Here is a 72,089-nt window from a genome sequence, read left to right on the forward strand (position 1 = left end):
CACCGGACTGAGCCAGGATGGAACCTGCCAATTTGGGATCAGAAAGCCAACGCCTCACGTAAAACTGAATGCCCTAGTATTAATTAGCACGTGATTAAGCACCATGTAAATCTTCAACTTGGTTGATAATTCATCACATCAGTGTATTATTATTATTATTATTATTATTATTATTATTATTATTATTATTATTATTATTATTATTATTTCGAATTAATAGGCCACCAGAGGATCACGATGTTCAACTTTTCAGCTTTGAGAGGCACTTGTTGTAAGCCCAGTACTCATGCATTCTCTAGCTATGTTTCTCCCTTCTTTCTTTTGTCCAGAGGGCGCCAGTTTTCTTACAAGGTGGTCTGTCCTGAAACCTCTTTTGTTTAATTTTTCTTATGGATGTGCTCGGTTTCTGATGTTTCCAGATACTCCCAGTTCCTGTATGCCTTTCTTCACTTCTGTTAGCCGTGGTGTCCCTATCTTCCTATGCTTCCATTAGTTGAGAAGACGGTAGGTCATTCTACTCGTAGTCGGGTTTATCCTCGTAGCATGTCCATAGAAAGCTAGGCACCTCTTCCTGACTACGTCTGTGATTTTTTTCAGCATAACACCTGAATATTCTTATTGTTATAGTATTGCGTTCAGTGTGCCAGTCATCTGTCGCTCTATATTTTCTCAACTCATATGAAGTAACTGCGGCTTACCTGGTTGAGAGGAGCCCACGAATGAACTCGTCTTATTTCTTTCCAACCACGGCTGTGACCACTTTATTCCGCCTGAAATATTCATGACGAATCCGCGGTCTTATATCCGCAAGTTCGATGTACAGTGTTTGTGAGATAATGGCGACTCTAACGGTCGGTCATGATTGCTATCCTTCCACTGCATGTGTGATACGTGAAAGAAAATTGTCTGTTTAAGATGGTTGTCGCTCGCAAGCCAAGAGCCACCTCGATGAATGTTAAATTTGTGTTGCTCTGTGCCACACTGTGAATAAAAAATCTTATGCCCGAGTGCACCAACCTCGGTAAAGAGAATACCGCGGTAAACTTCACAATTTTACCAGGGTAAAGTCGTATTTCTGTTGCACCAAGCTCGGTTTCGAGTTTACCGACATTTTACCGCGGTATAATGTTTACCGCGCGTGAACGAGCGGTTAACTAAGAAAACCGCGGTAAAGTTTATTTGTGCTCTGTAGTTAAAGATTCCAAGATGGAGCTTAACAACTATAGGTTATATCTCCAGTATCTTAATCAGTTTGAAACAAATGAAAGGAGAATTATAGAAGAGAGACGCGATTTATTTGAAGAATTAAGCGATGTTTCGTTCCAGAGAAGATTTAAATGGTGAACAATTGGAATGACCGACAGGGAGAAACTGTCCTATGTCGCCTAGAAATCGTCTTTTAATAGCGCTGCGGTTCTCTGCAACTGGAACATTTCATGGAGTGATCGGTGACGTCTGTGATGTTGACAGAACAACTGTATGCCGCATAATACACAAGGTTTCTGATCTACTTGCGTCGTTATCGCCACAGTTCATTCAACTTTCACTTACGCAGCGAGAACAAAGAGAGGTTATGGAAGGGTTTCATACAATAGCTGGGTTCCTTGGTGTATTGCGTGCGCTGGACTGCACTCATGTGCGAATACAGTCTCCCGGAGGTGAAAATGGGGAGGTATTTAGAAATAGGAAAGGTTATTTCTCGCTAAACATGCAAACTGTGAGCGATTCGAACCTCACGATACGAGATATTGTAGCAAGATGGCCAGGGTCGACTCATGTTAGCACAATATTTCACAATTCTCGGCTGAGAGCGCTTCTCGAGACGAGACAAATAGCTAATGGCTATATTTTGGGTGATGGAGGTTACCCATGTAAATCCTTCCTCCTTACACCTGTTCAGAATCCCACCTCCCCAGCAGAACAACGATATAACAGAGCCCATATTGCCACAAGGAATGTTGTCGAGAGACAATATTGTGTGTGGAAAAGGAGGTCCCCTTCCATGTCTTTAGGACTTCGATGTAACATTCAAAACATGTCGAACATTATTTTCCATTTTAAGGAGTCGATAACTTTGCTTGCGCTGTCACAAAATGTAAACACGAGGGACAAGTGACTGTCGAAACGATCACTGCCGGCTGGATAAACTAAAGACAAGTGACTATCGAAATGATCACTGCTTCCTGAATACTACTTCGAATTTCTTCCGAGGGGAATAATAGCGAGAAAATCAAGCGTCTAGAAACCGCGGTAACGAAACCGGGCGATAGTAATGGTGCACTGCTTTTACGACAATACCACGGTAAAAGTTTTACCACGGTTTCGTAAAGGCTGATAATTACCGAGCTTGGTGCACTCGGGCATTAGTATCTTAGTCTGTAGCTGAGAAGTTTACGATTGCGAGTTGAAGTGGAAAACGGGCCGGGGTCTTCCTTATGCACCCTTACACTCCACCGTACTGTTTTTGCTATAACCCCCCATTATTAACCAGTCGAAAAATATCGCCTATATATTTCACAACATTGCTGGCCTGTCTCATGAGGTCATTTTTCGTTTCCGATAGATAATTATTTCAACCCAAACAGCGTAAAAGTTGTTTTACTAGTATGTATTAGTCTATGTTTTAGGGAGACAGATATCACTTCAATTCAAAGAAGTTGACAATATATCGCACTCTAGCAATCTTCTCAGCAACCAAACAGTTCGTAAGTACCTACACATCTTACTTACTAGTCTATATCAGTCGAACCTCGATATTTCGAACTTCCATTATTCGAATTTTCAGTATCTTCAATTTCCCAGACGTTTGTCCTATTCTTCTTGTGTATTTATTTCTCTATTACTTGAAATTCGGTTGCACAGATTTCCCGATTTCTTGAAGCAAACATTTCCTCCCTTGAGGCAAAAAATACCCTGTAACTCGAATTTTTTTTAACTGTGCAATACGGCATTTATGGTTTGTGAGGAACAGTTAACAAGTAAAGAAAGGGATACAGTGATGCTGGGAGCTAATATGAGGGGGACCAATAAACTAAAACTTCTAGTGATCGGAAAATCGACGAAGCCTCGCTGTTACTCGGGTGTGAAATAATTACCGGTCACGTACGAAAGCAACCCCCGAAGTCGCGGATGACAAGCTCCCTTTACGTATCTCGGCTGCGTGGTTTTGACGAGAAGTTTCAACGTGAAGGGAGGAAAGGTTAACAGTAACAGAAGAGACTAACTAACGGATTTTTCCCAGAGGTATTACGGGAGGTATTTTTTCGTTTCACTACTGTATGTACTGTATACTGTCTTTTAAAAAAGTTACTATAATAAGAGTTATAATTAAAGCGGAGTTTGTTTGCATATTTTTAAATACTATTAAAAATAATGTATTCAGTACAAACCCGTAGATAATAGATACTTATTATTCAATTATGAGCTATATATATATATTCAAACACGGTGTTCTCTATATCTCCAAATTTCGGTAACTCGAAATAAAATTTAGCTCCCGAGGTGATTCGAGATATCAAGGTTCCACTGTAACTTTCATAATGAGCTTTTGTTAACGTTAGACTCCAGCTCAGTGCGAAATTTAGTATCCTTTTCTTGTTCATCATCATCATCATCATCATCTGTTTACCCTCCAGGTTCGGCTTTTCCCTCGGACTCAGCGAGGGATCCCACCTCTACCGCTTCAAGGGCAGTGTACTGGAGCTTCAGATTCTGGGTCTGGGAATACAACTGGGGAGGATGACCAATGCCTAACCCAGGCGGCCGCACCTGCTATGCTGAACAGGGGCTTTGTGAGGGGATGGGAAGTTTGGAAGGGATAGACAAGGAAGGGGGAAGGAAGCGGCCGTGGCCTTAAGTTAGGTACCATCCCGGCATTTGCCTGGAGTAGAAGTGGGAAACCACGGAAAACCGCTTCTAGGATGGGTGAGGAGGGAATCGAACCCCCCTCTACTCAGTTGACCTCTCAAGGCTGAGTGGACCCCGTTCCAGCATTCATACTACTTTTTCAAATTTCGTGGCAGAGCCGAGAATCGAACCCGGGCCTCTGGGGGTGGCAGCTAATCACACTAACCACTACACCACAGAGGCGGACATCCTTTTCTTGTTACCGAACAAATTTTGCTATGCGGTCAACCACTCGGCAAACATTGTTAAAATATTCTATGCTGGCAAGACCTAGGCCCGGTTTCTTCAATGAATGTTTAGTGTTAACTCTGCTGTTAAGGAGACTTAACACATAGTTTAACAAAATGGTCGTCTCATCAAGAATTGTTAACAAATTGTTATTACTTGTGTAAATTAACCTGGCAGCAGCCCTGTGTTAAACCTCTTAACAGTTGCTAAAATTTCAAAATGGAGGCATGTAGAAGACGTAAGTTTGAAGCTTTACTGCTGTATGAGGACTATTTATAAACTGAAGGAGGCAAAGGACGACCCATACTAAGAAAAAACTTTTTAGAGTTGTCAGAAGATATATTTCTAATTACCAAAGCTATAACGAACAAGGTACTAGACGATATTGAAAATAGGCTAGAATTTCCAACAGTGAGGACGAATATAGGACCCTGTTCAGCATGGCAGGTGAGGCCGCCTGGGCGAGGTACTGGTCATACTCCCCAGTTGTATCCCCGACCCAGAGTCTGATGCTCCAGGATACTGCCCTTGAGGCGGTAGAGGTGAGATCCCTCGCTGAGTCCGAGGGAAAAACCGACCCTGGAGGGTAAACAGATTACGAACGAACGAACGAGGACAAATATCATGCGGCAGGATCCGCTTCGGAGCACATGGAGGTGATAGAACACTAAAATACGAATACATTTTACTCAAACTTGTCAGGTCCGCAACCTAATAATTTCTGAAAAATGCATGAATCCCACGATTCAAATGCAAAGCGTATAAACTTGAAGAGTTGCACACTACACAAGTGGAGCAGTGGCAGAGTGGTCATCGTACTTGCATCCGAACCACGATGACGTGAGTTCGAGTCCCGGCATAGATATACTCCTTTTATACAACGTACAGGGATGAAAAGTCAAGTTGTAAGTTTAATAATGTTATTTGTTTTACGTCCCACTAACTGCTCTTTTACGGTTTTCGGAGACACCGAGGTGCGGGAATTTAGTCCCGCAGGAGTTCTTTTACGTGTCAGTAAATCTACCGACACGAGGCTGACGTATTTGAGCACCTTCAAATACGACCGTACTGAGCCAGGATTGAACCTGCCAAGTTGGGGTCAGAAGGCCAGCGCCTTAACCGTCTGAGCCACTCAGCCCGGCAAGTTGTAAGTTTCACAAAGAGGAAAAGTCCTCTCAGTTTTAATTATTGTGTTGATGGGGTTATAGTACTTTATGGGGAATAATAGAAGTACCTAGGTGTTAACATAAGGAATGATCATTAATGTTATCGTATTAATGGCGTTGTTAAGAAAGGTTATGGGAGTATTTAGGGGTTGTATTAAGGATGTAAAGGAGAAGGCGTGTCTCTGTTAAAACCGCAGTTGGAGTATGGTTGCAGTGTATGGAACCCTCGCCAGGACTACTTGATACGGTAACTGATAAAAAAAATCAAAGAAAAGCAGCAGGATTTGTTCTGATTGATTTCCGAAAAAAGGAGTAGTGTTACGAAAATGTTGCAAACTTTGGGCTGGGAGGACCTGAGAGTAAGGAGACGACATGGTCGACTATGTGGTATGTTTCGAGCTATCAATGGTGAGTTGAGTGATGCTTTTGAAAGTAGGAAAGATCATAATATGAAGATAAAGTTGGAAATATGAAGATAAAGTTGGAATTAAAGAAATACTGAGGAAAATATTCATTTATAGGACGAGGAGTAAGGGGTTGCATTAAATTATCAAGGAAAATGTTCGATAAATTTCAAAGTTCGTTGAAAATATTTAAGAAAAAGCTAGGTAAACAATTGGTAGAGAATCTGTCACCTGGCGACAGCTCTAAATGCAGATCATTTATTTATTTATTTATTTATTTATTTATTTATTTATTTATTTATTTATTTATTTATTTGACGATATGAATGCGATTGAGGTATCAGCGATGCTAGTAATGCCATTCCTTATGCAGGCAGTCCCTATAGTGAATGGTGCAAAAATGTCGCTCATAGGACTGGTTCGTGCGTGCATTCAGTGGGTTTAGCAAACTGATATCTAATAGCAACTTCTGGCTCTGAGAAGAAAGCAACGGGAAACCACATCACTCCTCATTTCCCTAGCATGCCTTTCATGCAGGGAAGAGCTGGTACGTTCTATTTCTGTGTATTTCCTATGATTAATGTACTATATAGAGCTGTAGAAAATGACTTCCAACATGGAAATAAAGTGTTCGGGAGCCATCTCATATAACATATTTTCTTCTTCTACGCATGAGGAATATGTTCTGAAAGATTGACCTGAAGTACCTTTCGTTACGCTCTCTATAGTGCCTTGCTTGAGTTTAAGAAATGGCTAGAGTCGCTACTGTTTGCACCAGGATATAAAATGAGGACTTCTCGAAATGCGAAAATCAAAGCAAGGCCATATCCAAATAGGCCGTGAAGATCCTTGGAGGAGTGGAACGTAAAAGCTTCCACTATCCGTAACCCCGGCAGTAAGTGGTTAGCTCTGTACTCGGCCCCCTCCAGAAGAGGAAATACCATTTTTAAATTTTTCGACTCGAACCCATGTCTTTCCGAGTAAACCGAGCACTGCTTTACCGCCTCGCTCCCTTATATTTACGCTTTATCACATCTGCATCGCTGGTATGTATGATCGTAGTAGAACGTTGTTAGTATTTGCAAAATCTCTAATTTTATGTAAGATGCAAAATTCCTTCACGTGTTAGGGCCTAATACAGTAATTTTGGAACTGTCTGAAAATAGCTTATCGTAGTCTTGTCTTATTAACCAAAATTCCATTGTTGATTGTTCCAGGAATCCGAAGCAACAAGCGACTATGAGAATTATCAGCCATTATCAACGCATGTCTCAGCTTCACCCCTGGCGTCGTGGAGCCTGTGCAGACCGACCAGAAGGCGGACGTTGTGGCGTCATGGTGCTTTATAAAGCATCTATTGTTCAACAGACTTGCTGCGTACTGACCTACATTCCACACAAATAAATAGCTGGAGTAAATTCTTTGTTTTGAAGAAAGAAGAGAGGCATAGTTTTTAATGTTATGATTCCACAGAGGAATTAGAAGTGAGGTCCAACTCCTTGGCTGAATGGTCAGGGTTGAGGGATTCGGTTCAGAAGGTCTCGGGTTCGATTGCCATCCTGGTCGAGAATTTTAATAGCGTCTCATTAATTCTTCTGATCCGGGGACTGGATATTTGTGTTTGTCCCAACACTCTCCTCTTCATATTCAGAGAACATACTGCACTACAAAACCACCACAGAAATACGCAACAATGACTACATCCCTCCATATAGGGTTGGTGTCAGGAAGGGCCCCCTGCCGTAAAACCGGTCCACATCTACATGTTCGACATAGTTCGCACCTGCGACCCCACCGATTTAGGAAAGCGTTAGAAGAAGAGTAAGTAGAAGTGTGAACGTTTTGTCATGTCAAAAGTGAACACGGGAACAGCCGTCCAGTAGAAAACATATTCCTTCCCATTTTAAATTGACTTAGGACTGTCAGCACTGATAATGCTAAAATAAAGTAAAGCAAATTCATCTCCGTACAGACCATGAAGGCCCATGGAGGGGTAAACGCTTCCCCTATCCGTAGCCTTGGCATTTGGTGGGGTAGAGTTGTTAGCACTACGCCCGACTGTTTTTGCAGCTAGGAATTAGCCTGGTATTCATTTTTGGTGCAGGCTGATTGAACCTCAGGGCAATGTGCACCTCCCGAAGTGGGAATCTCATTTCTTAAATTGTTCGACCTCCTAACGGGCTGGCATGGTTTAAAATGTTGGGTATCATGACGTTCCTAGTGCTCTGATAGAAGGAATAATCAAACATACTCGTACTTCGTCCAGTGGGATAATCTGAAAGGTATATTTAAAGTAATTCATACGAAAGGGAATGCATTAAATAGACACTAGAAGCAGTATCTAAAATAGGAATATTTTAACGAATATTTACCAAATATTGTAGTTGTAGTAGTAGTACTAGCAGCAGAAGTTTAGAAGCTGGTAGGTTTCCTAGATTGCTTTTTACCTTCCGACCTGACAAGAATACAACGCACTGGGTGCTCCTTAAAACGTCAGTCAATACTGTAATTGGAATATGAGTGAGTGGAAGGAATAGAACAATCTCTTCAACTTAGCATGAAACGCCTCGCAGTTACTTGTAGTCTGGACGAAGCTTTCTGTATAATTTTTCAACATTTCGCTCGGGGGCTAATTCAAGTATCCCTAAAGAGATAAACAACGTTCTCAAGGGGGCCAATTAATACAGCTTTACCATCCTCAGTCGGACCGAATTGATTACAAGCCGTGAACTGAGGTTAAACAGGAAAGAAGTTCACTAAACATTACCTACCTAAGACATTTTGTGGTGGTTTGTAGCATGTTGTATGTAAATGAAGATGTGTATTAAGACGAAAACAAATTCCCAGGCCCCGAGTTCAAGGATTTAGCCAGATAAAGTTAAAATCTCCAAGCTGTTCAAGAATCGAACCTAGAGCCCTCTGAACCGAAGGCCACTACACTGACCGTTCAGCCAAGGAGTCGAATAATAATAATAATAATAATAATAATAATAATAATAATAATAATAATAACTGTCCGTTCCGTTAACAACCAATAAAGATAGTTTTATTCTGTACGTGCAGAAAATTCGTCTGTAGTGAGTTTGGAATTGAAAATGATTGTATTATGATATGACAATGCCCATCAAGGAGACCACAGGGAGTCGAAACTTGCGTTTCAGAACGATGTACAGTATCAGTTGTAATCCGACGTGGCTCGTTATGAGGCAGAATGATTGAGGTTAATGGATACCGGCAATGAAAGCAACATTTAAATATAGTTGATTTGATGATCATTAGGCTACGTCAACTTCTCATATACAGAGTATTTCTGCACTTTTTGCGATTAATTTTGATTTTTTCATCATCATCATCATCATCATCATCATCTGTTTACCCTCCAGATTCGGCTTTTCCCTCGGACTCAGCGAGGAATCCCACCTCTACCGCCTCAAGGGCAGTGTCCTGGAGCTTCAGACTCTTGGTCGGGGGATACAACTGGGGAGTATGACCAGTACCTCGCCCAGGCGGCCTCACCTGCTATGGTGAACAGGGGCCTTGGAGGGGGATGGGAAGATTGGGAGGGATAGACAAGGAAGAGGGAAGGAAGCGGCCGTGGCCTTAAGTTAGGTACCATCCCGGCATTCGCCTGGAGGTGAAGTGGGAAACCACGGAAAACCACTTCGAGGATGGCTGAGGTGGGAATCGAACCCACCTCTACTCAGTTGACCTCCCGAGGCTGAGTGGACCCCGTTCCAGCCCTCGTACCACTTTTCAAATTTCGTGGCAGAGCCGGGAATCGAACCCGGGCCTCCGGGGGTGGCAGCTAATCACGCTAACCACTACACCACAGAGGCGGACTTGATTTTTTACCAATTAAATTTTTTAAGTTGCAAAGAAATGTTGTAAATTTCGTATGGACTGGATTATCTTTTCTTTGCTATTTACATTTTACTCGTTATAGATTTGCATTCAAATGTTAGAAATACCTACGAAGTGATACAAACTAGTTTTACAGAGTATTCTAGACTGTAATGTGTTTTAATTTCCTGTTTCACTTTCTCAACTCCTATAACAAAACCGAACAAGAACACCAATTGTGCAGTGTAGTATTGGGCTTTCGTCGAGCTGACTGGACTGCACACCGCACCACTTCAGTTGTGATCCGACGTGGTTCGTGTTGTGTGCTTTCTTGGCAGTGAACATTTCAAGAATATTATATCAGTTATTATTGTAACGGTGGCATTGAGGATATCTTTATGCAAGGCGATTTTGTGTTGCATCAAAGAAAGTTCCAGGATTTCTACACAATGATTGCTCCATCTACTCTACCTGAACACGTTCTTATAAGGTGAGTTGTTCGCAAATTTCGCATATGATTATGGTTGGCTGTTGGCTATGGGGCAGAATAAATTAGGTTATTGACTACCGGCAGTAAAAACAATATGTACTGTATAGTAAATGTAGTAGGCTACATGAACTGCTCATACAAAGAGTTGTTTCGTTAATTTGTCCACCTCAAATAACTCTTCAACCGTTCAAGATATCAACATTCGGTTTTCACTGTCAGTAATGGTACCAAGGGGCTCATAATCCGACTTACAATCTTCTTCTTCTTCTTCTTCTTCTTTATCTGGTTACCCTCCAGGGTTGGTTTTCCCTCGGACTCAGCAAGGGGTCCCGCCTCAAGGGCATTGTCCTGGAGCTTCAGAGTCTGGGTCGGGGGATACAACTGGGGAGGATGACCAGTACCTCGCCCAGGCGGCCTCACCTGCTATGCTGAACAGGGGCCTTGCTGGGGGATGGGAAGGTTGGAAGGGATAGACAAGTACGAGGGAAGGAAGCGGTCGTGACCCTAAGTGATTTACTATCCCGGCATCTGCCTGGAGGAGAAGTGGGAAACCATGGAAAATCCATTTCGAGGATGGCTGTGGTGGGAATCGAACCCACCTCTACTCAGTTGACGTCCCGAGGCTGAGTGGAGCCCGTTCCAGCCCTCGTACCACTTTTCAAATTTCGTGGCAGAGTCGGGAATCGAACCCAGGCCGCCGGGGGTGGCAGCTAATCACTCTAACCACTACACCACTGAAGCGGACACAGTATTTTTATGGCGTCAATATCTTCTGAGATAATGCTACTGACTTTGTTTTCTTAAATGGAATTACACTGTTTTCTACACAGTATTAAACCTACAAACATTACAAATGCAGTATCGTGATTATTTTAAAAATCAGACGAGTATTTCTCGAGAAAACGTGATTTGTTCAAACGTGCTTCATTTGCCAGTAGTGTTCGACTCGCGCTACGTAGGGAAGATGAGCTAGCTGTTGACATTATGTGTATACTTGCTTCACTTTCTTCTGAAAGACAGGTATTCTCTGTCCACAATACTTACAAACACACTGCACTAAAATGTATGATTTAACACCTTTAATATCGCTGTAAATAACACATAATTGGAAAACGGATGTGCGACGAGGTCAGTGAGGTTACATTATTATCCTGACGTGACATTAAACTACGCAGGACCGAACGAGCTAGCTGTGTGGTGTGGGCCGCTTAGCTATGAGACTGCGTTCGAAAGATAATCGGTTTGAACCGAACTATTGGTGGGGTTTGCCTTTTTCACACCATTTTCACTGGTCGATGTCTGCACGGTTCTAGTGCTTTGCTAATCCATCATCACTGAAAACCCTCCTAAGTTAGTGCTAACACTCGGAAACCAAGAAATCCTGACATGATTGACGTCAGAAAGGACATCTCCCCGTAAACTAGGCCAACACGGTCCAGCCAAGTTGTAGGAAAAGAGGCAGAGAAAGGAGAAAGATGAATAAACAAAGAAGAAAGAAAGAAAGGCCTGGTTTGAATATTTGAAAGTAATGGAAGTAGTGGAAGTGAGTATTATTTGAAGAAGTACTACTGGTACAACTTGGCAGTCACCCGTTCTTAACACTAATCAGGGCCGATGACCTAGATGTTAGGCCCATTAAACAAGAATCATCGTCATCATCCGCCTCCGTAGAGTAACGTTTCGTATTACTAGCTGCCGTCCTCGGGGGGCCCGGATTCGATTCCCGGTACTGCCAGAAATTTAACAATTGCAGGAGGGCTGGTATGTGGTTAAAATGGTACATGCAGCAAACCTCCATTGGGTGTTGGGTGCACCACCTCCGGATGGGGACACGAGTTTTCTATTATCATCACAAAACTTAAAAAAAAAAAAAAATACAATTTGCTTTACGTCGCACCGACACAGATATGTCTTATGGTGATGATGGCATAGGAAAGATCTAAGAATGGGAAGGAAGCGGCCGTGGCCTTAATTAAGGTACAGCCCCAGCATTCGCCTGGTGTAAAAATGGAAAACCACGGAAAACCATCTTCAGGGCTGCCGACAGTCGGGTTCGAACCCACTATCTCCCGGATGCAAGCTCACAGTTGCGCACCCCTAACCGCACGGCCAACTCGCCCGGTCATCAAAACAATCAGAAGGGGGAAAAAGAGAAGTGGTTCGTTTTTTTTTCGAAGAATGAGCAAAAAAAAAAAGAGAACGGCCACGAAAACCGTGAGCATGAAACACTTCCTGGGCTGTGCAAATCTAGTACCGTCGTGATCAGAAAAGAACGCGGGGTTGACTAAGGGAAGTCTGACAGAAAAAGAAACACGTCGCATATCTGCTTTACATTTACCTGTTACCTACGGCGATATTGAAAGTGTTAAATCATACATGTTATCACAGTGTATTTATGAGCACAATAGAGATAATACCTATCTGTCAGAAGGTGATGCAACTCTAAGGTAGCTCATGTTTCCTACGTAGCGCGAATCGAACAGGGCAGTCCCCAGTTGGTAAATGAAGCCTATTTGAATACATTACATTTTCTCGAGAAGTACTCGTCCGATTTTCAAAATAATCCCACTGATGAATTGGTAATGTTTGTAGGTATGAGGCTAAGTGTAGGAAATAGTGTAGTTCCATTTAAGAAAATGAAGTTAGCAGCATATCTCAGAAGATATTGACGCCATGAAAAAGTACATTAAGTTCGATTATGGTCCGTCTCTGTAGTTCAGTGGTTAGTGTGATATTTGCCACCCCTGGAGGACCAGGTTCGATTCTCGGCTCTGCCACGAATTTTGCCACTTTCTTCCCTCTTCCTTGTCTATTCCTTCCGACCTTCCCATCCCCCCACATGGCCCATATTAAGCAGAGTCGCCTGGGCGAGGTACTGGTCCTGTTCTCCAGTTGTATCATCCGAGCCAAAGTCTCACGCTCCAGGACACTGACCTTGAGGCGGTAGAGGTGGGATCCCTCGCTGAGTGCGAGTGAAAAACCGACCCTGGAGGGAAAACAGAGTAAGAAGAAGAAGAAGAAGAGAATGCAAATGTCGAACGAATAAAAATAATGCTAATGTGTTCATTTTCGGTCGAAAAACTGCTCACATGATTCATGTCATATACTGCGTAACGTACCTTTAGGCGTACAGTAAAACGGATATTGCATCAAATATATATGTTGTATTAAGGAAAACACTAATTGAATTTGTCACTTTATAGTTTAGTTAGGAATTCATTATTCAATACTGAATGTTCAGTTATTGATTATGGTCATCTGTTATTTGATATAACCATAACGCAAGTGATAATGATTATTTTTTAGCAAAATAGTCTATGAATCATTTGCATATGTGACATCAGTAGATGTATAAGTTTCAGTAAAGTTTTTAGTAGTAGGGAAGATCGTAAAATGAAGATAAAGTTGGAATTCAAGAGGATACATTGGGTACGATGTTAACATTCTGCTTTACGTTGCACCGACACAGATAGCTATTATGTCGACGATGGGATAGGAAAGGGCTAGGAGTGGAAAGAAAGCGGCCGTGGCCTTAATTAAGATTTTTGCCTCTTCCCAGTCATTCGACCGGGTCAGGAATGCGATGAATGAAGACCCTATCTAGCGGCGAGGACAGGAATTGTGCCGGCTGTCGAAGCCTGTCGCACTGCTCTGGGGTAATGATTGATGACTGACAGATGAAATAAAATGATATGATATTGGAGAGTGTTGCTGGAATGAAAGATGACAGGGAAAACTGGAGTACCCGGAGAAAATCCTGTCCCGCTTCCGCTTTGTCCAGCACAAATCTCACATGTAATGACCCGGATTTGAACCACGTAAACCAGCGGTGAGAGGCTGGCGCGCTGCCGCCTGAGCCACGGAGGCATCCCCAGCATTTGCCTGGTATAAAAATGGAAAACCATCCTCAGGGCTGCCGACAATGGGGTTCGAACCCACCATCTCACAAATGCAAGCTCACAGCTGCGCGCCCCTAACCGCACGGCCAACTCGCTCGATGGCAAATGTTTATAGGAAGAGGAATTAGGTAGTATAATAATTTATCAAGAGAGATGTTTGATAAATTCCCAGCTTCTTTGAAATCATGTAGCCTAAGAGAAAGAAATAAACAACTGATAGGGAATCTGCCACCTGGGTGACAGCCCTAAATGCAGATCAGTGGTGATTGATTGATTGATTGATTGATTGATTGATTGATTGATTGATTGACGCAGTTGTTGCACATTACTGAACAGTTGAATGTAAATGCTTCGTAGTAAAATGTGCTATAATTTTGTAAGTTGTCCTACGGCGCGAGTTGGCCGTGAGGTTAGGGGCGCGCAGCTGTGAGCTTGCATCTGGGAGATAGTAGGTTCAAACCCCACTGTCGGCAGCCCTGAAGATGGTTTTCTGTGGTTTCCCATTTTCACACCAGGCTGTACCTTAATTAAAGCTACGACCGCTTCCTTCCCATTCCTAGGTCTTTCCTATCCCATCCTTGCTATAAGACCTATCTACGTCGGTGCGACGTAAAACAAATAGCAGCCGTTCATCATGAGTTGTTAATTCAAAACCAAAGACTAAAATGCTTATCATTTTGAACGAAGTCCCGTTAGCAATACATGAATGTTCAATACTCGTCCGGCCCTGTGGTGTAGAGGGTAACGCGTCCGCCTGACACCCGGCGGCCCTGGGTTTGATTCCCGGCCGGGTCAGGGGTTTTTAATTGTAAATGAATAATATCCCGGGAATGGGTGTTCGTGTCGTACTTAATGTTCCTATCCTCACATTCAACACTTTACACTTCCGCCATTTCAAAATACACGCAGGTTCACAACATATGGTGCAAAGTAGGGGTAAAAGATAGAGGTAAAAGATCTTCTTAGGTCGACTCCCGAATAAAAATAAAAAATAAAAAGTTGAGTACTCAGCTAGAAGGCTGGTTTGATCCTCAACAGCTCCACCATCAGCTGTCATAGTTGGCTTAGGCATCACTCAAGATGTAGTGAGGCAGTTTTCCTCACGGAGCCAGAAGTTGCTATCACATATCAGTCTGCCAAATCCACTGAAATGAACGCGCCTACCGACCCTATAAGTAACGGACTGGCTGCATAAGGAATGGCATTACTAGCATCGCTCCTACCTCAGTCACTTTCATAATGTCAAAGCCATGGATGAGAGTGGTTGTGGTGATTATTGTTTTAAGAGAAAGTACAACTCGGAAACCATCCTCTATTTAACATTAATCACTGAGAAAAATGGAAGGGATACGACACTTCGAAAAATGAAGGTATCGGCCAAAGAAGACAGGGGCCACGAAGGGCGAGAAAGACTCCCTAGGCCTCCATATGCAATACCCTCGGGGTCCGAAAAGAACGAAAGTTGACCATTGGAGGTCGGATAGGACAGATGAAAGTAAGGAGCCTGGCGCAAGTAAGTGGAAGAAGTGTCAGGACTCAGCTCAGAGCCCCGTGATCGCCAAGCCACGATCAAAGATGACAGCCCCTGGGGCCTCTTTTAGTCGCCTCTTGCGACAGGCAGGGGATACCGTCGTTGTTATTCTACCACCCCTACCCACAGGGGGGACCAAAGATTAGACTGAGACAGGTGAATGAAACCAACAAATTTGATCTTGCTCATAACAGAAGACATAGTGCACTGTAAACACTAGGTCTCGCCAGCAAGCTGATGGAATGTAATTAATACTATCGGTTTTAGTTCCCATTAACTATAGATTTTCGGAGACGCTAGAGTGCCGGAATTTTGTACGGCAGAAGTGATTTTGCTAACGCTTCAGGTGCCCTAAATCTTCTTTTTCTTGCTATGGGCTTTACGTCGCACCGACACAGATAGGTCTTATGGCGACGATGGGATAGGAAAGGCCTAGGAGTTGGAAGGAAGCGGCCGTGGCCTTAATTAAGGTACAGCCCCAGCATTTGCCTGGTGTGAAAATGGGAAACCACGGAAAACCATTTTCAGGGCTGCCGATAGTGGGATTCGAACCTACTATCTCCCGGATGCAAGCTCACAAACCGCGCGCCTCTACGCGCACGGCCAACTCGCCCGGTCCTAAATCTTCTGACATGTATTTGTGATAACAACCTGGAAGTACTTCTTCCCGAGTCAATTAAGTTATTACGAATTACTTGAACAATGTCCGACTAGTTGGCTGAATGGTCCGCGTATTGGCCTTCAGTTCAGAGGGTCCCGGGTTCGATTCCCGGCCGGGTCGGGGATTTTAACCTTAATTGGTTAATTCCAGTGGCTCGGGGGCTGGGTGTTTGTGCTGTCCCCAACATCCCTGCAACTCACACACCAAGCACAACACTATCTTCCACCACAATAACACGCAGTTACCTACACATGACAGATGCCGCCCACCCTCTGCCTTACGAGGGCTGCACTCGGCTAGAAATAGTCACACGAAATTATTATTATTATTATTATTATTATTATTATTATTATTATTATTATTATTATTATTATTATTATTTGTACAATTCTGATTTCAACGTCAGAAAGTGAAAGGTGCTTCTCTACGCTGAAAAGGATTAAGACGTTCACCATGAAGGAAGACGGACTTAACGCTCTTGCTATCTGCTTCACCGAGAAACAGTTGTTGGCAGTACCTAACTTCAACGAATGTGTCATCATCCACTTCGCGGAGCAGAAGGAAAGCAGAACGTATTTTGTATACAAGCAAGTCACCTAAGGTATCGTTACCTACTTTCTGTACTATTTTCATGTATATCTTCATCACATCATCATCATCATCGTCAAAGTTCGAACTTTATACTTATAATAACAATTGACTGACACTTCGTAATCTGCTAGAAATATTTTTGGATTCAGTTGAGTTTTCTTGCTCGTGGTGTTCGCTCTGCTGTCTTCACATTTAGATTGAGATGGATACATGCGCCCTTTCGTTTTCCTTGCATGTGTTGTGATGTATTAGCCTATGTTTCTTTTAAGCTCTACCTGAAAAGTGTATCGAGTCATGAATTTAGCGGTTTTGTGACCATAGGTATGTGTGTGTGTCGATGTTTTAAGGGTATGTAGGTTGTAAGGCTTCCGGGTTTGTGATGCTTTAAGTTCCTACTTTATTTTCCGCTTCGCGATATCTGATTTTCGCTACGTGATCGTTCTGTCTCGGAAGAAGATATCTATTTAGCCGGTGTCATTGGATTATTGTTATTATTATTATTATTATTATTATTATTATTATTATTATTATTTCGAATGGGCCACCAGAGGACCACGTCCCAATTTCAATTCCTTCTTCTTTGTTCTTTCCTTTTCTTCCAGTACGCTTTCATCTGTTCACTATGTTTCTTCTTTCTGTCTTCAGACCACTTTGAACCAGTCTTTTTTACTTTCCTACCTTGGAATCCTTCTATTTTCAATACTTTTTCCCGAAAGCCTTCTCTATTATTTATTTCTTCTGTTGTTATATTGTTTTTTTCTAAATCCTTTCTTACTTCATTGACCCAGCTTGTCGTTGATTTCTTATCCCACAAATATCTGAAAATCTTACTGGTTAATCTACTATCTTGCATTCGATATAAATGTCCAAAAAACATAAGTCTCCTTTTCCTCATTACATCTGATATATTTTCTATTTTTTGATATATTTCAGCATTACTTCGTAATTTCCAACCTTCTGCTGTGTTTTGTGGGCCTAATATTTTCCTCATGATTCGCCTTTCTAGTATTTCTAGTTTATCTAAATTATAGTTTAATGCTAGGCATTCGCTTGCATATAGGCATTCTGGCTTCACTACTGTGTTGTAATGCCTTATTTTTGCATAGGCATCTTTTATTGTAGATATCTTTGGTGACACCATAAGCTCTCTCCATTTTATGTACCCTCACCTCTACTGCAGATTTTTCTAAACCATTTTCTTGGATTATTTCCCCTAGATATTTGAATTTTTTTACCCTCTCTATTTGGCCAATATCTGTTTTCAGAAATTTTGGTGCATCCCAAATATTTGTTAAAAATTTTGTTTTTTCTGCAGAAATTCTTAAGCCAGTGCTGCTGGCGATTCTTTCCAAGACATTTACTTGGGTTATAGCAGATGTCACATTTTCAGAAAGTATTGCAAAGTCATCTGCAAATGCAAGACAATTTATTTCGATCCTTTTGTTTCCTCTTCCTAACCTTATCGGTGAAATGTTGAGTTCAATAAGTTTTTCGTTCCAAATTCTCACTATTTTCTCTAGGACACAATTAAAAAGAATTGGGGATAGTCCGTCACCTTGTCGTACACCAGTTTTTATTTTGAAAGGCTGTGATATCTCTCCCAGAAATTTCACTTTAGAGACTGTGTCTGTAAGTGTTTCACGGATTAGATTTGCCAGTTTAGACTTTATGCCAAATTCTCGAATTATTTTATATATAGTTTCTCTGTCAACAGAATCAAAAGCCTTTTTGAAATCTACAAACATGACTACAATGTCCTTTGAATTAAGTAACCTGTGGCGAATTATTGACTTAAGATTAAATATTTGTTCTAAACATGATCTTCCTTTCCTGAAACCACCTTGATATTCACCTAAATGATTGTCTAGTGTTGTTTCTACTCTGTTTAATAAAATCTTGGAAAATATTTTATATGCCACTGCTAATAAAGATATCCCTCTGTAGTTATTAACGTCCTGTTTATTACCTTTTTTGTGGAGTGGATGTATCAAGGCTACTTTCCATTCCTCAGGAATTTTTTCAGTTTTCCAGATTTCTTCAAAGAGTAATTGTAGCTCATTTGCTATATTTGGCAAGGACCACTTCTAAAGTTCCGCTGTAATAGAATCTTCTCCGCTAGCTTTGTTGTTTTTGAGGGTTTTAATTACTTCTTCAATTTCTTTTATAGTTGGTGGTATGTCTTCTTCCAAATTTTCATCAATATCTTGAAATTCTAATTTATGACTTGGTTCAGGACAGTTCAAAAGTTGATCAAAATATCTTGCTAATATCTCACAATTTTCAGTATTGCTTAGTCCATTTCTGCCGTTTTCATCCTTGAAACTAACATTTGTAGTTTGGTACCCCTTTAATTCATTCTTAAAAGTCTGATAAAAGTCATGGGTGTTATTTTTTATAAAGTTTTTGTCCATTGCTATAAGTTTCTCCTTTTGAAAGGCTCGTTTAGTACTTCTGATTATCCTTGCTGTTTCCTTCCTTTGTTGTTTAAACTGATCAAAATCTTCAATTTTCTTTTTTTTTTTCCCATGTTTTAGCCCTCTCTGCTAAAGCTTCTTCACATATTTCATTCCACCATATTTTCCTTTTATTTTTTATTGGCCCAAATGTTTTCTGTGCTGCATAATTAATTGCTTTGGATATTTCTTGCCAGTTGCCTTGTTTAGCCACTTTAATTTCGTCTTGGTAGTTTTTAATTGATTCTTTTGTTATAGTAAGTCTGTTTACATTATATTTTATTAACCTCTGTGGCTTTCTTTGTTCTTTATTAGGTAGGAGTTTGGCTTTAATTTTAGAGAGATAATGGTCAGAATCAAATTCACCATTCCTTACTACTTTCACGTTCATAATTTCTTTTGTACAATTATCGTGGTGTTGGTCAGTGAAAACTGGGCCGGTGGAGGGGGGTGTGGGAGAGGGAGGAGAGGGAGGAGATGACGGAGATGGCGGCACAGTCCTGCCAGAGTAAATGTCACGACCCGCCATTGGTCCATAGGTGAGAACTGAAATGAATCGTTTCGATGTCTTGCAAACACAGCAGCAACTGCTAATGACGTTCGAATGCCAGAGGCCTGATGCTACAATAAATACTCTTACTGACACGCGGTTAATTGCTTCCTGGTTCCCTGTATAATCATTAATCATTCAAATTTTTCCGTCTTCCTGAGATCCTCTTTCCGTTTAATCTGGTCGGGCTGTCATAAGTGAATGACTGATCGACTTCTTCAAGAGTTCTTCGGACCTAAAAACACAACAAAGAAAACTTAAGCATTAACACCGCGAGTTTTGTTTGCAGTCTCTGGTGTAGAATGCGCATGTGAATAAAACAGTCCCTTAAACTGGCTGTACGTAAATATGAACCTGCACGTAGATTTGAGTCTTAGGGCCGAATTCATACATTAGTGGAACCCTTAAGTAATAAGGGATCACTTATAATAAGTATTCACATATGAGTTTACATTTCATAGACAGCACTTATAGAGCACACTCATTGATACAAGAAGTATCACTGGAGAGGTGGCAATGCTGTATTTTATGTCCATGTTTCTTGGATCGTGTAGTTCTGGCTACCGAATAGTGGGATGATCCGACTCATTCTCTTTGGGATGATCTATTGTGTTTTGTTTATCGAAGGACATCGCGCGACCGACCGCGAAATTTTTGAGGTTATAAGATCTTCTATATTGCATTTGTTTATAAGAATAGATAACGAAACAGCGAGCTGAGACAAGGGTGCCCACAATTATAAATAAATGTCCTCATCTGAAATGTGACTGGCATTAGGCATAGTGGCCTGCTATTTTGATGGAAACTCACCAACTTGGTGTGACTGGCAGTAGGAAAAGGGGCCTGACATGATAACGATAACTGCACAAGTCAATTTCGACTGATGGTAGGGTAGTTGCCTGCCATTATGATAGAAACTCCTCAACTGTTATCTGTCTGGAAGTAGGAAAAGGGGCTGCCATTGTAACGAAAACTCCCCAGATCGATTGTGACTGCGCAGTAGGCAATGGGGCGTGCAATTATAATGTAAACTTCCCAACTTGATTGTGAATGGCAGTAGGCAAGTGAGCCTGCTGTTATATCACATATTCGTAACAAACACTTTACATTGGAAACAGCGTATGGGCACCTCCCCATGCTGTTTCACGGATAACGCTAAGAGATATGCAATTTTAAAGCAATCTTATTTACTGCATGTACAGTATTTACTTCGATATTCGAATACAATGTAGAATACCGTAGCGAAGCACGGGTACATTTGCTAATTTGTTTATAAGAATGGATAACAAAACATCGAGCTGAGATGGCACCTGCAAGAACTTGTGTCGAAGTACATGCACATAATAAAGAATAAGCAGACCGACGCATTTGCTCATCAGAATATGATTGACGTGGGAAAAACTTGTTGTGGACAATGCAAACTACGAAAATGCCCAGAGTCTAATTTTCTTTTTAATATAATATGTTTATATTTATCCAGGTACTCGAACCTGTACAAATATTCATCCAAATGTGGAATATCTAGCCTTACAACGCTTTTAATGATTCGACAAATAAATCCGTAGCCGTTACGTTGTAATAGGCTAAATTCCTTCCCCAATAAAATGTAAATATTATGTTTTGATGTGCGATGCCATAATTTCAGAAACTTCTGATATAATCCGGCAAACGATTGGTTGACTAACCTGATATAATTAGCACAAATCAACCTTAAAATAAATGGTGATGGTGCAACACGTTCATTTTTCTTAAAACTCAGTAGGCTATAGTTCTTTATTATTCCATAGGCCTAAAGTCTTGATAACTTGTCAAATTGCAAACGATTCCAATTAATTAAGCGAAATACCGGTAATGGTGAGGGTGATAATAACAATAATAATAACAATAACCTGAAATTAAGACGTGGCATAAAATCTCAAAATAATATCTTCATTCATGGTGAGATAGTGAGTCCTCTAGAGGTTATGTTCACTCTCTCAATCAAAGGAACAAGAATATTCATAACTCCCACTTTACTAAAACGAAACCTTCTTTAAATTGTTTGTCACATTACATTTCGACAGGATTTACCATCTCTACTGTGTGCACGGAAAGCATTCTGTGAATGAAATGCAACATATTCCAACACCTCATATTCAGCAAAATCATTATCCTCCAACTTGCTGCAACATAAGTGAGTCACTTAAGTGTGTGTGCATGGGCGCCCGCAGGATCTTTTCCAGGGGGGGGGGGCACATTAACAATTTTCTTGAATATAAAAACCAATATAACGTCAGCAACATTAAATTGTTTACAGAAACTTCCAGTTATAACATATGCTAGATGACTGTCAGTAATTTCAGTTTATGAAATAATCTGGTATGATATTAAACAATTGAACATCAACATCTTTAGAATTCCAGGGGGGGCAAGTGCCCCCCTTGCCCCCCCCCCCTTGCGGGCGCCCATGTGTGTGTGGGAGGTCCACTTATGGCAATAAGTGGGACACTTAAAAAAACTTTTCTTTACGTCGCACCGACACAGGTAGGTCTTCCGGCGATGATGCGATAGGAAATGGCTAGCAGTGGAGAAGGAAGCGACCGTGGCCTTAATTGAGGTACAGCCCCAGCATTTGCCTGGTGTAAAAATGGGAAACAACGAAAAACCATCCTCAGGGCTGCCGACAGTGGGGTTCGAACACACCATCTCCTGAATGCAAGCTGTTAGCTACGAGACCCAAACCATTCAGCCAGTTGCTCGGTGCATTCCTTGTACTATTACCATTTGGCACTATTGCAAGTAAAATTTTATAGCTCTATTGACAATGCAACATTTAACTGGCCATGGATGAAAAATGGATGAGCTAAATAGAGACCTTCACGTCCCTTGAAGTTTAAAGGAAATGGAAGTCTTTTCATCGGATTTTGTTAAGCCAAATCGAGGGATTAGAACTCTCTGTCGAGCTTTATCTCTACTTAATATTTCCAAATCTAAACAATGTTCGTACATACTTTTTGCAATTAGGCCCTAATCTAGTTCCGCTCAAAGCCGCTGGGAAACGTTCCGATTTCTAATGAGCATGTCTGGCTCCAACTTTTAGAATAAGAATATGTGGAGGCAAACTATTCATTCCAAGGAATTCAAGAATTATGGTTAGCGTGCTGGCCTTTGGTCACAGGGGTCCCGGCAGGGTCGGGAATTTTAACCGTAATTGGTTAAGTCCCCTGGTCGTCTTCATCATTTCATCCTCACTGCGATGAGCAGGTCGCTTACGGGCGTCAGGTCAAAAGACCTGCACCAGGCCTCTTCGGAGGCCACACGCCATTATTATTAACTACCGGGTACAAGCCCAATGACTTTAAAATGAATGAATGAATGAATGAATGAATGAATGAATGAATGAATGAATTAAGAATGGCAACTTTCGAGAAAATGATATCTTTCGCAGAAGTGGACATTTGCTATAAATTTCAATTACGATATCATGATGTGCTAAAATTCTAGTTGGTAGTTCAATAACATTTGATCCGTCACCATCTACAAAAGGGTAGTCAGTCACCGTTACAGATTTCTTGCAAAAATTCAGCGAATTCCATTTTTTTGTGTATTTGTCCACATACTTTTATAAAGCGACGTGTTTTGAAAAAGGGTCAAAGAGGAGGGTATTTAATTGCCTGCAATTATAAATAATCATTGTTTGGCGATAAGCATATGGCAAAAGAGCCAAAATCGTTATGACCGAGCTCGATAGCTGTAGTCGCTTAAGTGCGGCTAGTATCCAGTAATCGGGAGATAGTGGGTTCGAGCCCCACTGTCGGCAGCCCTGAAGATGGGTTTCCGTGCTTTCCCATTTTCACACCAGGCAAATGCCGGAGCTGTACCTTAATTAAGCCCACGGCCGCTTCCTTCCACTTCCTAGGCCTTTCCTATCCCATCGTCGCCATAAGACCTATCTGTGTCGGTGCGACGTAAAGCAAATAGCAAAAAAAAAAAAAAAAAAAAAAAAAAAAATAATTATGAAATCCCCGCAAAGAAAAATAATTTTCCCACCAGAAGGAATGGAATTCCGTTACCTGTGATATACTTTAGAATACTATTCGCACGCATTAATGAATGACTTTCCCGCTGGGGCTTTATCTCATGTTGAGCCGTACTAATCGAATGTCATAATTTGCTTTGGAGTTTAATTTGAATCCAGACAACGAACTCTCATTGAAATTTAGTTGAATGTAATGTGCTCTATTCAACCACTGGACAGCAAAACAGCGGCTACTTCTGTCCATGAAGTACAGCTGACCAGGAAGACATGTGATTGCTCATGCGTGCCTATCCCTTTCCACCTCCCTTATCGTGCCACCTGCTCAGCGCTCTCACGATTCAGGTGGCCTTTTTTTTTTTTTTTTTTGCTAGGGGCTTTACGTCGCACCGACACAGATAGGTCTTATGACGACGATGGGATAGGAAAGGCCTAGGAGTTGGAAGGAAGCGGCCGTGGCCTTAATTAAGGTACAGCCCCAGCATTTGCCTGGTGTGAAAATGGGAAACCACGGAAAACCATTTTCAAGGCTGCCGATAGTGGGATTCGAACCTACTATCTCCCGGATGCAAGCTCACAGCCGCGCGCCTCTACGCGCACGGCCAACTCGCCCGGTCAGGTGGCCTTTAAGTGCTGGCGAGCGAATCAGAATGAACCATTTTTCTTTAATAATTTAAAAAATATACGGCAAGAAATATTCGTGCTTTTAAAGACACTCTGCAAATCTACAGATCTACATTCGTCAGAATGTTTTACGATGTAAATCGGTTCAGTCGTTCTCACAAAATCGCGGCCACAAAAATCAGTCTAGTGTTTAAATATATAGATTATTATTATTATTATTATTATTATTAGTAGTAGTAGTAGTAGTAGTAGTAGTAGTAGTAGTAGAGTAATGAGAAGAAGTACTCCCGGTTTTACGTCCGGATGCCCTTCCTGAAGCCATTCCTATGTGGAAGACTGCATACTATTGCCTGTTTCTGGGGTGGTTTGTTGTTCGTAGGCGAAGACAAGTGTATTAAGCGAACAAAAACACCCAGTCCTCGAGCCAGTTAAAATTCTCGGCTCAGACAGGAATCGAACCTATGGCCTTCTGAACCGAAGGCGAGTACGCAACCATTCAGTCAAAAACCGGGAGACTGTTCCCTTTAATATATTTTTTAAAATTTCGTGTGGCTATTTCTAGCCGGGTGCAGCCGTTGTAAAGCAGACCTTCCGATGAGGGTGGGCCTTTTAATAATAATAATAATAATAATAATAATAATAATAATAATAATAATAATAATAATAATAATCTTACGAGAATTATCACTATATCAATAATTACGCAAGATTCGTTTGATCTTAGGGACGCTGGAACGTCGGTATTTTGTACTGAAGAGTGTCCCTTAACGTACTAATAAATCTACTGCGACAATAAATCACAGTTAAAGACCTATAAATGTCAACTGACCGTGCACCATTTGATCCAGCGAATGAGTAATCAACAACGCTGCTGAACCAACCGTGTATCCGTGTATGTAGTACCGTAAATCTGGTTTGACATAAGGGATAATATACCTCTATTTTCCCCGTAGAAATTTATCTGGTTTTGCATTTGTGAATAAAGAAGTTAGCCATTTAGACATTTTTAGTTTTACAAAAATAGTTGTTTTAAATCCTGGAGTCAAATAAACACACCAACAGATTTTGACTGAATGTGCACCCTTCAGAAAATGTTTTATTCTATATGTGTACCTCAACAGTGTCCGACTCCACGGCTAAATGGTTAGCGTGCCGGCCTTTGGTCACAGGGGTCCGGTGTTCGATTCCCGACAGGTTCGGGAATTTTAACCATAATTGGTGCCGTCTTCATCATCATTTCATCCTCATCACGACGCGCAGGTCGCCTACGGGAGTCAAATCAAAAGGCCTGCACCTAGCCTCTCCGGAGGCATTACCTCAGCAGTATTCATAAAATACAGAATCTCTCCTTAAATTCTGAAATTATTGTCTTCGGAATGCTTACTTTTCAAATTAAGAAACAACTAAATAGACCAACGTGTCGTATTTTCACTTTGGTGTATGCTGGGTGAACTTAGGGCCATTTTCATCTTCGGAAGTGGAAATCTCGTTTATAAATATTACAACTTCTTGACGGGGATTCGAATCCATGACCTTCCGAATGAACCGAACCCGCCTAGGCAGCCTCTCTTTACAGCTAGGTTTTTCAGAAAAACAATGTCAGGAAATATGGTCAGTGATTGTGTTTTTCTGCACTATAGCACGTGGCTTTAATGATAACCACACCGTAGGTGAGGTGCAAGGTACTATTTTTTTACTTATATCATGCCTGGTAATTCAGTCACGAGGCTGGTTGGATCCTCGAATAGCACCATCAAAGTTTATGTGGTTATAGGCAAACCGCAGAAACCAATGCCAGTGCTATAATGAGGCGTACTAGGCATGATGAGGAATGAGATAGCTTGTCATTGCTTTCCTCACTGGGCTAGAGGTTGCTATTACAGCACGACTACTCCTGTCAGTGGTACCTCTCATAACATCCAGACGCACTAGTCGTGCTCCGTTGTACGTCCAGCGCAGGTACGGCCCGTTTACTGCCTGCTTTCCTGGACAGAAGAGCAGAGGAGTATGGTTGCCATGGAAACGTAGGCGGACCCACTGCGGTCGCCATGGAGATGTGCCTGCCGCCCGCCTGGAGTTGCCAGACCTTTCATTCTCAGATCATGTCGCACGCAATTACAGAATACAGCGGTCTGAATGACCAAGAGAGCGAGAAGGAGAAAGGAATGTAGGAATATGGCAACACCTCGGAACGGCACTACAGTAGACCCTCCCTCCTGCGCTAGCTGTCAGAACGCTTCTTTTAATATTGGAACTGTAAGCACCAAACACACCCCAGCAGCTTCCATACTGTCACAGTCATAAATGAGACTGAGACTTCAGTAGAAACTACATTTTGCTTTGGCCGGTGTGAAGAGGTAGATGAAAAAATACTGCATCTGTCAAAAATAGCAACAGTTGGACTTGTCTCGTCAATATATTAAAAGAGTTTACGAAAACCAGTTTTGGCAAATCCGTCTGTCCGTTATAATGGATCGATTTCCTTCATTTTTCTTTTATTCTCTCCGAAATTACCTGCCAGTGAATCATGAGACATTGGTAGGTCTCTGAATTCAGCTAACTTTGAATAATCATAAAATAAAGTCATTAACTGATAACTCCAATAATTGCAGGCGAAGGCTTACCCTAAACGGCAATACTTTCTGTACTTAGCAGGTTGGTAAGCGACGAACTTTTTCATTTTCATCCTTAGTATTGTCATTGCATGCAGGCATATTTGATTACTACCTGTCAAGTCAGAGAGTATACACTTCTCTCATCACGGAAGATTAATATTCCCTGCTAGATACTATTTGATCTTTAACCTTTCCCAGCTTCCAAATATATTCAACAGATGGCAGAGCGTTCCTAATAACTTACATAAAATTGCTTACATGCTGCTGAAGAAAAAGTCTACGTACGTACGCCTTACAGCTTAGACATGTCTGAGAACACATATCGAAGTATAGCCTAGCTACAATAGAAAGAGTGAAAGCCATGTATGTTTAAAAAAAAAATTATCTGCTTGGCAAAAACGCTCCTTCGAGACTAACCTATGAGCTCACAAGACGACCGTTCTATATAGAAGAACTGCGATTAAAAATACGATTGCCTTCTACGACACAATACCAAGCTCTACATCAAGAACTGCACGATAAAAAGAAGCGAATATATATTTTACCAAACATGCGGCATGACGTGAGAATGGATGAATTCTCACTTCGAACTGCGGCATACCATAACGCGCTTCTTATTACATGTTCATAAAACCATTGAAAATGGCAGGCAAAACAGTATGACTACAACAGGGATATCAAGACGAGTTATCTGATCTATTGTGGAACAGCACGGGTCCTTTAGTATTACTACATATACTACATATACATATACATATATATTCATAGTTTTTTTATATTCGTCGTTTCATCAACAAAGAGGTTTATCGGTATAATGAACTTATGCAAGGCGCTATTAAGGCAAAGAACAATAACTTCTTCAGCCGGGCTGAGTGGCTCAGACGGTTAAGGCGCTGGCCTTCTGACCCCAACTTGGCAGGTTCGATCCTGGCTCAGTCCGGTGGTATTTGAAGGTGCTCACTCGTGTCGGTAGATTTACTGGCACGTAAAAGAACTCCTGCGGGACTAAATTCCGGCACCTCGGCGTCTCCGAAAACCGTAAAAGAGTAGTTAGTGGGACGTAAAACAAATAACATTATTATTATTAACAATAACTTCACGCTTTAGACCACAGCCACCAGACAGTCTGCCTCTGTGGATCAGTGGTAGAATGTCGACCTCCGGATTCCAAAATAGCGGGCTCAAACCCGGAAGAGGTAGTCGGATTTTTGAAGGGTGGAAAAAAGTCCATTCGACACTCCATGTCGTACGATGTCGGCATGTAAAAGATCTCTGGTGACACATTTGGTGTTTCCCGACAAAAAACCATTAAATCTCAGCCATAGACGCCCAAGAGAGTTTCGGTTTACTCGGTGTGCCATCTAGTGGGCCTAGAGTAAAATAGTACGTCGAAATTGAAGAGCAGACAGCCAGATGGCGTCAAAGTGAAATGTCTGCATCACGGTAGCAAGAGCCATTTAAAGACCATTTGCAACAAGGAATTTCCGCACCCACCAATACTAACAGTGGAACCTTGTGCTTGGACCAGGTCCAGTCATCACTGCTGAAGAAGTTGCCACGGCTATGAATAAAATCAAAAATGGAAAGGCGACCGGACCAGATGGTCTTTCAGCTGAAGTATGGAAGCTGCTTCAGCCGGAAGCAGCTCATTTTTCTGTTCAGTAAAATTACTGATGAATATGAAGCCTCTCCCATCAGGGTTTACCAGCATTATAGTTCCAATATGGAAAGATAAACGTAATGTCAGCGACTGCTCCAGTTTTAGACCAATCCGCCTGTTTTGCCACACTATGAAGATTGTCGAACGTGTACTGGACACGCGTCTTCGCGATATTGTTGATGTCACCCCGAACTATTGTGGTTTTCCAAAAGGTAGAGGAACGCCTCCTAATGGAATGTCACCAGGAGAAACGGAAACCACTCCACACGACATTCCTGGATCTTGAAAAGGCATTTGACAGAGTGCGACAAAATCTTACTGGGCACGCACTTAGATTGCACAATGTGCTAGAAGTTTACGTTCGATGGATCCAGCTCCTGTATCAGAGTGTCTACAGCTATGTCCGATGTGTTGCAGGGATCTCTGCACCATTTAATATCCAAGTTGGTGTGCATCAGGGACCGGCTTTATCTCCCCTTTTGTTCATCTTATGTCTGGACACCATCAATGCAGAGTTGCAGACACCACATCCTTGGACTCTGTTTTCTTAAAAAAAAATCTGAAGATATCATGGTCTGCGAATCTCGGCAAGAACTACAACAGCTAGTCCAACACTGGAAAAGTCACTTGAGTAAATGTGGACTGCTACTTAATGTCAGCAAAAAGGAATACTGGGAGTGTGGAGAGCAAGTAAATGGGTCCATTAACATTAACATCGGCGGCGTTGAGCTCCCTAAAACAAAATTTAATTACCTGGAGTGAATCGTTGTTTTAGATTGTGATGCACTGCCAGATGCAAGGAACAGAGTAAGCACAACTAAGATGAAGTGGCTTCAAGTTACGGGAGTCCTTTTGTACAGGGAAGATTCCTTTGCACTTAAGATTGTCGTCAGCCCAGTAACACTGTAAGGTGCGGAGTGCTGACTAGTCACAAAAACACATGAACATGACCATGAGATGCTTCGATGGCCTCTGAGACTCACTAAATTGGACCAAGTAAGAAATCACGTTGCCACTGCGGCATTTAGAGTAGCTTCACCCCTGTAGGTGGGAGACTCACCCACGGTATCTCCTACCTGTCGTAAGACGTGACTAAAATGGGCGACCGAGGGATTATTGAATTAGAACCATGAGGCTGCTTGTAATTAGTACTATCACGCGAGGAACATCATGGGTCGCCTTTACTTGCAAGCAGTACCACTATGTTAGGTACACAATAAGTTTGTGATTTGTAGCAAAAGAAGGTGAATCAGTATGGGTTTAACAGTACCCGTGATTAGTACCACTATATGCGGAACACCAGGGACTTACGTTGCGTGTGATTAGTTCCGTTGTGAAAAGCACCACGGGTCTGGGTCACACTGTGGGTCTGAGTTGCCTGTGATTAGTACCCACTATGTGAGGAACACCACGGGATAGTACGTGTCCCTGTGATTAGTACATCTATGTGAAGAATAACATGGACTTGCGTTACCTATGAGTGGCGCCGCAATGTGAGAAACACCATAGGTCTGCGTTACCTGTGATACTACATTACCTGTGAGTAGTACCACTCTGTGAGGAACACCGTAAGTCTACGTTACTCATGATTAGTACCGCTACATGAGAAATGCCGTGGTTCTTATTTTCCTAGCGATACCTAAGTACCAATATGAGGGGTCGTTGACCTGGATTTTGGACCCCTTTAGACAACACGCATAATCGATTCAGGATTGTGCTTTGGAAGCAGCCCCTTTGTCAGTATATACTATTGTTTTAAGATAGTTTCTGGGAAGGTGGGGGCATTGCGGGTCGAATCTACCGATTGTTTTAAGTTCTTTTTTTTTTTTTGCTAGTTGCTTTACGTCGCACCGACACAGATAGGTCTTATGGCGACAATGGGACAGGAAAGGCCTAGGAATTGGAAGGAAGCGGCCGTGGCCTTAATTAAAGTACAGCCCCAGCATTTGCCTGGTGTGAAAATGGGGAACCACGGAAAACCATTTTCAGGGCTGCCGACAGTGGGGTTCGAACCTACTATCTCCCGAATACTGGATACTGGCCGCACTTAAGCGACTGCAGCTATCGAGCCCGGTGTGTTTTAAGTTCATAATCATTGGTTCACCGTCTCGTTTTTTTGAATTCTAGTCAGTGGATTCATTTTGGAATTAGTTTTCACTTTCAATATTATGAGTTGGATCCGCTGAGTGTTTTAAATTCATATTCGACCATTCATTCTTCATCATCACGTTTCGAATTCTGGTCAGTGGATGAGTTCTGGACTTTTAAATTGTCATTACATTTCGTTTCATTTCGTACCATTAGGGGCCGATGACCTAGATGTTAAACCCCTTTAAACAACTATCATCATCATCAGAGTAGCTTCAATCACTGATAAAATGCGGGAGACTTGCCTGAGATGGTATGGTCACCTACTACGCAGCAATATTTCCTCAACCGCGAAGATGGCACTTTATTTGAGCCCTGCGGAGCGTCGACCACGGGGACGGCCGAGGAAAAGATGGCGTGACGCACTACGGCAATGCTTGGTAGGTATTATTCCAGTTCATGTCAAAGATCGGACGTGATGCAAAGCGAAATTCAAAAAAGCGGACAAAAGCAGACCCTGCTATTACGCGAGATAAACGGTAGGGAGAAGATGTTTAATGTTTACTGTTATATGTGAACCTATGCGATCAGAAAATATTCAGTTCAATAACATCTTTGTTACCTATTCTATGATATCTCTATAAAAATCATTATGTGGTTCTATGTGCCTTTGGGAGGTTTTTCGCTTAGCACATAATGGACTAAAATATTGAAGCTTTATACTTACATCTTTGAGGTTTGGTGCTTCTGCATATTATATTTAAAATAGTCTATTCGATTGGATTACCAGGTAACATTTTAAGTCAATGATATTCAGGACGATGATATCAACAATAATTAGCTTGAAGAATGCGTTTTATATCCTGCAATTCTTTCAGATTTTTTAACATTGTTACCAACTTATTAAGTCGTCGTACAAAGTCCCTTATTTTAAATTAATTGCATTTACGCCATTAATTGGGACACAGCTTGTTTATAGTATTTAGCGACAGGAGATTTGAGCGACTATTCTATGTATAACACATGGTACGATATCAATTACATTTTATCACAGTGCTACCGAAACAATTCCATCCTTCTAATACGATTTTCGTGTCACTTGAGATGTAAACTTTTTATAAGAGAACTAACTCAAAGTTTATGTGTCTTCTAGTCACAGTAGGAGTTCCTGCTCCTCTGTTGGTTGAATTCTTCTTCATCACAAAAGACCTGTTGAATTTTGTTGCGTACCAGCATCTTCCTCTCAGGGGCCACTTTACCCAGATAGGGCAAGAGACTCATTAGGAAGTGGTGGTCACTGTCTTCCATGCTGTTGGAACACCTCTGGCACGGCGGCTTCACTTTCTTGTCTTCCACTAGTCTGTCATAGGTAGTGTTGTCACCATCCAAAGCACTGTCTATTGCCCCGATCTCTAGTTTACATGGTAAGTGCGGAACTTCCACGGTATGTGAAGTTGGGCTAGATAAGCCTCCCAAACCTTGATCGTCGTCCTGTTCTGCATTCCAACTTGAGGAAGCACTTCCTCTTGGTAAAGAAAGTTTAATTTTACTTCTTTTTGGTTCTTCGTCCAGATTGTCGTCAGATGCGGCGGATTCATCTTCTGCTACGTTGCCAGCATCTTCCATGGCAACAATGTTGCCGATGGGAATTCTGTTGGTCACGTGATCTTTAATGAACATCATCTTCTGGAAGTACGCCCATCTCGACTTCGCTTGCCTTCCTCCCATCAATTCTGAACACCGCTCTTTCTGTAACTCCCGACGAAATATGTCCCTGAGACCTCGCCATTTCACCTTCACCACCTCACCTGAAAAACAGGAAAGAAAAGTAAACTACTAGTTCCTTTAAAATGGAAAGTCTCCATAACATGAAAGAAACCAGTCACATACGTAGTCAAGATTAGATGAAGGAAGTACATTGTTTTAAACGTACCGTATTCCATTTATGTGGAAATGACTTAATGAATCAAGAGACACCTTGAAGAACCATTTCCTTCCTAAGTGGACATCCCTGGACTTATACGCAAAGGAATACCTTGTTTTTAAAGAGTTTTTATTCGAGAGATATTTTTCGGCCCTCTAGGTCTCAAAAAATCGGACAATATTGAACGAAGACGTGAAATTAAGTGAAAGCTATGCAATCATACCGTATTCCAAGTACAAGTCTGATTATCTGGAAAATTATGGGCAAATTTGAGACCTGTATATGTAATGTGCCCTAATCTGCCATACTCCTTGAAAACACAGGAAACGTCGTAACCACACGCAAGAAGGCATTTTACTTCGCGTCTGACAAGGAACCAATCCGACTTCCAGGTTGGAAAAGAGAAATCTTGTTGATATTGTCGAAAGTTTTACACTACGTCTAGTTCGGATATGTAGTATTAAATAATAATATGTTGTTGTTGTTTGAGTCATCAGACCATAGACTGGTTTGATGCAGCCCTGCATGCCACCCTATCCTGTGCTAACCTTTTCATTTCTACGTAACTATTGCATCCTACATCTGCTCTAATCTGCTTGTCATATTCATACCTTGGTCTACCCCTACCGTTCTTACCACCTACACTTCCTTCAAAAACCAACTGAACAAGTCCTGGGTGCCTTAATACATGAGTGACGGGCCCCGAGAAATCTCGTAGTACGCTCACCAGCGGTAGGTGACGGGCCCCGAGAAATCTCGGTTTTATTCACGACATTATTTTCGGTCTTCCTGTGACATCTCTTGACCATATCTTGAACTATTTCGGCCGTCCACATTGAGTAGAATAAATCGTAGATGTATATCTGCCACTTTTCTTTTATTCACGGCCTCTTTTATTCTTTGATTTAGTTTCGAAACGTCGCCTTTCTTTCTGCCGGTTCAGTCAATGACAAGATGGAGCGCCCGCGGAATACGGTGTTAGCTGACGACGATATTTTAGAAGAATTATATGCCGATGATCGTTCAAATGGAAATAGTCTAATGAATTAGTGGAAACTGAATGTGAGAGTGATAGCGGAAGTGATATTCAAGCCTCTACAGGCCGTAATTTACCTAGTGTACTTATTTATTCAAGTGATTCTGACGACGACAACGATGTAAACATTAATGATGTGTTAGGAATTGACGCTGAATATGGTTTTGTAAAGGCAGATCCAGTAGTACTAGGGGAATTGGAGAGTAACCATACCAACTTTAAAGATAAAATATTGACTGGTTTAATATTTATTTACGTTTTTATAATCAAGTGCACCCTAGTATGCTTAGTAGAAAAATGTCCGGTCCACAGGGTATGTGACAAGTTCAAGCATCCGGTCACCAATGTGTTAAGATGTGTCCTACCATTCTATCTCTTCTTCTCGTCAAATTTAGCCAAATTGATCTCCTCTCACCAATTCGACTCAGTATCTCTTCATTCGTGATTCTATCTATCCATCTCACCCTCAGCATTCTTCTGTAACACCACATTTCAAAAGCTTCTATTCTCTTTCTTTCTGAGCTAGTTATCGTCCATGTTTCACTTCCATACAATGCCACGCTCCACACGAAAGTCTTCAAAAACATCTTTCTAATTCCGATATCAATGTTTGAAGTGAGCAAATTTCTTTTCTTAAGAAAGCACTTCCTTGCTTGTGCTAGTCTGCATTTTATGTTCTCCTTACTTCTGCCATAGTTAGTTATTTTACTACCCAAGTAACAATATTCATTTACTTCCTTTAAGACTTCATTTTCTAATAATAATAATAATAATAATAATAATAATAATAATAATAATAATAATCATCATCATCATCATCATCATAAATTTCTACCGTTTTCCCATACCTGTGGGGTTGGGGTGTGTACTGTGTCGTACAGTGGTTATGGGCCTATCTTAAGGCCAAATGCCCTTCCCAAAGCCAACCCTAAAAGGAGGGATGTAATCTATCTAATCACTATTGCGTGTTTCTATGCTGGTAGGTAGTGAGGTGCGTTGTCTGAATATGAAGAAGAGAGTGTTGAGACAAACAGAAACAACAATTCCTCGAACCATAAGAATTAATCAGAGGCGATTAAAATCACCGGCCTGGGCTGGAATCGAACTCGGGACCCTCTGAACTAAAGCCCTCAATGGTGACCATTCACCCATTGAGTCGGACAATAAAAGTATTATTATTATTATTATTATTATTATTATTATTATTATTATTATTATTATTATTATTATTATTATTATTAGACTGTGGCCTCAGTTATCGTGTGCTACTAACGGTAAACCATCTCCGCTGGAGAACTAGCGATCGCGTGGCTATGACTGCGAAGTCAACAGTCATGTAAAACTGCAAAGTTGAATTTTATTAGCACATACAACCTACGAAGGCCCTGTGAACATTTGTCGACAAAACCTGCTCAAATTGATTAAATCATCCTGACATATAAAGGAACCTTAATTTAAAAGACTACCGAGCTCGATAGCTGCAGTCGCTTACGTGCGGCCAGTATCCAGTATTCGGGAGATAGTGGGTTTGAACCCCACAGTCGGCAGCCCTGAAGATGGTTTTCCGTGGTTTCCCATTTTCACACCAGGCAAATGCTGGAGCTGTACCTTAATTAAGGCCACGGCCGCTTCCTTCCCACTCCTAGCCATTTCCCATCCCATCGTCGCCATAAGGCCTACCCGTGTCGGTGCGACGCAATGCAATTTGTAAAAAAAATTAAAAAATTTAAAGACTAAGTTTGATGAAATGTAATGCCGTATACCTAGACGAACGCTATCTTAATGATGCCATTAAAGCTTGGTAATATTTCAGACTGAGAGACCCTAAGGTTATTGTACCGGGCGGTACACCTCCACGCCGCTAGTTCAAATATTGCGCCAATTTAATCTACTCTACAGGAGAAAGCCCGAACTTTGAAAAACTGTATTAATTCTACTGTTTCTCCGTAGATGGCTCTATGTGAGTTTCGAGGTGTTTTTGTTTGCTCTGTAGCAAGAAGTGTGGACATTCTCTTCTAGATGTCACTACATAAAAACTATACCTGTGCACTCTGGTGCTATGGAATGAACCTTCCTGAAGAAATATTGTATTCCTAAGTTTTATTTTTACTAAATTTTGTTCTGTGGTTTGGGGGGTTGGCAATATAAATCAGTTTTTTCCGCCCGTTTTGAATGTAACCAATCATGAATTTTCTAAATTAATTTTCCACCAATCCTAGTTTTCTTCTTCAGTTTTGACATGTAATCTTTGGCTGACCAATAAATGCTTGTGGGCGGGTGTTATTATTCATGAAAGGTCTCGAATGTTCCACGAGGGTATATAAACTGCTAATTTTCTGGGGTCGGGGCCACTTCAGTAACATCTTTCTTTGTGTATGGATATGTAGCAGGGGGCGGTAAGCGCCTCTTCCTTCAGGCAGCAGTTCTTCTACAAGGTAATGGCCTGTTAACATCTTCATTTCTAGCTAGCTCAGCAGTTTAACTCTCGGGGAAGGTTCGAAACCTTTAATATGTAACCGTTCGGGAGATAGTAGGTTCGAACCCCACTGTCGGCAGCCCTGAAAATGGTTTTCCGTGGTTTCCCATTTTCACACCAGGCAAATGCTGGGGCTGTACCTTAATTAAGGCCACGGCAGCTTCCTTCCCACTCCTAGCCCTTTCCTGTCCCTTCGTCGCCATAAGACCTATCTGTGTCGGTGTGACGTAAAGCAACTAGCAAAAAAAAAAAAAAATATATGTAACCGACCTTTTAAAATGTAAATTCTTTTCTGTCTATCTATAAAGTACAAATCTGTAAAGCGGGGATAGAGAGTGCTTCTCCCTCTCGAACTCCCCTTAATTTTTGTAAAAAGGAGGTGACTACGTTTTCATAACCGTTTTTCTCTTCTTTTATGTGGTAAAATTTTCTCATACGTGTCACCTCCCTAGTATGGGATTAGCCCCTGTATAACTGGCCGAGTGCCACCTAGGTTTGGCAATTTCATGTAGGAGTGCAAGCTACGCCTCCAGTCAATTTGGTTTTCTGGGCCATTTAATTAATCCGACATTTTGTTTTCCTCATGTAAAGGCCCTGTAGGTAGGGCATTAAATACCCCTGTTTTTTGGTGTGCCTTGAGGGCCGTCTTAAGTGAAAGTTGTCGTAGCCTTTGATAGGCTTGTAATATTGAGAGCGGTTCTGCTCTTTTCTTTAACATTGTAATTAGGAGCAAGTGCTCCTTCTACTTAGGGGTTTTCTGCCTTGTGGCTCTGTGATTGTGAGCTGAGAGCTCGAGAGTTAATGAATTCGGGCCTTAGCCCAGTAAATTGTGTACCTGATGGAACTTGTTGTTATTTGCTGTCAAAATTCTATACTACCATTGTTAAGTTTTGAAAATATAACCTTGTTAAAATTTTAATTCATCTTTCATGCTTCAGTAGTTGAGACCTATTCCAGCCAGCACCTTCTTTCTCCTCTGCAAATCCAAAAAACTCCGTAACAGTTATAATCAAACTACTATTTCTGATCTCATGAATGATAGTCTTCCTTTAATGACTCTACGCCAGAATGAAGATATTGAACTTCTCAATCTCAAATCTCCAAATTCATTGAACAAGAAATTAAAATTTGAGTAAGACATAACCTTTTCCACTTTGACTGATTTTTGACTCTATTATAGCATATCTGAAAATTCGAATGTTATCGGTTCACTAGTTTGTGACATAAAGATGTAAATGTGAAATGCTATAAACTGCGATTGGAATACATGAATATGAGGACCAAACTTTGAATTACTTATAAAATACAAATTTACCACTTCAAGCAGCCATTTTTGTTATGCCAATGCTACCAACATAAAGAATGAAGTATTGTACAATTATTAGTGGATACCATAGCCGTCTATGAAAGGTGATCGGAAATATAGAGTAATTCATAGCTATATATAACCGCTTTTTGTACTTACCTGAAACATGTTCCTAGAATGACTTTCTTAACAAAAATATTACCTTAATGTAATGATAAATTTTAAATAGTGTTATTATGTGGTGAAATGTAAAAATTGTTACAATGTACGTCTACCTGTTAATCCCGTTTCCTGATACGGCATCAGCGATGAGGTGAAAAGAAACATTTTTGCGGTCGGATGCCCTTCCTGAAGCCAATCTCAGTAGACTTAATAAACATGAAATGAATGATGGCGAACGAAACCGAGTGAAGAGATGGAAGGAATCAGACGTGGCCTATGAATAGAAACCGTCATTTTTCAGGAAGTGAAAATGGAAAACCATAGAAAACCAATCTCAAGACAGCCGACGGTTGGGTTTGAATCCAATCCAATCGGCACGTTACACGCGTGTTCTCTCCGCTCGGTTAAAAAAAAAGAAAAGAGAAATATCACAAGGCATCTCTTCTTCTACCGCTATTCCCACACCTTGTGGGGTTACGGGTGCGAACTGTGCCGCACATGTGAATTTGGCCGTTTTACGGCCGGATGCCCTTCCTGACGCAACTCTATGTGGAGGGATGTATCACTATTGCGTGTTTCTGTGGTGGTTGGTAGTGTAGTGTGTTGTCTGAATATGAAGGGGAGAGTGTTGAGACAAACACAGACAGCCAGTCCCCGAACCACAAGAATTAATCCCGACCCAGCCGGGAATCGAACCCGGCACCATATGAACCGAATGCCTCAACGCTGACCATTCAGCCAAGGAGTCGGACACAAGACATACTCAAGTTTTATAATTTAACTTATCTTAAAATTGCAGTGTGCCATAATTGAAGATTAAGGATTCGCACTACAATGTAAGTGACTGTGAAAATGAGCGGAAGCCTATCTCGTATCCGATTTTTTGTTTTATGCAGTACATTAGACAAACCTAATTCCGCAACAACGGTGTGTGTGTGTGTGTGTGTGTGTGTGTGTGTGTGTGTGTGTGTGTCAGAGGAATATTATTGATTTAAGGCGAAGTACAACCACAACTATCCCCTTTTATTATTTGACTACTAATGGCGTTCGGCCGCGGAGGACCATGCGGCCAGTATTTACACAGCGAGACAGAATACATTTATAGATCTTCGTGGGTGAAAAGGAGTCGTAACTTACAACTTAATACTACAGTCTGATAAATATTGAGAAAATACAGCACATAACTGTGAAGTTAGGTTTGATAAGAGGATGACAATTGAGGTTGGCAGTGGGGTATTTAACTTCAGTAGGGAAGAGTACAGATGGGACGTGGTTCAAATCGGCCATTTATCCAGGGTCTTCTAGGCAATGAGGCGTGGCCAATACCTTGATCGTGTGAAAATGACTCGGATAGCATCCATGACCCAGACGTATTCTTATTAAAGATGAAAGGTGTCTTCGTGTTGATTTCTAATTATTGACCCAGATTTGCGTTAGGATGGTGGACTGAATTCAAGCATTGTGCTTTCTTCTTGCAAGCTGTGACGTTTTCCAGTACTCAGGCCATTCCCTGCAGGCCTGTTGCTTGATTGTGGGTAAACAAAAGGTGAAATTTCTGTGAAAGTTCCACCTTTTCAATACAAAGTGTATGTTGTACAGGATAGTGTTTACAATATGTTTTTATTCAAGGAACCAGTTTCGACGCATTTCTAAAGCGTCAACATCAGCCTGAATTACAAAACTAGCAAAATACATATTAGGTTATGATAACAATGTATAAACATAGTGAAACATAAAATTTTTTGACAACAGTTTACATTTATAAAAACTGAGGGTTTACATTTTTAAAAAAACTGAGGGTAAACTGTCGACGTCGGCGCATGTTTCTATTGTATCAGATGGGACGAAACAGACAGCGGTGCTCGCCGACAGGCGGCAGATTTGCCGACTCGGCCTGTCGTTTAGCTGGCGGTGCAGCGAGCGTTTTGAAGACTTTGTGCGCCCTCTAGCGCCATTGATTTAATACATTCAGCTGAATCACGGCCGACTTGATGCGTCGCTCTAGCGATAGATCCAGTCGGCCGTGGCTGAATTTACGCGGCGATTGCATCATTGGTAGGTATTCCTGTATTAGATATCATGAAGTATCTTTGAAATTCAATAATATACACGTAAAAGGACATATAGGGTAAGTAGACTGTTGGAATAAGAACAATAATTTATTTTTATATAATGTTAGCTAACTTCCTCACCTAATGTCGGGCTCGCTAATGTGTTTTGTCCACTGCCAGCTCGATACGCACCGGATGACAGCTTATAAGCAGTCATTTTAGGTGCAGATCGAGCAGGCAGTGGTTTCGTCACAGTCGGCAAAAACCGCTCTGTGTATCAATCACAGGCTGCCGACTCGGCAAAAACCGCTCCGTGTGTCATCAGCCTAACTGTTTATAGAGGCGGTGTTCACATATTGTGGCTTCTTTCGCTAGCTGATCTACTATATCGTATAATAATGTTATTGTTTTTGACGTCCCACTACCTACTTTCTGACGATTTTCGGAAACGGCGAGGTCCTGGAATTTAGTCCCGCAGGAGTTATTTTACGTGCCAGTAAATCTACCGACACGAGGCTGACATATCTGAGCACCTTCAAATACCACCGGACTGAGCTAGCATCGAACCTGCCAAGTTGGGATCAGAAGGCCAGCGCCTCAACCGTCTGAGCCATTCAGCCGGGCTCTGCTATCTCGTTCATCGTTCTACCAGCGTGGCCTTTAATCCATAGGAGATGTACTTCCTGAGCTGCTTTCTGAGCGGTATAGATTAAGTTCAAAATAATACATACTGATGAGTTGACAGGTCCCAGCGTGAATGTTGTAGCTTTTGAAGGGCACATTGTGAGTCAGAAAGTATTAGGAACTTACGAAAGTGACGAGTTTCAAAGCTAATGGTTGAATGGATACCTAAAATTTCTGCAGTTTATTTATGTATTTATCGTATGGCTTTTAGTGCCGGTAGAGTCCAACGACGACCATCAACTCTTATGCCAGCACTTTGGTTCCAATAGCGGTTACCATTAATACGGATGTCCCTCCCATCAAGGCCTAATTCTCGAAGAATGTTCACGAGTTCATTATGGCGGACTGTATCTATCTATCTATCTATCTATCTATCTATCTATCTATCTATCTATCTATCTATCTATCTATCTATCTATCTATCTATCTATCTATCTATCTATCTATCTATCTATCTATTTATCTATCTATCTATCTATCTATCTATCTATCTATCAAATTACTTAATTCTATTCCTTTCTTTACAGTATTTCTACAGTTCACAGTTACATTTTATGTCATCCCTTCGTGACTTCCAGATGCCTGTACCCTTATCACCGCCCCCTAGTCCACCCCATTCCCCTCAAAGTACCTCCCTATAACTTCTACACAAACCCCCGAACTTATATGTACTATTGCGGTTTAAGTAAAAGTCACCTGAGCGTAGATCCCTTTCTCCTACCCACCCATTAGGATTTACAAATCTCACTCCCATTTCCCATATACCCATTCCATAGTCTCATTTAAATCCCCAATTACCCTTCAGTCAGTGTTCCTCCTACACAGTATCCCACTGATAGAAATCTCTGCCTCCTTAAACTTTTACCGTGTTGCTGTAACCAGATCCCACACCACCACTATGTTATAGTATCTATTCCTGCTTTACTGTGTTAGGCGCTCCTTGTATTTTACAGTCGGACAATGGCAGGGAATTTGTTAATAAAATGATTGACGTCTGGTTAATACATGGCCTAACTTCAAAATGGTGTACGGCAAACCGCGACATAGAGTCAAGGTAGCATCGAAAGAACCAACCAGGACAAAGAGAATATGATAACCACGTAGATGCAAGACCACAAAATATCAAAATGGAGTGAAGGCTTAACGTTTATTCAACTTATGGAAAACAGTGCACCGAGCTCGATAGCTGCAGTCGTTTAAGGGCGGCCAGTATCCGGTATTCGGGAGATAGTAGGTTCGAACCCCACTATCGGCAGCCCTGAAAATGGTTTTCCGTGGTTTTCCATTTTCACACCAGGCAAATGCTGGGGCTGTACCTTAATTAAGGCCACGGCCGCTTCCTTCCCACTCCTAGCCATTTCATGTCCCATCGTCACCATAAGACCTATCTGTGTCGGTGCGACGTAAAGCAAATAGCAAAATAAATAAATAAATAAATAAATAAATAAATAAATAAATAAATAGTGCATTGCATAGTGGGATAAAAAGATCCCCGTATGAGGCAATGTTAGATTGGCCCCCGAGACACGGATTATCTAGTTCAAAACTACCAGCTGAGGTACTTGCAAATTTAGTAATAAAATGCGCAATTGATCAAATTCAGCAACAAGAAAACGAAATTAAATGTAACGAGAATCCTGATGAAAAAAAACAAACCAAAATTTATCAAGTGGTGGAAAGCTCGTAGATGAGAGTGATTAGGGCCTATGTCCTCACTGACCTGGACAAGTCTACTCAGGACATCAAGAAACAGAGAAAAGAAGCTTTCTACTGTCTAGAATAACAAGCTAAACGCATGAAAAAACTTCAGATCACATTCATCCGCCAGTAGAAAAAGGAACATGAGTCGAATTCCTGTCCCCGATGTTTACTGCGGTATGAGGAGATGCTCGATTTATCCTTGGCGTGGTACTGGGGGTTGTCGATGATGGATTTTATCGAACTGGAACGAGAAATGGAATTCTAAAGCAGCTTTTCTCTAGGTAAGTTTTCAAAGCTAAAGTAATATATATATCCTCTCTCTCGCTGCCCGTAGTATGAAATTGTTCAGATTTCAATGATTATATTTTTTGACGTTTCAATTTAGTAAATGTCCTACGGACATAATCCAAGGAAATGAAGTTCCTGTGGATAAAACAATAGCTGTGAGGACTGTTGCAAGTTCACAATCACTTGGAAGTGGACAAGGTTTTTTTAAAATGCTCTTGCAACACTAAATGCGAATCCATAAACTGTACGAGTAAGAAGAAAAGTGTGCTTACCGAGCTCGATAGCTGCAGTCGCTTAAGTGCGGCCAGTATCCAGTATTCGGGAGATTTTATCGAACCCCACTGTCGGCAGCCCTGAAAATGGTTTTCCGTGCTTTCCGATTTTCACACCAGGCAAATGCTGGGGCTGTACCTTAAATAAGGCCACGGCCGCTTCCTTCCCCATCCTAGCCCCTTCCTGCTTCATCGTCGCTATAAGACCTGTCTGTGTCGGTGCGATGTAAAGCAAATAACACACACAAAAAAAAAGTGCTTTGCAACTCAAAGTGTCACAAAACTTTACCTTGCTGGAATAAATGATAAACATTTCTATCTCTTTGTGTATTATAAAGGTTTTGCAGTTTTATTAGTTTTTCTTAAACATTTCTATCTCTTTATGTATTGGTTTTGCCTTTTTACTTGTTTTTTTATTAGCTAGTTCCACTTCCTTGCAAATATTCAACTGTTACTGCCTCAAGTCAGTGAGAATATACTTTCCCTAGATATAGTCAATACTGACTAGTATATGTTGATCGAAATTGAACATAAAAACATTAAAATAAACTTTTACTGAAAAGACCAGTAAGAGTCGACTTTACTTAGGGAGAGTCAACTCTTACTGGACAATCGAGTTTCCCTGTAACATATATAGGCCCACACAGGGTTATTCAGCTAAGTTGCCCACCTCAAATAACTCGTGAATCGTTCAATATATCGACTTTGTTTTCACATTCAGTAATGGTACGCAGGGGCTCATAATTGGACTTATAGTGCTTTTACACGGCAGTCAATATCATCTGAGGTAACGGCACGGGCGCCCATGCCCGGTGGCAAGGGGGGGGGGGGAGTTCTCAGGGAAAGGATAAAATCTGATGTAGTCAGGTGTTTTCCTTTCAAGAAAATGACCTACAAACTGTCGTATGAGCGACCATGGATAATGGTACTAACCTCGTTTTTAAAAATAGAACTACACTGTTTTCTACACATAGCCTTAAACCTACAAACATTACATATTCAGCAACGTGATTATTTTGAATGTTGGTTAGTACTTATCGAGAAAGTGTATTCAAACCTGCTTCATTTGTCAGTTGGAAACTGCTCTGCTCGATTAGTGCTGCGTATGAAATATGAGCTAGCATAGCAGGGTAAAATAGTAATAATAATTATAATAATCCGTCCACGTAATTAGCTTTGTGGTATAATCCTTGCATATACAATGCGTTAACTCATACATTTTATCATAGTGTATTAAATACAGTGTTTTGTCAAAGAAAAATATCCCAACGCAAATTATATTCACTGCTACGCTCATCAAGGCAATCTTGTTTTTCAGAAAGCGACATCTTCATCCTCGCACAGCAGAATATGTTTTCAGGACTTGCAAGGTATATGGACTTTTTTTCAAGATCTCCGAAAAGAATGGATTACCTGATCGAGTCAGTTCATAAGAAGTTAGGCAGTGTTCCACCTACACGATGGTATTTTAAACATCGCTCTGTGAACACTGTTTATAATTTGATAATTTGCTAAAATGTTTTGAAGATATCAGAGGCCACGAAACAAGTGACAGGAAATCTTCCACTGAAGCTACGGGATTTGTTCGAACTCTGAATGATCCTCAATTCACCTACTGGCTTAATTTCTATCACAAGATTATGCCACATGTTGCAATATTCTTTGATTGCATTCAGAAAAGAGACATTGATGCTGTGAAGATGAGAGAGTTTGTCACAAATTTTGTTAATGCGATAGCTAATGTTCGCCAACTCTACGAAACGGAAGAAAGCCTTTCGACAGAGCCACTGAGAAAATGACAATGCGTTGATCATGCAAACAGTTCAACCAATAGGCTGGCAGTTTGTGATGTTATTATAAGTAGCATCAATGATAGATTTCAGTTCACTGATCATCTGTGTGCATCTAAGCTTTTTTTCATAGATAACTTTCCTCAGTACTGCAATTCATTCCCTGAGCATGACTTCCACACGACCCTGAAGCTGTATCCTGCGATAAACGGTCCAAAATTGCTAACCGAATTAGAAGTGTTGTACAGTCGTGAAGATCTTCGCTGTGCATTCGGTGCTTTGCCTCTTTTGCAATTTTTCTATGAAAATAGAATGACACGACCATTTTCCGAGTGTATGATTGTTTTAAAAACAATTGTCACCATACCAATGACCACTGTTGAATCTGAACGGTCATTCTCCACTCTGAAAAGAATAAAGACATTTTTGCGAATATCCATGGGGAATGAGAGGTTGAATGCACTGGCGATGTTATCGACCGAGAAGAAGATGGTACATTCCATACCGGACTTCAATAATCGAGTAAGTGAAGAATTTGCTACTGCCAAAGACCGGAGAATCGAGCTAATATACAAGAAATAAAAAGGTAAGATTAATTTAATTGATTTAATTGATTCCTAGTGTTCCTAATATGTTGAATGTGCCCCACCCATTTTTATCATCACGAGCCGCCACTGGTATATTTGTGAGCACAGTACAGAGAATAATTTATTTCTCCGAAGAAGGTGAAGCAACAAGGGTAACACACGAATATAACAGACAAGATACTATACATATTAAAATAACTACACTACAATTCACAACTCCACTTACGCGTATCCCAAATATAACACGTTTACTGAAACAATAGGACGGGAGTTAAAACTAAATACTGTCAGCGAAACTTTTAGTGATACTTCGGCTCCCTAGTGCTGAATCGGTAGACCTCGGTTATCTTCGAGATTCGTATTGCCAAACTCTGACACAAAAAAATATGAATCGATTATGCATCGCCGTGAGACATCTGGTGGTATAATTGCAACACTTTAAATACTGTTGTTATTTATACAGCAAAGTCAAAATATAGGTTAAGCTTGAACATGAGTGAGGAAAATCGAAGTACATCACAGGAACAACCTAGAACTCCCACGTGGAAACGACGGTTTAGAAAATTCATATCGATCGATCATACTATCGATTCAATTCAGATTTCATTTCCATTCAGTTGGCAGTTTTACCGGAACCCGTAAAACGAAGTGCCACTAAAAGTTTCGCGGATATTACTTGATACTTAGTTGGTTATTATTCTTTTTCTACCTACGCGCTAACAGAAGATTTGTTTTCACCCTAGACAGATATTACGCAATGATACAGTAAAGCACGATAATTTCTAATAACATAACTACACAAAAGTAATTCTAAATTTCGTTTAGACGCATCCTAATTACAAATGGTTAATTGAAACCACAGAATTGTAGTTATATCCTCATTAGAAAGTAAGTATCTTCGTTTTATTCGTATAAGCTAACAGAAATTAAAACTGCTCTTAAATGCTGGAAGATCGAGGCTGCAAGTATAAATTACGCCGGAGTCTTGAACAACATACTCAGTACTACAAACAAGTTAATGGAATGCAGAAATCAGCTTATATTTGTGTTAATCTTGACTACACTATACCCTGGTCAATCCGTGACTAATAATGCAGTAATTTGAATATGAAGAGCTGCAATAATCGAAAACAATATGTTAACTATTTCGCCAGTGAAATACTGTATTTACAGTTGAATTTCTTTCTTTAAAAAAAACGTGGACATCGTGTTATTTAAAGAAATTATTACGTTTGTGATGGGTGCAACCGGCTAATTCCTCTTGGAGATACTGTGTCGTTTGCCTGTACGAATGTAAACGCTGTGGAAGTTACAGCTCCTTATAATATCCTGTCTTTGCAAATATTATATCAACAAACCTGTCGATATTTACACTTAAATTAACTTAATAAATATTATTTCTTCTTTCTCCCAACCCAGAATCGAAACAGAGTACAACACGTAATCTACCGAACGCCTACGGAACTGCTTGTGCTGACGTAGTTATTCTGAACTTTTACCCTCATAAATTTTGCACATCTACAAATTATAATTCATGTGATAAATATAAAGTTTTCTTTAATTTTATAACAAGGAGAAAGCTCGGCCAAGTTAGAGGTAACTAAGGTAACTCTTAAATAAATATATAATTTTTGACCACACAAAGCACTTTAAAACAGGCTGCCTTTATACCTCACATTGTAGGTAAGAGACCCCGAGCCTAGATATAATTCGATCTGAAAGTCCTCAGCCTGTTTCCAGTCATCCAACCAGTCAGGAATGGAATGAATGAAGCCCCCATCTAACGGCGAAAATAGGAATTGCGCCGGCTGCCGAAGCCTGTTGCACTCGTCTGGGGCAAGCAATGATTAATGACTGAAAGATGAAGTGAAATAATATTGGAGAGTGTCGCTGGAATGAAAGATGGGAGGAAAAACCGGAGTAGCCGGAGAAAAACCTGTCCCTCCTCCGCTTTGTCCAGCACAAATCTCACATCGAGTGACCGGGGTTTGAATCATCTTGAACTGTCAAGATGACAGCCGCCCAGCCAGAAAGTCTGCAGATAGTGGAGTTCCTCGAGGTCAGCGTGACGGCATCTTCCGTCATACTGTGTGGCTTTCATGACCAAGTCCGCTGTCTCTCATATCTAACAGTTCCTCAGTTGGTTTCACACGGCCGAGCGAACCTGTTCCCGGCCCTCTGTCCTGAATTAAAATGCCTGGAATGGTCGGGGAACCGAAACCAGGCCCTCCTGATAAGAGGCAAGCACGATACCAGCACACCACGGGGCTGGCAAACGAATAAGTTAAATACAAAACAAGCCTGTGGCACAACAGCTCATTAGGTTCTTGACATGTCAAGACGACTGCTGTAGAGCCAGTTAGCATGCGGGTACTGGACTTGCACGCGGTCAGCGTAACGGTATTCGCAGCCGTATTGCGTGGCCTTCTTGAGCCGACCGAACAAGTTGGCCCTGCGGTTAGGAGTGCGCAGCTGTGAGATTGCATTCGGGAGATAGTGGGTTCGAACCCACTATCGGCAGCCCTGAAGATGGTTTTCCGTGGTTTCCCATTTTCACATCAGACAAATGCTGCGACTGTACCTTAATTAAGGCCACGGCCACTTCCTCCCCACTCGTAGAGCTTTCCCATCCCATCGTCGCCGTAAGAGCTATCTCTGTCGGTGCGACGTAAAGCTTGTAAAAAAAAACAAAAAAAACTTCTTTACCCGTTTCCCTGTTTCTCAGGTGGCGGTGATTATTGTTTTAAGAGGAAGTACAATCAGGCAGCCATCCTGTATTAACACTACTCGAAGAGAAAAACTGGAAGGGATCTGACACTTCGAAAAATGAAGATATCGGCCAAAGGAAGACAAGGGCCACGAAGGGCGTGAAAATGAAAGACTCCCTAGACGTAATACCGTCGGGGTCGGAAAAGGACAAGAGTTGACCAAGGGAGGTCGGATAGGATAGATGAAAGTCAGAGCCTGGCACAAGTAAGTGGAAGCAATACTGGGACTCAGCTAACGGCCTTGTGGTGGCCAACCCACGCTCCCCAGTTCAGAGCCCTTACGCCTTTTACGACAGGCAGGGTTTGCCGTGGGTGTTATTCTACTGGCTGAAATGTCTCGACTAGTCGGGAATCAAACCAGAGCCCTTGGGGGTAAGAGACGCATGCTTCTCCTAGACCACGGGGCTGACAGAACAAATAAAAATTAAAATACAATGAATAAATTATCATGAAATTAAGAACGGCGAGATTTTGTTAAAGAGTGTTTTCACAATATTCATTACACAAGTAAACATTCAAACTCGTCACTTATGAAGAGTACTTACGTGGCAGACCGAGTTCATTCGCTACTTCATTCCACAAAAGCCGAGACATATCACGATTGTGGTACATCTTGTTCTTTTGATCCCACAGAGGAGTCCGCTCAAATACACAATTGATCAGCTTTTCGGTATCCATTTTGCCTAAATGCGGGTGTACTAATCTGGAAGTTTCCACAGGCTGGCCGCTTGCCATTCCATTCTTACAAGCTTGCTCTGCACAACGGAATTGATCGGTTCGTCTGTCGCGTCGGGTATCATCGTGCGAGGTCGGACGATCTCGGTCGTATGGAGAGAAACGAGTTCCCCCCTCGCCCCTCTTGTATGCTTCTTGCGACGACGTGCGACTACTTCAGAGCCGAGTCAATGCTGCCAATAAGAGCTAAACGACTTATTGAAGTCCGGCTGTTTTAAAACTACTGTAGATTCATAGTTCTCTCCACTGGAATTGTAAATCTGTCTAAGCTATTATGAGAAAGATACAAATGCCGTATTTTAAACGGTGTATTTTTATTATCTGTTCAGCATCACTCTGTCCGGCTCCATGGCTAAATGGTTAATGTGCTAGCGTTTGGTCCAGGAGACCCGTGTTCGATTCATACCGGGACCTTAGATTTTAACCATAATTGGTTAATTTCGCTGGCACGGGGGCTGGGTGTATGTGTCGTCCCCATCTTCATTTATCCTCACCCCTCCCCACCTTTTCATACTTGTTACCGTCAGCACTCAACACTGTTGTAATATCCGCAGCAGAGTGGGTGAAATCGCGACTCCCATTCGAAGTGCTCTTTTAGTAAAGATGCGTAGCAAACTTAATATTCATTGACTTTACGGGACCTCCTGTGAATCGATGGGGAAAAAATTCTGAAACGTTAGGTGAATTCCGGTAGTAAATGTTTTCCAGTTAAAACTCTGCTTCTTACGAGAACTCTAGAGTAAAATGGCAGGACCGTCGAACAAACATCAGTATCTTGGAGGAAGCAATGATTATTGTCAAAAATATCAACTCCGATGGCCAGCCTCGTCGCCCGCATGCATAACACAAGCCTTCCAAAGCAAGTGAGCCCACCTGCTGGTCATAATCATTAAGGCGACCAAGGGTTCGAGTCCCACTGGTGAAAAAATCACCATCAGAAAGTTGGTTGGCAGGGTAGGAGACGTAGTGGTATACAATTTCTAATCACTAGATTGCGTGCCAAACGCCTGAGTTCAATTCCAAACCTCTTGACAGTGTTCATACAGTCTTGCCAACTCGGCGGATTTTCCGCCAGATTTGGGCGGATTTTAAAATGCAACAGCGGATAAATTTTCCATTTAGCGGATTTTTTGCCGGATTTTCAAGCCGTGGTCGATGATCGGGAACCAGTTCCGATGGTAGACCCTCCCTCACCCACATCTGAACACATATTTTCAATGATTGAAACACTGTTTGCTGAGCACATAAAAACAACGGAAATATTTACTTTAGAGCAGGCATATCAAATTCCACACCCTCACTGGGCCGAACAATGTGGGTGTAAGATCGTGTGGCCACAAGTAAAATACTGTTCATATTATGTCATCTGTGATATATTACCAATATTTATTTATAGAAATATATATTTTTGTTAGTAACAAGGAACAACAATAATACAGAATAACATTTTCTTCCCAATATCTGACTTCTCTTTTTTGTCACTACCCTATTTCGGGAGAAATGTTATTTGCTGGGACAACTTTTAAGAGTGAATTAGAAAGGTCAGCAAATTCATATCCAGCTGGAGACAGGTTTCCTTTTATTTATAAGAACAATTGCTCGCATTAGTAGGTACTTCCGAACGTCCCAGGAATTTCACACACGAATCTGCAGGTTTATACGAATAACACAGGCAAATGAGCGTCGACAAGTTATTGATTAGATAATTTGTAAATCTGCCTGCTATCATTTCTTGATTGATACAGTACTTTTGCATCCATCTCTTGGCACAGGCCAGAGTAAAGTGTAGCTTCCACCGAAGTCCCAGTCAACATCATGGCTGTGACAATATGGAAGCTGCTGGTGTATGGGTAGTGCTGAGTAATGACATTCAGAGCACGACTAGTGCTTCTGAGTGTTATGAAAGGTGCTGCTCACAGGGTCAGACATGCTGCAATAGTACTTTCTGACCCAGTGAGGAAAGCAATGGCAAACTACCTCACTCCTCATCTTGCCTAGTACGCCTCATTTTGGTGCTGCCATTGGTTTTTTGGGTTTCCTTACAACCGCATAACCTTTGGTGATGCTATTTGAGGATCCAACCAGCCTCTGGGCTGTTGACCAGACAGACAGACAATTTGTAAATTGCGAACACTTTTTTAGGAAAGCAAGTCTTCGTAGTAGTAGTAGTAGTATAATATGTTAGCCAGTTTTCGCTTGAGGCTTAAAATGTATTTTGTTATCAGGTTAACAACTCGTTAGCCGTTTATAGGCTATTGTGCCAGTGAGTAAGTCGGTCAATTATGGAAGGAATTAGCTATTCTTTCTTACATAATCAGCTTACCTTCCAGGGTTGGTTTTTCCCTCGGACTCAGCAAGGGATCCCACCTCTACCACCTCAAGGGCAGTGTACTGGAGCGTGAGACAATGGGTCAGGGGATACAACTGGGGAGAATTACCAGTACCTCGCCCAGGTGACCTCATCTGCTTTGCTCAACAAGGGCCTTGTTGGGGGATGGGAAGATTGGAAGGGATAGACAAGGAAGAGGGAAGGAAGCGACCGTGGCCTTAAGTTGGGTACCATCCCGGCATTTGCCTGGAGGAGAAGTGGGAAACCCACGGAAAACCACTTCCAGGATGGCCGAAGTGGGAATCGAACCCACCTCTACTCAGTTGACCTCCCGAGGCTGTGTGGACCCCGTTCCAGCCCTCGTACCAATTTTCAAATTTCGTGGCAGAGCCGGGAATCGAACCCGGGCCTCCGGCGGTGGCAGCTAATCACACTAACCACTACACCACAGAGGCGGACCTTATTGTATTCCATTCAATATAATACATCCGTCTTAAAAACACTACATGTAGGAATACGTAGAATGAGGGTCGTATTCCACGTACTTCCCAATAACAAGCTGGAACCTCATAGATATGAGTCAACCGAACAAGTGGCTGTGCGGTTTGGGTCACGCGGCTATCAGCTTGCATTCGGAAGATAATGGGTTCGAAATCCACTGTCGACAGCCTTGAAGATGGTTTTCCGTGGTTTCCCATTTTAACACCAGGGAAATACTGGGGCTGTACCTTAATTAAGGCCACGGCCGCTTTCTTCCCACTCCTAGTGTTTTCCTATCCCATCGTCGCTGTAAGACCTATCTGTTCAGTGTGACATAAAGCAAACAAAAAACAAAACAAAAATGAAAGACATGAGTCATAGGCCGCGAGTTTGATGTGCCTGTTCTACAGTTATCTGAAAAAAAATGAAATAAACTACTCATTGATTGAAATTAACTAATATGCTGCCAGAATAAGCGGCTACCCGGTCGAGGCGGTAAAGGCGTGCTCGGTTCGCCCGGAAGGACGTGGGTTCGAATCTCCGCCAGGAAGTCGTAAAATTTAAGAAACGAGATTTCCACTTCCGAAGGTGCACATGGCCCTAAGGTTCACTCAGCCTACACCAGAAATGAGTACCAGGTTAATTCCTGGGGGCAAAGGCGGCTGGGCGTAAAGCTAACCACTCAACCCATCAAGTGCCGAGGTTACGGATAGTGGAAGCCTTTACCTTCCACCCCTCCAAGGGCCTTCATGGCCTGTACGGAGATGACTTTGCTTTTTGCTACCAGAATAACTTGAGGCTCCTAATCAGATTCAGAAAATATTTATAGTGAACTAGCTGTATTACCCGGCGCTGCCCGGGATCTTCTTTGATTGTTTACTTCTAGATATTTTATTACCTAATTATGTGTGAAGCGAATTTTTGTGGCTTTCTTTACTGTGATGTTGGCTGATATTTTAATAACTATTTTGTAGTTTAAGAGTTATTTTTATGGGTTTAATTTCAAGTTTTATATTGAGCCCAATTGGCTCATATCATTGTCTTTAAAAATATTAGAAATTAAAAAAATGGCATATGAGGGAATAGCCGCAGTTACATTATAGGCCGGATGTGTGGCGCCATTACGCTTGCCCAGGTTTAAAGATAGTTCCACGTGTCAAGGTCATCTTGTGATGAAATGGAAAGCATTGGAATATTCCATGAGGTGTGATGAAAAAAGTCACCAGATTTAAGTTGGCAACATTTTCAGGCAGCGAATCGCAGCAGAGCAGGTTTTGGAATGATGGGGGTAATTTAAAGATGGGTGCCGCATAAATGACTTCTAAAATAAGTAAATCCACCAGGGGATAAGGTGAAAACAAGATTAAACCATTTTGAGAACAATAATTAAAGACGGCGTATTTGCAACAATTTATTGGAATAAATAATCGCAGGCATATGTGACGGGATGTTACATCATTGTTAATGGGGTTCCCCGAGCTTCCTATCCAGGATCCGGCGTGCATGAAGGAGACACGTGCCGCTGAGAAGAGGCACTCTGCTACGGAAATTTGAACGTGTCGGACGTACGTGTATGTGGTTCACGAGAACCCTAATCTAGAGCATTTCCTATCAAATAACTAGCTGTCGAAGATACTACGGATCCGATAGACTTTGCATTTAACTCAATAATGACCGAAATTTTTGTAAATTCAAGAAGGTGAATTTTTACAACATTAACTGAAAAATTAGGATCGGAGCGAGATCAAACAAGGACGCATCGCAGTGCCACGTGTAAACTCGCGGAAAGCAGAGACAAAGTGTATATTACAATTGTGAAGAAGTGTATGTGCTAGAATAATTTAACTTTATCTGTGTTTTTATATGTATTTTAGTGTAGTAGGAAGCGATGAGCGTGTGATTTCATGAAAGCAACAAGAGTGAAGACCATGGGTGTGGAGAATGGTATGGGTTCAGGTTTTGAGGCCGTTAGCATGATGGCTTAAGTACATCATGGGGCCGACCTGAAACCATGAGGCCGTGGAGCTGAGTATGGAGCGTCGCCGAGTCGATAAGTACCCTGATTCATTATCTAGCATGTGCATGATTAGCTGTTAATTGTAAATAAGTTAATGCATGATTATTCGTTTATTTTCCTTTTTAAGTACTGTAGCAAGGATAGTTAGGTTTTTTTTTTTAGGTTTTATTTTATGCTGATGCCTAGGGGGGTGTACATATTGTGATATTAGCGTGTGGTAAAATATGGTCTTCGCGAGTGTGGAAATAATGTGTGTAAATAATGATTTTCCATTACGGGTGTGAAACATGGTTTTTTTTTTTTTTTTCTCAGTGCGTGATCTTCTAGCAAATATTAGCGTGTGCGTGTGTGAATATTTAATGACGTAGGAGGCATCAGTAAGGATTAGTTAGAGGGAATAGATAGATTAACCTGGCATGTCGCATGAAAAGTTCGTCAAGAAAATTTTCACTGACCCAAGTTTCGAACCCGGACTGTCTGGCACATTACAGTGGGATTTTGGAAAATATATGTCATCAGTAAGTAACGTGCACCGTTAATCAATGAGAAATTTTGTGCTGAAGGGAATAATTGTCATCCTAAAAATGTCCGAGAAGTAGTTAGCTAGTGTTGAAATAGGGACCTCTAAGACACAAAATGCCGACCGCAAGAGTCGAACCAATGATTGTGTAGCGCCATATATATATGTAAATACCGGCATAATGATATACGTGTTCCTGATAATGGAGTGAGAAATGTAGAATAATACGTGAAATATGAAATGAATAAAATATATTGAGAGTATTATATAATTAGTAACTGTTCGCACAGGCGCATGATATTGTGGAGGAACATATGGCTTCATTTAGAGTAGAGAGAGAGAGAATTTAAGTGGGTGCGAACATGTTAGAATGCCGTGTCAATGAAATGAGTCGGGCGTGCGATAAGGCTACAGACCAGGACGGCGCGTTGTGTATTAGAGAGGCTATGGCAGCTGTAGTAAGGTCTTATAAGTAACAAAATATCGCATTCATCCGTAAGAAAAATTCTGTTTGTGGAACTCAGGACAGCACAATTAGATTAAATAATGATAGCTAGACTTCGTGACAGATCATTGCGGCAAGCATAATGATAGGTCACTGTAATGATGCCATGTTGAGGGTCGAAGTTCGATGCCCGGCCGAGCCAGTGTATAATGATTTCCCCTGTGACTATATGATTGAAATTATGTTGTGTTTGTTTATGTTATATGTTCTTCAATATGTGGGCAATGCAAATTTTGATTTTGCAGTTGCAATATTTTTTTTTTGATGTTGAATTCAGTTCATGTGGTTGTTTATACTTGCGGCAATGAGGTTCATCCCATTGTCTGTAGAATCAGTGTAGGTTAAGATGTATTTAATATTATAGTATAGGGTTTCTTGCTACAGGGTAGGCATATGTTTGTATATGATAAAACAGCTAATTAAGCATATGTGAGATATTTATCATTTTAATGAATCGGTAAATTAATTTAATTTATTTATGTCAGGGTTACTTTTCGATTTCGTGCGTGCGTTCCATATTATCAGCATTATATGAGGGAGGATGGTATTGAGAAAGAATAAGTTAAATAGTTTCGGACTCAAATCATAATAGGGACTATTTTTTTATATAAAATTTGTGATGAATAATTTTATGATATATAAAATTTTGGATTGAATTACCAAATCTAACAAACTTAATTGGATAAACTTATGATTTTCAAGGTAACAATTATACCGACATTGATAACTGCGAATTTGTAAATCATAATGAATTTAATGGATTTAATTAATTAAAAGATGAGTTGTGAATTACACGGCGGATGTTGCTTAATGAATTTACACAGCCTCATACATTTCATTTCGAAGAGTGTATTTAAATAAATAATTTGGTATTTAGTAAATGGTAACTACAAGGTTTATAATATGGTGAGGAAATAACTTAAAGGTATGGAGAGCAAATACGAATTTGTTATTCAAAGAATGAACGGAAGAAGTTTTGGTTGTATTAACATTTTAAAAAGGTACTTTGACAAATTAACAAAGGTCATGATGATAGATTATTATAATATTTTATTATTGAAAATTTTGAAATATGGTGGTACCAAAAAAATGAGTGGAATGGAATTGGATTAAAATTTTTGAAGTACTGAAGTAGAGTTGATGAATAAGATGAAAGGGAATTGTAATAAAGATGAAGTAATGTGTTTAGAAGGATTTGAAATCTATGAGTCATGAGGTTGATATTTTATAGTCGAGGGTGATAGAGGTTGTGAACAATATTTGGTCCGAAGAGTTTATTGTTTGTATAGAAGTATATTTGCTTTGCCAAAGTTTAGCCTTTTTCAATAAATTTTGCATTCGTAAATGTTCTCATTCGAATTTTATTTAATTATTTTATTTCTTCTCTTTTATCCTTCCCGCTTGATTAATTTAAGGTTAGTTTATAATATCTGAAGATATCTCTGAGGGTAGTACCCAGTCAGCGACCCTGGGATGTCTCGAGCCGGCGCCACATTTCAAAGGCAGGAAGGGTAGAGGGTTGAGTTGTCGCCCGTGACGTGGGGCACGATTGTGTGTTTACCCATTAAGTGGAACCAAGTTGATCATGGTGATGATAGAAATTTTGGAAATTTTTTTGGAAAATCCTAAATTTCGGGTTTCACGATTTTTGTTAGATATTTTATGAGTGACATGTAAATGTAGATTATTTTGCGAAACTGAATGAGAACAGATCGTGAGTACCATTGTTATGGACATAGGCTCATGGCAGTCACTTAATAGAAATGCCCAAAAGAATAGAGGGATTGTGTTAAATCCAAACGAGGTTAAAAATGTCTGGTTTATTCTTCAAATAAATTCAGCCAGGGGCAATAGTTTAAGAAATTGTAGATTTTCGTGGAAGGATGAGATGACCTCGGTCTCAAGTTGTGGAAAATGGCAGTAACAAATGTTATGGTGTCAGTTTACGACGATATGGGCCATTGTTTCGGTCATATCCGCCGTAATGCTGAGGGCATGTGTTTGTATACTGGCATGTACTGTATGTGAAGTACTTAATAATTCGAAAGCCCAATGGTAGTATCGCGATATTCGGTGGTTCAATGTTAAATTTCTTTGGGGCTGTGTTAATTATTTGTTAGCGAATTTATTTCGGGTTTTGTTTTCTTTGTATAAAACTTTGGCAAAATGTAGATGAAATAGGGACAGCTTTTACATGGCAAAGTTTGGCCAAATTTTTGATTGATATTATCCACGTAACGTAAAGTAAAGAAGCTGGAATTAAATTATATAATAGTAATTATGGAAATTTGAACTTATTCTTTCTCATATCCACGGCACATGGTTAGAGGGAAGGCCCGTTTTCTCAGAAAGATAATATGGTAGATGTGGAGGTGATGAAGGGTCTTATGACCGAACTCATGAATGAATTGAGGGAGGACATGAATGAACAATTTAGGGAAGCGAAGGAGAGCACCAATGAACAATTTAGGGAAGTTAAGGAGAGTGCAAATGAACAATTTCAAGGTGTTAACCAACAATTTCAAGGTGTCAATGAACAATTTAAAGAAGTTAAGGAGAGTGCAAATGAACAATTTCAAGGTGTTAATGAACAATTTAAAGAAGTTAAGGAGAGTGCAAATGAACAATTTAAAGAAGTTAGGGACCAGATGGTCAGTATCAAAGATCAGCTATCGACAGAGATAACTATAGTTAAAGAGGGCTGCGATAGGAATGCTCAAAGATTAGAGAAGCAGATAGAAGAGGTCCGAATGGAAGCAGTTACCCGCAGTGACAAGTTGGAAGAAAAGATAGATCAGGTCGCTTTAACAGTATCGCAAGTAGATGCCAGGTTGTCGGAGAAACTGAGTCAAGTCGAAATAAACGTCGAGGGTCAACAGAAAGCTGTAAATTCGATCAAGGATAAGATGGTTGATATTGAGGAAGCGATCGTATTGACAGACGCCAAAGTCACCAAGCTACAAATAGAAACACATGAATCGTTTGTCAAGACTGCCGAGGGATTCAATGACCGGTTGTTGCAATTGAGAGATAATGTCCATGGAGAAGTTAAGAAGGTAGAAGACCAACTGAAAGAAGAGATGGCTGAAAATAGGAAGGAACTCTTGGAGGAAATAAATGGAGTGCAAGCGGATCTTCGAGCTGAAGGTTGTGAAGTAACGAAGCAAATTAGTGAATGGGCTCATAAGTGCCATAAGACGGAAGTGAAGGTGGACATACATGAAGAATTAATGAAAGAAATGAAAGAGGAGATCGGACAAATCAAGGGACTTAAGGAAGATGTTGAGATATTGAAATTACAGGAGACTAAGGGAGAACTGCTCATGCGATCGATGATAAATAAACAAAATGTCTTAGAGCAAGCAGGAAGCCATGCTAGTAGTGTAGGATTGGGAAATGGAGTAGATCAGACCCGTTTACCTGAAACTACCAACCAACCATTTGAAGAACGAACTTCAACGCCACAGATTATGGGACCAATTCCATATTTTGAATTGATGAGATTATCCGAGGGAAAGCCAAGGAAATTTACTGGCGGGCCCGAGATAACACCGAAAAGTTTCCTTAGAGAGATGACAGAATATATTCAGGACAATAGAATTCATCCGGATAGACAGTTGAGGATTGTAGAGCGATTTCTAGATGGACAACCATTGATCTGGTTTAAAGCATTCAAATATTGTTTTGATGACTACGAAGGTTTCAAGCGTGCCTTTTTACAAAAATACTGGGGTCAGGAGGTTCAACAAGGACTCAGACTTGAACTGTATTCACGAAAATACCAGAGCACAGTACCCACGAGATATGCAGACTTTTTCAGTGGGCAACTTTTGAAGCTTAGGGAGTTAGACTGTCCGCCTCCAGAAGAAGAGTTAATCGCATCAATCGAAAGACAGTTACCTGTGGATGTGCAAAGGACATTGATAGCTGCGAACGTGAAAACAGCTGTAGAGGCCGAAGTATTGTTGAGGCAATTAGATCAAACATCGAACTTGTATCATCCTAGGAATCGGAATATTGAAGCAGTCCATACTATTGATTTGACCAAGGAAGAGAATTCATCAGAGAAGAAGACCCAGGGAACCAACACGTACAACAATAAGAACGATGATAATCAGAACAGAGAGTATCGAGGAGGATACCAGGGAAGAAATTGGAAAGCTCAATCCTTTGGAAGAGGACGAGTCAACGATAGAAGTTATGAGTCAAATTATAATCAGAATTATGGAGGAAACAGAAGACAAGGGTACCGATATAGATATGGAAGGTTTGGAGAGATGAGAAGACCATATCCACCATACAATAGACCAGGTGATGCAAGAGGTCGACCAAGAAGAGAAGAAAATGACAGAATGGATCTTCAAGAACGCAGGAATGAGTCTAGAAGATATGTTGAGGAGTTGGCCACGAAAGGAGTATCGTCGGACCAGTGGAAGAGTGCGATTCAACAAGGGAATCAGGACAGAAGTCATGGAGCTGAGAGTAGGGAATATCAGGCTCATAGACGTAGAGAGGAATCTGGTGGATTAAATATAAATGCCCCGAGGTTTTCAATGGAGGGAAGTGGAGCTAAAAAAAAAGCCGAAATGTAGTATTCCAAGATAGTGCAACCGCAGGACGTCGCCATCAGGATAATCATGGATGGGCAATTGCAACCATTGATTCTTGGATAGCTAGACCAGAAGATCTTGTAGAGGATAAAGATAGATTTGTGAATAATGAAATAAAGAAGTTACCTGTCATTTATGTCAGAGTTGGGAGTCTGAGGGTCAGGTGTTTGGTGGATACTGGGGCCAGTGTCAGCGTGGTATCACAAGTTTTAATCGATGAATTACAGAGGAAATGTCAAATACCAATTATACCAGTAGCGTCAGTTAAAATTCGAGGCATAATACCAGACAAAGTTACAACATGTAAAAGTCAAGCTTATGTAGATGTAGAAGTTGGAAGTAATATCATGTCTCACCCATTCATTATAATGAACCGAATGGAATTCAACATGATTATAGGGGCTGACTTTCTCCGAGAATTTAAGGCAGTTATTGATATGGAAAAGGATGTAATAAGCTTTAATCTCAGTGATGATCAGTCAGAAATTCAGTTAAACCAACTACCAAACGTTGAGGGAGAAGAAAGAATTTGGTTGGCAGAACAATCGGTGGAAGATATAGTTAGAAACATACATCAAAATCAGGATGCTATTCTAGAAGAATTTGAGGAAATGATTTTCGCATTGGAAAGGGAGACTGAGTTACCAGATTTCGGGGACAAAGTCAAAAATAAAGTATCAGAAGCCATGATAGGAGAAGAAGATAAGTCAAAATTAAAGGGGATTTTAGGCCACCATAAAACAGTATTCGGATCCAAACCGGGGAAGATTCCAAATTATAAATATGAGCTGAAAGTAAATAGTTGGGAACCGTTTAAACAAAGACCTTATCCAGTAGCAGAGAAGTTTTACCCTAAAGTTAAAGAAGTAATCAAGGAAATGGAGGATAACGGTTTAATATCTAAAAAACCTACACCATTTTTGAATCCTTTGGTGATTGTTGAAAAACCTAATGGAAGCATCCGTGTTTGCTTGGACGCAAGGGCCATAAATCAACGACTTGTGCCTGAATATGATAAGGCCCCTCCTATCAAGGAATTGTTGAAAAAATTCCGAGGCAAACGTTATTTTACGACTATTGACTTAACGTCATCGTATCACCATATTGAGTTGGATGAAGCTACTAAGGTTTTGACAGGATTTTTGTTCGACCAACAGACGTATATCTTTAACCGATTACCTTTTGGTTTGAAGACAGCTGGTTCTGCTTTGATCCGAGCCCTAGATAAGAATTTAACGCAGGAAGTCAAAGATTCTACGGTCAGATATGTAGATGATATCATGATTGCAACGGAGACTTTGGAAGAGCATTTTGATGTATTGCACAAACTTTTGGAAAATTTAAATCGTGCAAATTTTAAAGTAAATCTTGAAAGGTCCCACTTTTGTCAAAGAAGTATTATGTTTTTAGGTCATATTGTGGACGGTAATGGCGTCAAACCTAGTCCTGTAAAGATCAGATCAATACAAAATTTCCCCAGACCCATGAGAATCAAACATGTTCGTCAGTTCTTGGGAATGTGTAACTTTTTCTCAGACCATTGTCCTTTGTATACGGAAGTTGTTGCACCTCTTCAGGATTTGTTAAAGAAGGATAAGAAATGGAAATGGGATGAAAATTGTGAAAATGCATTTTCGAAGACGAAGGAATTATTAGCTAATAGTGTGAAGTTGGGGTACCCAGATTTCGGAAAACCATTTATAGTTCAGACAGATGCTTCAGCTGTGGGAATTGGAGCAGTCTTATATCAAGAGTCGGAAAGCAAAGATCACCAAGTAAATTATTTGGCCTTTATGAGTCGGAAATTGCGGTCTCACGAAATTAAGTATACTACTACGGAGTTGGAGATGCTTGCCATTGTTACAGCATTGGGACATTGGAGGAAGTATATTTATGGCTATCCTATTATCATTCGGACGGATCATAAAGCCTTAACCTTCCTTTTCAAGACAACTATGTCAAGCGAGAGGGTTAGCCGATGGGGCTTATTTGTTCAGCAGTATGATGTTACCCTTGAACATTGTGCCGGCAAGTTAAATGTGATTGCGGATGCGTTGAGTAGAAATCCTGAATCTGGAAGAGCAGAAGTAAATTTGATTGAAATTACACAAGAGGATAATCAGTTTTTGGAAAAACTTAGGAACATTTCGGAAGCACAAGAGTTGTGGGATGAGACCAAGAAATTGAGGGATTATTTTCAGAAGAAATTGCAGTCGGGAACAGTTGAATATAGAGAAGCAGAAAAACAAGCTATAAATTACAGTTTCTTTAATGGCATACTTCACAAATTCATTGATGAAGAGCACACGAAATTGAGAATTGTTGTACCACCACAGTTGAGATGTGAATTGATCTGGCTTACACATCATTCGATAGGACATGCTGGGATTGATAAGGTGACGGCGACCATTAAGGAAAACTTTATTTGGCCAAATTTGAAAGACATGGTGCGGAAAGTCATAATGACATGTGATGTATGTCAGCGAATTAAACCTTGTCCATTTTTAATGAGACAAATTCCTAGGCCAGTGCTACCCTCTAAGCCTAAAGAGTTGTTTGCAATGGATTTCTACGGCCCTTTGCCACGTGCAAGTAGAGGATTAAAATACATTCTGGTATGCGTTGATGTGTTCACAAAATTTGTGACATTATGCCCTATCCAAAGAGCAACTACGAAAGCCGTTATTAATCAAATAAAGAACAAAATTATACCTCAGATGGGAAAGCCGGAATTTGTACTAACGGATCATGGGACTCAGTTTACGTCCGAAATTTTTAAAAGGGATACTCAGAATTTGGGAATAGGACATGTGCTCAGTTCAATTAGAAATCCCCAGTCAAATCCTGCTGAGAGAATTATGAGAGAGATTGGGAAGTTTTGTAGAATTTATTGTCGGAATGAACATTGGAAATGGATCAGAGTATTGCCAATCATAACTGAGAGTATTAATTCAACGATACATGAATCTACTGGCCAGATACCCGCTGTCGTACACCATAATGAGTATCCAAAAAGACCATGGGAAGGTATAATCCCGTTACCAAGTGATCCAAGACCTTCACACGAGCTTTGCGTCCAGAATACATCTCAGCATCTCAAGGAACAAGCTGAACGACGTTTACGAAGAATGCGTAATAAGAGGTTCCACCGAAGTTTACGTGTGGGAGAATTGGTGCTCGTGAAGAAACCTGCAGTCTCAAATCCTAGTTCAAAATTTTATCATAAATTTGCTGAACTTTATATTGGGCCATATGAAGTCATACAGGACTATGAGAATAATTCTTATAAAGTCAAAAACTTAGAGACAGGAGTTGAAAGCACTTATAATGCTGGAAATTTGAAATTATATTATCCCACAAGGAGAAATATTGACCAGGAAACAATGGTTGACGAAGACGATCTTGAAGGACATCCTGAAGAAGATGAAGGAGGAGAAGAAGATGGTGGAGAAGACGATGAGATGGAAGATGAAGAAGAAGAAGATGTTATGTTAACCTACGATACTACATACGAGATGCCCAGAGGAGAAATGGATGAAAACGAAAGTTCTGGCGGAGAATGTGCCTGTGAAGAATTAATTGAATTAAGAGGAATGATGGAGAAGGTGGTTACTAAGTTAACAATGAATAATACTCGTCTTAAGGAAGAAAATTTGAGTCTAAAATCTGGATTTGTTAAGTAAATAATGGAAAGACAATGATATATTTGGAAGATGTGTGGTTGGAAAAATCCCTTGTCAGTAATTTTTCCAAAAAGAAAGTGGGGGAAAGATGAGCCCAATTGGCTCATATCATTGTCTTTAAAAATATTAGAAATTAAAAAAATGGCATATGAGGGAATAGCCGCAGTTACATTATAGGCCGGATGTGTGGCGCCATTACGCTTGCCCAGGTTTAAAGATAGTTCCACGTGTCAAGGTCATCTTGTGATGAAATGGAAAGCATTGGAATATTCCATGAGGTGTGATGAAAAAAGTCACCAGATTTAAGTTGGCAACATTTTCAGGCAGCGAATCGCAGCAGAGCAGGTTTTGGAATGATGGGGGTAATTTAAAGATGGGTGCCGCATAAATGACTTCTAAAATAAGTAAATCCACCAGGGGATAAGGTGAAAACAAGATTAAACCATTTTGAGAACAATAATTAAAGACGGCGTATTTGCAACAATTTATTGGAATAAATAATCGCAGGCATATGTGACGGGATGTTACATCATTGTTAATGGGGTTCCCCGAGCTTCCTATCCAGGATCCGGCGTGCATGAAGGAGACACGTGCCGCTGAGAAGAGGCACTCTGCTACGGAAATTTGAACGTGTCGGACGTACGTGTATGTGGTTCACGAGAACCCTAATCTAGAGCATTTCCTATCAAATAACTAGCTGTCGAAGATACTACGGGTCCGATAGACTTTGCATTTAACTCAATAATGACCGAAATTTTTGTAAATTCAAGAAGGTGAATTTTTACAACATTAACTGAAAAATTAGGATCGGAGCGAGATCAAACAAGGACGCATCGCAGTGCCACGTGTAAACTCGCGGAAAGCAGAGACAAAGTGTATATTACAATTGTGAAGAAGTGTATGTGCTAGAATAATTTAACTTTATCTGTGTTTTTTATATGTATTTTAGTGTAGTAGGAAGCGATGAGCGTGTGATTTCATGAAAGCAACAAGAGTGAAGACCATGGGTGTGGAGAATGGTATGGGTTCAGGTTTTGAGGCCGTTAGCATGATGGCTTAAGTACATCATGGGGCCGACCTGAAACCATGAGGCCGTGGAGCTGAGTATGGAGCGTCGCCGAGTCGATAAGTACCCTGATTCATTATCTAGCATGTGCATGATTAGCTGTTAATTGTAAATAAGTTAATGCATGATTATTCGTTTATTTTCCTTTTTAAGTACTGTAGCAAGGATAGTTAGGTTTTTTTTTTTTAGGTTTTATTTTATGCTGATGCCTAGGGGGGTGTACATATTGTGATATTAGCGTGTGGTAAAATATGGTCTTCGCGAGTGTGGAAATAATGTGTGTAAATAATGATTTTCCATTACGGGTGTGAAACATGGTTTTTTTTTTTTTTTTCTCAGTGCGTGATCTTCTAGCAAATATTAGCGTGTGCGTGTGTGAATATTTAATGACGTAGGAGGCATCAGTAAGGATTAGTTAGAGGGAATAGATAGATTAACCTGGCATGTCGCATGAAAAGTTCGTCAAGAAAATTTTCACTGACCCAAGTTTCGAACCCGGACTGTCTGGCACATTACAGTGGGATTTTGGAAAATATATGTCATCAGTAAGTAACGTGCACCGTTAATCAATGAGAAATTTTGTGCTGAAGGGAATAATTGTCATCCTAAAAATGTCCGAGAAGTAGTTAGCTAGTGTTGAAATAGGGACCTCTAAGACACAAAATGCCGACCGCAAGAGTCGAACCAATGATTGTGTAGCGCCATATATATATGTAAATACCGGCATAATGATATACGTGTTCCTGATAATGGAGTGAGAAATGTAGAATAATACGTGAAATATGAAATGAATAAAATATATTGAGAGTATTATATAATTAGTAACTGTTCGCACAGGCGCATGATATTGTGGAGGAACATATGGCTTCATTTAGAGTAGAGAGAGAGAGAATTTAAGTGGGTGCGAACATGTTAGAATGCCGTGTCAATGAAATGAGTCGGGCGTGCGATAAGGCTACAGACCAGGACGGCGCGTTGTGTATTAGAGAGGCTATGGCAGCTGTAGTAAGGTCTTATAAGTAACAAAATATCGCATTCATCCGTAAGAAAAATTCTGTTTGTGGAACTCAGGACAGCACAATTAGATTAAATAATGATAGCTAGACTTCGTGACAGATCATTGCGGCAAGCATAATGATAGGTCACTGTAATGATGCCATGTTGAGGGTCGAAGTTCGATGCCCGGCCGAGCCAGTGTATAATGATTTCCCCTGTGACTATATGATTGAAATTATGTTGTGTTTGTTTATGTTATATGTTCTTCAATATGTGGGCAATGCAAATTTTGATTTTGCAGTTGCAATATTTTTTTTTTGATGTTGAATTCAGTTCATGTGGTTGTTTATACTTGCGGCAATGAGGTTCATCCCATTGTCTGTAGAATCAGTGTAGGTTAAGATGTATTTAATATTATAGTATAGGGTTTCTTGCTACAGGGTAGGCATATGTTTGTATATGATAAAACAGCTAATTAAGCATATGTGAGATATTTATCATTTTAATGAATCGGTAAATTAATTTAATTTATTTATGTCAGGGTTACTTTTCGATTTCGTGCGTGCGTTCCATATTATCAGCATTATATGAGGGAGGATGGTATTGAGAAAGAATAAGTTAAATAGTTTCGGACTCAAATCATAATAGGGACTATTTTTTTATATAAAATTTGTGATGAATAATTTTATGATATATAAAATTTTGGATTGAATTACCAAATCTAACAAACTTAATTGGATAAACTTATGATTTTCAAGGTAACAATTATACCGACATTGATAACTGCGAATTTGTAAATCATAATGAATTTAATGGATTTAATTAATTAAAAGATGAGTTGTGAATTACACGGCGGATGTTGCTTAATGAATTTACACAGCCTCATACATTTCATTTCGAAGAGTGTATTTAAATAAATAATTTGGTATTTAGTAAATGGTAACTACAAGGTTTATAATATGGTGAGGAAATAACTTAAAGGTATGGAGAGCAAATACGAATTTGTTATTCAAAGAATGAACGGAAGAAGTTTTGGTTGTATTAACATTTTAAAAAGGTACTTTGACAAATTAACAAAGGTCATGATGATAGATTATTATAATATTTTATTATTGAAAATTTTGAAATATGGTGGTACCAAAAAAATGAGTGGAATGGAATTGGATTAAAATTTTTGAAGTACTGAAGTAGAGTTGATGAATAAGATGAAAGGGAATTGTAATAAAGATGAAGTAATGTGTTTAGAAGGATTTGAAATCTATGAGTCATGAGGTTGATATTTTATAGTCGAGGGTGATAGAGGTTGTGAACAATATTTGGTCCGAAGAGTTTATTGTTTGTATAGAAGTATATTTGCTTTGCCAAAGTTTAGCCTTTTTCAATAAATTTTGCATTCGTAAATGTTCTCATTCGAATTTTATTTAATTATTTTATTTCTTCTCTTTTATCCTTCCCGCTTGATTAATTTAAGGTTAGTTTATAATATCTGAAGATATCTCTGAGGGTAGTACCCAGTCAGCGACCCTGGGATGTCTCGAGCCGGCGCCACATTTCAAAGGCAGGAAGGGTAGAGGGTTGAATATATAGATTATTTTGTCCGCCTCTGTGGTGTAGTGGTTAGTGTGATTAGCTGCCACCCCCGGAGGTCCGGGCTTCGATTCCCGGCTCTGCCACGAAATTTGAAAAGTGGTACGAGGGCTGGAACGGGGTCCACTCAGCCTCGGGAGGTCAACTGAGTAGAGGTGGGTTCGATTCCCTCCTCAGCCATCCTGGAAGTGGTTTTCCGTGGTTTCCCACTTCTCCTCCAGGCAAATGCCGGGATGGTACCTCACTTAAAGCCACGGCCGCAAACTTCCCTCTTCCTTGTCTATCCCTTCCAATCTTCCCATCCCCCTGCTAGGCCCCTGTTCAGCATAGCCGGTGAGGCCGCCTGGGCGAGGTACTGGTCATACTGCCCAGTTGTATGTCACCGACCCAGAGTCTGAAGCTCCAGGACACTGCCCTTGAGGCGGTAGAGGTGGGATCCCTCGCCGAGTCCGAGGGAAAAGTCAACCTTGGAGGGTAAACAGATTAAGAAAGAAAGATATATAGATTAATTTGTTTCTCGTTAATTAAACCAATATCGATCAGTTCTTACATTTTCATCACCACTTCTAACCATGCCTACACAGATGAACTGATACTTAGACGACATCCAGAGCGTCACAATAGCCTACATCTCAGCGGCCGCAGAAAGTATGAAATCGGCGCTAATATTAGTCATATTCGTTTATTCTTGTATGTCATTCCCTCTCCTAATATTTTTAGGGGTGTCTTTACACTCCAGTATCTTTTGGAGGTAGGAATTCGTATTTGTACGAAGTTTGGTTGCGAACTATTCTGGAAGATACTGTACTGTACACACATACATCTACAATCTTGGTCACTTTGGTCATTGTCTCTTTCACATATTTTTCTTTTTGGATTTGTATTACCTGTCTGAAGTGATTAATTATTTATGTTTTCTTAATCGTGACGATGATTGACAGTTTATGAACTCTTATGTGAATTTAAGAATATCGTTATGTGTATAATTTTACGTTTTAGTTTGAGACTATTTAGTTTCGCACTGAAATATATCCTTGTGGCAGCCCAGATTGTCTTTGAAGGGGAACTAGTTGATCCTTTCAAACCTATAATAGAAATAAGTTATAACGTACCGGTAATGTATTTACGCGTCGCATTACAGATATAATTACCGAGCTCGATAGCTGCAGTCGCTTAAGTGCGGCCAGTATCCAGTATTCGGGAGATAGTAGGTTCGAACCCCACTGTCGGCAGCCCTGAAAATGGTTTTCCGTGGTTTCCCATTTTCACACCAGGCAAATGCCTGGGCTGTACCTTAATTAAGGCCACGGCCGCTTCCTTCCACTTCCTAGGCCTTTCCTATCACATCGTCGCCAAAACTTGTCTGTGTCGGTGCGACGTAAAGCAACTAGCAAAAAAAAAAAAAAAAACAGATATAATTTACACCATTCAAATTGTCACTGGAATTGTCACCAATCATCCGAAGGATCCCGAAAACTGTGTAATAAACACTACCTAATCTTGTTCAATTTGGACATTTTATTTTTCACCCCTTCAGAATCACCAAGCCGATGGGTGCTGAACTTGGACTTAAACGACATCCTGAGTGACCGCGAAAACTATGACCTTCAACTGAAAGGCATGCATCTAAGCGACCCCGAAAACTATGGTTTCGACAGTAATATTCGTTGTTTTCGATTATTCTTAATGTCATCCCCTCAGCTAAGGCTGCTATGGGTGTCTTACCCCACATATATGTTTTTCAGACGGTATAGTAAGTCATGTGTTCACCAAGTTTTGTTGACAACTATGCTAGAATATAATGCATACTTCCATAATCTCGACCATTTTGGGCTTTCTTTTTCACCACTTTTCAACCTCCATTCCGGCTGGGCCTGAACTAGGACTTAAACGGCATCCAGAGTGTCACGGTGTTAGGGGAGTCCCGCCCGCACAGTCATATTTTACAGATAGTACGCTATATGTGTACTATGTTCGGCTGAGAATTATGCTGGAACATAAACAGATTAATCCGTAATCCCCGTTATTTTAGATATTTTCCTTTTCACCCCCACCCCCATGCCAATGGGAGCTGAACTTGGACTTAAACGACATGCAGAATGCCATTGTTCATCTGAGCGACCTCGAAATCTGCCGATTCAACACTATTTTCGATTATTTTTATGTGCCACCCACTCCCCACCTCCACCCCAGAGGTGGCTTACCCCCACTGTGCTTTTTCCACACAATTGTAAGTGTAGCATAATCTCTCCTTGGCCTTGGCTACATTTACGCACATGCCTACTTCGTCACCAGACCTGTATTCTACTGTTAGAATCCTTGAGCTGACGTTGCCATGGTTACGGCTGGTCATTTATTCATCCGATTCCTACAGCGTGGTAGTGTGTTGCCAATATCTCCATAACGGTTGGTTGTAGGTCTTTGAAACATGGTTTTGGGGCCTTACCGAGTTTTGTTCTTCGCGTCGTGAGGCTTAAAATGAGCTTTGTCTCGTTCTTGTACGATGCACTCGATATTTCGCCTGTATTACTGTAACCTATGTTATTGTGCCAAAGAGCGTAAATCTAGAGAATGGAGAGGGCTCTTAAAATATCTTGTAGATGGGGTTATCCGCAGGGTCCTAAGAGGTAAGTATTCAAAATTTGGTTCAGATTGGAGGAACGGTTTGGATTTGTATTGTACCTTTCCCTGTCGCCTAAATTTTGCCTAGCTCAGCGGAGAAGCTGCATGGAGCTTTCGGGTGAAATAAATGGGTCACAAAGTCTATCTAAAACTTAACTTAAATCAATAGGACAGGTTCTAGAATACATATTCGTAAAGGAGAAGTCGTGGAAAAAAATGGGTGGAATAAATGTATTAACAAAATAGCATGATACGAATGATAAATTCCCAAAATAAAATATCAGTGTCAAATTTTAAAAACTCTACACTAAAATTCGTCGTCACAAATTGTTAGTCGAAAAACGGGCCTCGAACCTAAATTACGAATATCGTGTCTGGAAATACGGTGGTATAATTGTATTTTATGGAGGGATCGTTTAAGTAAACTGCGGGTTTCATGAAGCCTCGATCTTAATCGTTTCTTTGCATGACATATAATTATAGACTCGCACATCTCGGCCTGGTTAAACAAATCCGATCTAGTCGGTAAACACATAATAAAACAATGATTTGGGACTGACACATATACCCCTCAAAAGAACACTGAATTTTCTATCTCGGAATCCGCCCGGAAAACCGAAGAGGAGTGGAACCTCAAACCAAAAATTCAGCTCGCGCTCCAACCCAATTATACAACGTTGCACACAATAACAACGTGCAATAAATACACAAACCAAACACACAAGGTGCATAAGGCATTTCCTGAAAAAGAGAAACAAACAAATTCAATTGATGTCATCGTCTGAGATCCTGGTCTGAAACGCAACTCTATGGTTCTGGATGTCACCGGCTGTGTTCCTCAAGCAGTGCAGGTATTTGCCGGCTAGAATTAGCAAGATCAGTTGAGCTGCGGGGAGAAAGTTACTAGCGGAGATATCTTTAAATGTGAACAGACACCCTTTGGCCCGGTCAGAAATAACGGGATCGTGTGTACGCACCAATTCATTCACAGCGGCTTGTGCAGCAGACATAGAAGGTATCTAACAACCTGTTTCCCTTAACAGACGTTTCTCCATTTGGCTTACGGAATGAGATTCAACTACCATCACATTGACAAAGAAAGCGGCACATTAAGCCCCCTTTGTATTCCGTTCTGACACACAGACAAAATTGCGTCACATAACATGCCGCATTCAGGGCTCACATTAACCTGTACTTCACACATACATCGCATTTCTCTTGAAGATGAGCTACACTCATTAGGAGTCCTCGCGCCTCGCATCTAGAATACATACTGTAGGTTCGAATCTTGGTTCTCTCTTAGCCTATTATCCAAGCCTCCTCGTTTCTAATTCCACTAATACCTCATGCGTTAATACACACACATTTGGGCTCTTTCGGGCCTCGTATCTACCTCTCTGGGTTCTAATCTCACACTCGGCTACGGGTCAGTCTGTTGTATATGGTCTAAAAGACCCTCGCTCATTTATAACGGTGAAAATATCTGTCTGGTCTCGCAGCAAGCTGAAAAACATACTCCATGCAAATCATGCACATCCTAACGGTATTAACTACCTGGTATTCGATATCGGGCTCCCCTTCGAAACTCTAGAGGTGAGCTGACCTCCAAATCTATCTGCAGACGATGACATCAACTCAACCCTAGCGTCCACAATGGCGCTTAAGAAATCTACATACAAAACACGTAAAAATTATTAAACTCTCATTACCCTCATATCATCTTAAGCAAAGCTAATAAAACACATGGCTGGCGCGTGCCTTCAGCCCCAAGTTAAATGAATTAATCTGCATTTGAAAGAAACATGCTTGAGGCATTGAAACTTAAATAATTAAATATTTACATTATTGAAAAAGGCCCTGAGTCGAATCCACAACTACAAATTATGCTTAAATTGCAGTTCAACTAATCTGATATCCTCCACCATTGCCTCAGCATAACATCTGGGACTACGTTGTGGAGTTAGCACATCCTAGAGCTGTGGACGTTGAATAATGAAGCCTGGCACTCAACTACGGGGAACGCCATTTTAGTTGTCTTCTTCTTCTTTCTTCTTGACGCTCTGCAATTCCTGGAAACTGGATGCTAGAGTCAAATATTACTCTTCACTGCTTTTTATGTATATGCACTTAATGCCGCGACCTAGGCGAGATTGTTGAGGTACTCTCCTACTTATGACGTGAGTTCGATCACGAGTAGAGCCTATTAGGTGTATGAAAACATGGTCACAACAAGTTTATTTGGCAGCTAAGTTGACCGCACTAAATTGACGAATCTTGATCTAGTTCAGATATCACCTACTCACAGTGCATGCTCGGGCGAGCTAGTTTATTTCCTATTTAAAACTTTGTAATTGCGTTGTTTAAGGCACTATATAGGCACAATGTCTCGAGGTTTGATACGAGCGACACGCACTCCGCGCCGGTCTTTCAGTCACTAGCCTCTTGCTCCCACGGCTGGCTTCCCTTTATAGTATATGCTCGTGTCCGTTAGGGTCGGTACATCCCCGGCCTCTCGACAAATTATCTTTGTGTACCGGCCCCTTCATCTTCAACAGCTGTTTGAATTTGAGTGAGTAAATCTTTAACTTGATTTCTTGTCACCGCAATGGTGCAGATAGTTCTCCATAAATCAAATCATTTCAACAAATGATGGGACTGGCACTTGTATGGAGATAACTTGATCTAATAGCTTGCTGCCAGGCCTGAAGTGCTCATGTTTGACTACGTGTAGTTGGCATCACTCGCTTCATGTGACAAATTCATACCTCTCTGTCACTGTCTGGCAATCTCCAGTCTCTTACTCTCCCTGGCGTGGTAACGCTGTCTACTGGGTCTTCACAGTGTTTGAAATAAAGCTTGCTCCCCGATGGGGTCTCCACAAGTGAGTGTCAAGGACTGTAACATGCGCTACGGTGTCGCCTCCTCCTAAAGCACGGAGTTCGGGCTCTGCATGGTGCTTGTTCCGACCTCATACGGACAGGTCCCACGTGGTGCTAGGAACCACATGCTGGTTCATACACATAGAAAGATGAACTGTACTTAATTATACATATACTAGGTTTATTACACTATATACACATCGTGATACATTTGTTTAACCTGTCGCTCACCCGATGGTTTAGATATTTACAGAACTTATCCGCATAGCTCACTTTAACATAGTCCGACAGCCA

The 72,089-nt window shown here is 40.8% G+C and overlaps 1 protein-coding gene across 1 annotated transcript; it reads right to left on the reverse strand.

Annotated features, from left to right (window-relative positions):
• Positions 1-31,673: 31,673 nt before the first annotated feature.
• Positions 31,674-48,513, reverse strand: LOC136875514 (uncharacterized). Its single transcript, XM_067149062.2, has 2 exons — positions 48,312-48,513; positions 31,674-32,529 (listed from the first exon to the last, which is right to left on the reverse strand). The coding sequence occupies exons 1-2, from the start codon at positions 48,499-48,501 to the stop codon at positions 31,871-31,873; spliced, it is 849 nt and encodes a 282-aa protein (XP_067005163.2). The 5' UTR covers positions 48,502-48,513; the 3' UTR covers positions 31,674-31,870.
• Positions 48,514-72,089: the final 23,576 nt, after the last annotated feature.

Source organism: Anabrus simplex, chromosome 6, assembly GCF_040414725.1.
Source record: "Anabrus simplex isolate iqAnaSimp1 chromosome 6, ASM4041472v1, whole genome shotgun sequence".
NCBI classification, from domain to species: Eukaryota; Metazoa; Arthropoda; class Insecta; order Orthoptera; family Tettigoniidae; genus Anabrus; species Anabrus simplex.

Bases quoted from the DNA above. Each gene is read 5' to 3' on its own strand.
- LOC136875514 (XM_067149062.2), bottom strand. From the start codon at position 48,501: ATGGCAAGCGGCCAGCCTGTGGAAACTTCCAGATTAGTACACCCGCAT. The intron at 32,530-48,311 runs GTAAGTACTCTT...CCTGTTTTTCAG, and splicing joins GAATGAACTCGGTCTGCCAC to GTGAGGTGGTGAAGGTGAAA.